A 72089-nucleotide genomic window follows, 5' to 3' on the forward strand; every position below is an offset into this window, starting at 1 on the left:
AATGGAGACCATCTTTCTGGAATAGAGTATATTGCGTGCAGAGAGATTTGAGCCGGTTATTTGTGCTGAAGGCCTTATCATAGAAACTATTTTCTGCCTTGATCCTTGGGAGTATACCAGATATTATCACATTAGTGGACTTAGTTTTGAATCATTTCATTTCATGATACTTTGCAATTCCTCTGATCTATTGTGCTTCAGATCATTTGTACCAACATGGATAACGTATAGAGTTTGATCATTTGCGTCTTTTGTGACCTCATCGCAGGCTTCTGTGATATCACATAGTCCACCTCCTGGAGAACAGTACCTCTTTCTGCTGCCGGGGGCGCGTCCACAAAATTCCGCCAGCTGACTGCATACAGTAGAGTCCCCAATAAGACTTGTTTTTTCTGTCTCATCAACCACTTCGGCAAGGATCTGTGTGCTTGTGTGCCTTGTTTATGTTTGATTTATTATGTGCGTGTGTGTGTGTTTTTCTGAGTTTCTGTGTTTTTGTGTCTGTGTTTGTTTGCTTAAGAATATGTGTCTGATTCTGGACATAAATCTTACTGTTTTCCCGTTAATCTCAACACTCCCACGTACCCTTTGGCATCCCATATCACAACTACGACGCTAATGCCCGTCGTCCATACTGAATGCACATCATGTCTATCTCATTCAGGACTCAGTGTTTGCACGTGTGTTTTTATGATCCTTGCCTACCTGCCGGTCTGCTCACTTGTCTTTTAATCCGTCTTTCCCTTACCATTCCTAGTGTTCATTTTGTCTTCTTGCTACCTTCACTCTCAATTTCAGCTACAATCCAGTCTTTATCCTAAACAGCAAATTTTGTTGGGTGAATGATATTTTCAGATTATCTGTCACTTACTTAAAACTCAGATTTACAAAAACAGCCGAACAATACGAACAAAGTAAACAGACATGACCTATCCTTAGCTCAAAGGAATCTACAGAAGATAGCATTTTATTTACGTGTATTTTAGTTCAATACTTAGTTTACACTCTCCATAGGTGACTCAGAGGGACGCCCCTATGTGGAGGGACCGATGTTCCCGGACGGCTAAACCGTTTGGTCATATGAAGGTCCTTCAGCCACGTCCTATCCCCCTAGAGGAGAAGTGTGAACTGGTTTAAAAGGGAAGCGTAACATGTAATCCTGAAGCTTTACATTTCAGAATAGTCTGGGATTAAAAATATGACGACCATGTCGAGGACTACGTCCACTTTTCTAGCAATCTACCCATATCTGCTCCAGGTTTTGACCTTGCGAGAGTGTGTTGTGTCATTCGTGCTTCCTTCAGTTGCGTTTCTTCCGTCCCTGAGTTGAGCTTCACTCTTTTCTGAGTTTGCCTATATAACCCGGGCTCGTATTGTCGCTAGTTGACGGATGGATTTAGACCGGTTTGTTCGTGTGCTCTGTTATGGGGATACCTGTCACACGTGAGTTAATGTTTATTAAATAAGTTTCAGTATATGATGTACCGGTTCCAATAAAGTTGTGTGTGTGTGTGTGTGTGTATCTGTCTGTCTGTCTGTGACATTGTCTGTGTGTGTGTGTGTTTGTGTTTGTGTGTGTGTGATTTTTAGTTTGTGTGTCTTTGTGTTTTTGTTCCCTAACGAGTAATTCCTCGATTCTGGACATATCTTTGACTGTCCTTCCCGAAAGTTCCACGCACCCCGTGGCATCACAATTCATCATTTCGACGCTATTACCCATCTTCCATACAGAATATACGTCAGGTCTACCTAATTCATGAGTCAGTGTGATAGTATTAGCAAGTGTAATCTTATTATCATTTCATACCTACCGGTCTCCTCAATTGTCTTCTAACACGTCTTTACCTCACCATTCGTAGTAATCATTTTGTCTTCTTCCTAGCATCACCCTCCGTTTCAGGTAGAGTCTCAATCATAAACAACACAGTTTGCAGGGAGAATCAAATTCTCAGGTCATCGGTCAATTGCTTAAATCTATGCCTTACCAAAACAACCGAACAATACAAAGATAACAATCATGAACTATACACAATGCCCTTGATACGATAAGTGAAAAAGGTTCACGTAACTCTTTAGCCGATACATACGTTGTGCGTTTCAGCATACCTTGCTAAGTGAATCAGACAGTTCACACTTCCGTCATAGTTTGACATATTAAATATTTCAACATTTTCCCCGTACACCTTAATGACTGGGCTATTTTTCTTATTTACTAAGCTACCATACGAATTTTTCAGTATATTACAGATCTTCATGTGACAAAGAACGGAAGCTAATCAAAATTCTAGAGTAAACGAAGTCTCTCAATGGAATCTACGGAAGGCAGAGTTTTCTATGCATAATTTAGGTCAATAGTTTAAATTCTCTAGTGGTGCCTCAGAGGGACAGTCTTCAACTTGTGGTACACATGTAATCTGGCATATAAGCGGCCTGGTAATAGAAACGTCCATCACTCACAACCAATCCCCGAGGAGTTGGAGGGTGAACTGCTTTAGGATGATGACTAAGTAATCCTGCAGCTTGTCTGATCAAAAAGCATGGGATTCAGAACAGTAACGACGACGACGAGGATGAGGACCTGGACGAAGACGACGACGAGGATGAGGACCTGGACGAAGACGACGACGAGGATGAGGACCTGGACGAAGACGACGACGAGGCGAAGACGAGGATAAGAATGAGGAAGACGATGAGGAGGAGGACGAGGACAAGGACGAGGACGAGGACAAGGACAAGGAGGAGGATTAGGAGGAGGCGGAGGAGGAGGAGGAAAAGGACGAGGAGTAGGAGGAGAACGAGGAGGCGGATTAGGAGGAGGCGGAGGAGAAGGAGGAAAAGGACGAGGAGGAGGAGGAGAACGAGGAGGAGGAGGAGAAGGAGGGCGATGAGGAGGAGGAGGACTAGTAGGAGGAGGAGTTGGAGGACAAGGAGGAGGAGGAGGACGAGGACGAGGAGGACTAGGAGGAGGAGGAGGTGGAGGACAAGGAGGAGGAGGACAAGGAGGAGAAGGAGGAGGAGGAGGAGGACGAGGAGGAGGAGGACTAAGCGGAGGACGAGCAGGAGGACTAGGAAGATGAGGAGGACTAGGAGGAGGAGGAGGAGGAGGAAGACGAGGAGGAGGAGGACTAGGCAGAGGACGAGGAGGAGGACTAGGAGGAGGAGGAGGAGGAGGACCAGGAGGAGGAGGAGGACTAGGAGAAGGAGGACGAGGAGGAGGAAGACGAGGAGGAGGAGGACGAGGACGAGGACTAGGAGGAGCAGGAGGAGAACTAGGAGGCTGAGGAGGAGGAGGAGAACTAGGAGGAGGAGGAGGAGGACTAGTAGGAGGAGGAAGAGGATTACATGAGATTACATGGGAAAGCAAACAGGACCTTATGGTCCTTTCGACGCAGCTTGTTGCAGAGAAAACTATGACTACAAGATCTAACTCTACATGCTGAAGAATAAGTTTAGTAAAACAAGGTTCCCCCCACCACCAAACCCTCCAGGAAAAAGTGAGAAAAACCACCATGCAGCATGGAGAAACTGACATGAAAATTTCATAGGAAAATCTAGAAAGGAAAAGTCACATTCAATAATACTTTGTCTAAAAGCTACCCTATTGAGTAACCTGAAAGAGAAAGTAATCAAATAATCTTATAGTTACGGTATGACATTATAAATCGGTACATTGAGTTTATGGGAAGTCTGTGGACATAAAATGGAAACAACACATTGCACAGTGTGGATGTTTAAGGATGGTTCGGCAGCCTTGTCTGGCGCTTTTGAGGTAGGCAGCAGTCAATCAGGCCCTAGCTCCGTTCACTCCACTGAGATAAGGAACTCTCCAATGTGGGACAAGTACACAAGTTTCATCCTGAAGCAGTGACCCCTGGTACATTAAAAAAATTCTCGATCGTGGTCACTTGACTAACAGGGACCCTCAGTGATCCACAGTCCATCACAGGTCGAAAGTAAGCTTACTGCTTATTACCTCATTTGCACTGAGTAAACTGAAAAATGTATAATGACGTGACGTGACGCTATGTTAAGTTTACGGGATGTCCTGTAGACACGAGGGGACTACATAGTGTGGATGTTCAGGAGTGGTGTAGCAGCCTTGCCTGGCGCTTTTAAGGTAGGCAGAAGTCAATCAGGCCCTAGCTCCGTTCACTCCACTGAGACAAGGAACTCTCCCATGTGAGACAAGTACTCAAGTTTCCTCCTGAAGCAGTGACCCCTGGTACATTAAAAAAATCCCGATGGTGGTCATTTGACTAAAAGAGACCCTCAGTGATCCATAGCCCATCACAGGTCGAAAGTAAGAGTAGTGACAACTCAGGGCTATCTTTGCAGATCCTAATGTGCTTATATTACTTTCTTTGCATTGAATAATAATTCAAAGCAGTATAAGCACAGATTAGTATCTGTGCAAATAACCCTGAGTTAATAGTCACTACTCTCACTTTCAACCTGTGATGGGCTGTGGATCACTGAGGGTCCCGGTTAGTCAAGTAACCACCATCGGGATTTTTTTAATGTACAGTTGGCCGCACTCCCGCGAGGGCCACCTTAGTGTTGTCAACGCTGGCCGAGATAGTAACCGCGAATCATTAGCAGTGAGCTCTGATCGAAGCATTCACAGGACTGAGGGAGGGAGCGGATTTGAGGTGGGTAGGTGGGTGCCTGTACACGATGCGAGATATGACGATTGTTGAGGCGACAGAAAAGTGTAATATTTATTAAAAGGATTTTTTTTTTTTCGGTGTTACTTTTGCCATCATGAAAAGTAAAAAGATCAACTTTAAATATTATACTGCAAAACAAAGACAACCGATCAAGATTCATAATTGTAGACTTTAATCGTATTTTATTTTATTGTCGTTTCCAAGCAATGGATGCTGTAAAATACAGACAAAAACTGTCTGAAAATAATGAATCAAAATGCTGTTTATTAATCACATGTAACAAATGTAACTTCATCCGGAATGTGGCAGCTGCTGACACCACTGGCACATATCAACATCGCCCATATCTAGCATTACCTAACAAGCAGTTTAAAATCGCATCGTTGCGTCATCGCATCGTGGAATTATCAGGGCTCCCATTCACCTTCACATGATAGCAGATATATATATATATATATATATATATATATATATATATATATATATATATATATATATAAATAGATAGATAGACAGATAGTTATATATATATATATATAGAGAGAGAGAGAGAGAGAGAGAGAGAGAGAGAGAGAGAGAGCAAGAGCGGTAATAACTTGACAATAAAGGTATTAAAATATATATGATTTGTTACCAGGTATTGTAGATTATATTATATATAGCTTCCAGCCTTCCACTCATCTGTTTCAGACGTCATCCCTCACCTCTCGTGCATAGGTATCCCCCCACTCTCCTCAAACCCCCTTCCTCCCCCCCAAACTCTCTCTGTACGACTCTCTCTTACTGGCTGTGGATGCTTCGAACGCATCTCTCTACTAGTGTTTCAGAGTAAATATCTTGGCCAGCGTTGACAACGCTGTGGCCCTCGCGGGAGTGCGGCCAGCTGTACCAGGGGTCACTGCTTCAGGAGGAAACTTTAGTACTTGTCCCACATGGGAGAGTTCCTTGTCTCAGTGGAGTGAACGGAGCAAGGGCCTGATTGACTGCTGCCTACCTCAAAAGCGCCATTCAAGGCTGCCGCACCACGCCTAAACATCCGCACTGTTCAGTGTGTAGTTTCCACGTTATGTCCACAGATTTGCTATAAACTCAATGTACCGATTTATTATGTCATGCCGTAAGTATTAGATTATTTGATTACTTTCTCTTTCAGGTTACTCAGTCGGGTAGCTCATAGACAAAGTATTATGGAATGTGACTTTTCCTTTCCAGTTTTTCCTATGAAATTTCCATGTCAGTTTTTCCATGCTGGATGGTGTTTTTTCTCACTTTTTCCTGGAGGGTTTGGTGGTGGGGGAAGCCTTCTTGATTTACTATCCTTATCCTTCAGCATGTAGAGTTACATCTTGTAGTCATAGTTTTCTCTGTAACCAGCAGCCTCGAAAGGACCATAAGGTCTGTTGCTGTTTGCTTTCCTATGTAATGCCTCCTCCTCCTCCTCCTAGTCCTCCTGCTCCTCCTCCTCCTCCTAGTCCTCCTGCTCCTCCTCCTCCTCCTTCTAGTCCTCCTCCTTCTCCTCCTCCTCTTCTTCCTCCTCCTCCTCCTCCTCTTCTTCCTCCTCCTCCTCCTCTTCTTCCTCCTCCTCCTCCTCCTCCTCCTCCTTCTAGTCCTCCTCCTTCTCCTCCTCCTCTTCTTCCTCCTCCTCCTCCTCCTCCTTCTCCTCCTCCTCCTAGTCCTCTTCCTTCTCCTCCTCCTCCTAGTCCTAATATTCCTCCTCCTCCTAGTTCACCTCCTCATCCTCCTATCCTCCTCGTCCTCCTCCTCCTCCTCCTACTCCTAGTCCTCCTCCTCCTCCTCCTCCTACTCCTGGTCCTCCTCCTCCTCCTCCTACTACTCCTAGTCCTCCTCCTCCTCCCCCTCCTACTCCTACTCCTCCTCCTCTTCCTCCTCCTCCTAGTCCTCCTCCTCCTCCTCCTCCTAGTCCTACTCCTTCTCCTCCTCCTCCAAGTCCTCCTCCTCCTCCTCCTCCTCCTCCTCCTCCTCCTCCTACTCCTCCTAGTCCTAGTTCCAGTGATCGCCGAATTATACAGTTTAATATTACTGAAAAAAAAAAAAATGGATAGCAAAGAAAAGGTCCAAGATTATCGTAGAGCTGATTTCGCTAGGCTCAGAGCGCTACTAACAACTGCGGATTGGAATAAATGAAACCGATCACCAAAATTTAACGGTGTAAAGTCATGTGTGCCACTACGTAACAGGCGTCCAGCTGGTAATTGTAAACCAAATTGGTGGTCCAATGAAATTAAAAGAAACAATAGCCACAAAACAGGCATACTATAAATGTAAAACTACACAAAATAATGATGATAAATTACAGTACGAAATTCTACGCCTCATATCGAAAAGACATTGAACAAAGCAAAAGAGCACTGCAGATCCACATTGCTAATATGTGCAAATCAAATACTAAAGAATTTTACAGTTACATTAGAAAGAAAAAGGATATGACTACATCAATACGTCCTCTAGAAACGAGCAGTGGCAAACAGAAAATGAGGTCGAAATGGTAAACATTCTTAACGATTACTTTGTGTATGTTTTTACAGTTCAAAACACCACAAGAAACCCACTGCTACCCACAAACAAAGCAAATAGCACTGTCTTTAGTAACTATGCTATCAATTATAACGATATCCTTTCAGCCATAAATAGTACGAACAATGGCCCCGATAAAATATCACCGAGAATTATCAGAGAAGCAAAAAATGAGTTACTGTTTCCACTATGTCTTATTCAATAAATCGTTAAGTACTGGGAAAGTTCCATGCTAATAGAAACTAGCAAATGTAACATCTATTTTCGAAAAAGGAAATGAGTCGCACGCAGGAAATTACATATCAATCAGCTTAACATCAACAGTGTGTGTTGATGGAAAAAATCATGATAAAATAGTAAATAATCTAGAAAATAATATAATTAAAGACTCGCAGCATGGATTCAGACATCGTCGCTCATGCTTAACTAACTTACTGGACTTCTTCCATGATGTTTACAAATCATACGATTAACTTCGACTTTCAGAAAGCATTTGACACTGTCTCTTACAAGCGTCTCATGAGCAAAATAGACGTACATGGAATGAAAGGAAATACGCAGAAATGGATACAAGACTGGCTTTCAGACTGAAAACAGCGAGCTGTGATAAACGGAAAGGAATCCATAAGGCGTAATGTGATCAGTGGCGTTCCCCAAAGGCCCAGTACTTGGACCGATACTTTTTATCTATATAAATGATATTGATCAGGGTCTAAATTGTAAAGTATCCAAATTTGCAGATGATACTAAAATAACCAGTAAAGTAACTTCAAATTTACAGTGGCAGGAGTTACAAAATGACTTTAATACTTAAGCAAGCTGGGCAGAAAAATTTCAAATGAAATTAAACACAGAAAAATGTAAAGTACTTCATATTGGAAGTAACAACGTCCATGCGAACTACAAAATGAGCAATATCCAGTTATCAAGTACAGACAATGGAAATATCGTGACCTAAAACCAAGTAAGCAGTGCACCAAGGCGGTTAAAATTGGAAACAAGCTGGTGGGTTTTATTGGAAGAACTTTCGAGTTTAAATCAATGCAAAGAAAGTGATATTCTAGATAATTAACTATTTTATCATGATTTTTTTCCTTTAACTTGCACACTATTGATGTTAAGTTGATTGGTCTGTAATTTCCTGGGTGCGACTCATTTCCTTTTTGGAAATAGGTGTTACATTTGCTTGTTTCTGTTCGCATGGATCTTTCCCAGTACTTAACGATTTATTGAATAAGAGTGGCAGCAGTAACTCATTTTTTGCCTCTCTGAGAATTCTCGGTGATATTTTACTGGGGCCAAGGGTTTTGTTTATGTTTGTACTCTTTATGGCTGAAAGGATATCGTTATTATGGATAGCATAGTTACTAAGGACTGTGCTATTTGCTTGGTTTGTGGGTAGCAGTAGGTTTCTCGTGGTATTTTCTACTGTAAAAACAGACGCAATGTAATCGTTTGGAATGTTTGCCATTTCGACCTCAATTTCCGTTTGCCACTGCTCGTTTCTAGAGGACCTATTGATGTAGTCATAACCTTTTTCTTTCTAACGTTATCTGTAAAATTCTTTAGGATTTGATTTGCAAATATGAGCAATGTCGATCTACAGTGCTCTTTTGCTTTGTTTAATGTCTTTTCGATATGCGGCGTAGATTTTCGTACTGTAATTTATCATTATTTTGTGTAGTTTTATATTTATGGTATGCCTATTTTTCGGCTGTTTCTTTTAATTTCACTTTGGTTTACCATTACCAGCTGGACGCCTGTTACGTAGTGGCACACGACTTCGTTAAATTTTTCGGTGAATATTTACCATGCTTGGTTTATGTCATCGGTTTCAGACATTTGATTCCAATCCGCAGTTGCAAGTAGTGCTCTGAGCCTAGTGAAATCAGCTCTACGATAATCTGGGACCTTTACTTTGCTCTCCATTTCTTTTACTTTTTCAGTAGTAATATTAAACTGTATAATTCGGTGATCACTTGAACTAAACTCAGGTCCTATTTCAACGTTGTTGACTAGGTTATCATTGTAGTCATGGTGATGTCTAGGATATTGTTTCCTCCCGTTGGGTATTCTACATGTTAGGAATGAGCGGCCTGAGTGTGCCGTTAACGTTTCATCCCACTTTGTTACCGATAGGTTAAAATCTCAGAAAATTACGCTATCCTCTTGACAACAAATTTCCGCAATTTGATCATAAAGTTTTTCATCTCAGTTGATTGTGCTGGAGGACGGTAAATGAGACATATATTTATTTTCTGTGAATTAATATATAGCCGAACATAACTGGCATCTATGTTGGTAATACTTGGTTTGGATAGCACAAGGGAGTGGAGACTAGATTTCACTTATAGTAAAACACCTCCTCCAGCTCGATGTGGTCGCTCACCGCTGAAAATATTATACCTGTCACGAATCAATTCGCGACATTTCCCTTTTGTGAGAAGCCACGAACTATTAGTGGAAAACTCAGTGAATCGCTCAGTTAACCGTTTCTCTCTCCATTTCGGAGTATACTTTTCAAAACATTCACTTTCAAAAGTGACCGATTTAATGCACGTCACTAAGTGCTCTACTGAGCGATACAATTGTTTCTTTATTGTTCGCCCCTGCTCGCCTCAACCGCTAGCCACGCCTTCTTCCGGTGGCTTGTGCGTCCTGCCCATACAATGTATTTTGAATTCAGTCTAGTTGTTGCTCTGACGGAGAGAGGTCCTGTGCTCCAGAAGTGCGAGAGAAGAGGTCCCTAGCACCCAGACTCCACTGAGACAGTTTCTCCAAACTCCCTCCCCTTGGGTGATACAAAGCATTCATCGACTACAGTATTTCCTTTTTGTATTTTGTAGTCTTAAGAGTTTAGATAAGGTGTTTTTTTTTCCTAGGCGTAAGTATTTAGCTTTTGTGTGAATGAGTGAGTGCGTCTCATTAATTTGATTTGAATTGTAACGTTAAATTTATTTTTTGTAATCAATAAATTTAACAGTTCTTTTTCTTGAGCTTAATGTAAAGTAAAATCTTGTTTCATTTTTCCAAATTAAGCTTATTTTCCATATAGCTCCTAGCTTGCATAAACGTTTGCCTTCATAACTGGTACTTAGACCAGTCTTGTTGTATTAACTTAAAATCCGTTGTGCCAGATAGGAGTTAAAGCATCAGCAAGAACCTGATATTATTATTAGTATTAGTTATTTATTGTCAGGGGTGAAGTAACTTTCTCCAGAGGCTAACAGTACAGTAATTCAGCAACTGTGAGTAATTAGTCTCTGCTGTGTACTGTTGAGAAAGTTTTTAAATTCTCGTTCTTAGAGAATAGTTGCACGATTTAGCAAGACAATCATTGTCCCTGCTCTTTAATATCAATTGAATAATATTTAAGCATTTATTATAAAAACCCCGTGATATTATAAAAACCCCGTGACAATTGGCGACCTCATTCCAGGATATTAACTCCTAGCTATAAAGCTCTTCACGAGATAGTGCTCACTCGTTCATATTTAGGAATTTATAATTAAAGTGTATAGGCACAAGTTTACTGGTGTTTACCCTTAATTTAGCAAGTGAATTTTGCTTTATTACTCAATAGAATACGTAACTCTAGTTTATTTTTGGTAACGCCAGACGATTTTATTCGCTCCTGGGAAGTCGCCGTACCCATTGTGTTTATTATTGAGTCTTCCCAGTCATTTACATTTTTTATTTATCTTTGCCAGTTAACTAGATAAGACTGGTCATCACTAGCTTGTGTCTGTATTCTTTACTTGTGTTTATTAGTATTCGTCGCTAAGCAGTCAGTACTCAAATTCGGTTTGCTTAATAAATTAGCGCAATGGCTACTACTGTATTTTTACAGGAAGCCAAAGAAATGGGTCTTTCGGACCCAACCGAAATTAAAGAGTATATACTCTCACGGCATAATCAGGAGCAGCAGCGCGATAATGATGCCCGTGAAGAGCGTAAGATTCAGCGCGAATATGAGCGAGAACAGCGTGAGGAACGCGAAAAGGAGCGCTAGTACGAGCGAGAACAGCGCGAAAACGAGCAGAAACAACGCGAGCTCGAGTTAGAAAAAGAGCGACAACAGCGCGAACACGAGCAGAAACAAAGCTAGCTCGAGTTAGAAAAAGAGCGACAACAGCGAGAACAGCGCGAATACGAGCGTGAACAACGCGAGAGAGAACGAGAGCACGAACGTGCCGAACGTGAGGCACGTGAAAAACACGAATATGAAATGATGAAGCTCAAGCGAGATTCCTTGGCTTCAGATACATCTGGTGCAGTTGGTCAAAGCTCCACGAGCGTTCTCCCTGCACATGTCCTGGTGACCCCACGCATCAAGCTTCCTTCATACAAGGAAAGCGAATGAATCGAGCCGTACATAGCTCGTTTTGAGGACATGGCAGACATGTATCAACTGGATGAGGCAGCTAAGCGGCTTCAGTTTCTTAGCCTATTTGAGGGCCCTGCCCTCGATATTCTCCACAGAATTCGTGGAGACAATCTCACATATGAGATGATGAAAGCTGCACTCATTAAGGCGTATGGTCTCACAGTAGACGACACCAAAGTTCAGTTCATACGAGCTCGTCTCCAGGACAAGGAGACAGCTATTCAGTTCCTTGATCGTCTCACAGCTTACTTAAATGAGTGGATGGAGAAAGATGAAACTCCTTCCACACGTGAGGGGATAATTGACCTTATGCTGCGTACACAGCTAGAGAGGTCGTGGGCTGCTGAGCTCATAGCACAGCTTAAGATCTGCCAGGTGAAAGATGCCAGCCAAATGGCAGAAAGGCTGATGCATTCTTTACTGCATATGGGTATCAAGCTCGTAAGCAAAACACCTGGAGCAGAAAAGATACTGCCAAGTCTGGGAAGCCATCTCAGACTGAATCCCAGCACCAAGGCCGTTCTCAGAGTAATGGCCAAGGTCCAAAACCACAGAAGGACCAGGGGCAAAATACACAGCAGCCTGCTTGGAAGCGGTACAACAAGCACCCCAACCAGCAGCAGTTCCCCAACCAGCAGCAGCAGCAATACAAGGACAAGCCACGTAACCTTCAGTCAGGTCAATTAGTGTATCGGAGGCAGGAGGCAAATGCAGCCTTCATTCCACAAGTATCCGGCGGTGCCATCTCTACCAGTACAGGTACTTCCCAACAGTTCACAAGTCCCCCTCCGACCATGAACTCTCCTCAGACACCTAGTTCCCAGGGCGCCACGTTTGCTGCATCGGTTGTTCCGCAGTCTCATGAATGACTGGCTGCTACCTCCTCAGACCCTTCCACCAACAACACTGCCTTTCTTGTTCAGCCAGGGTCTGTAGGAGGTGTTTCTGTAAATGTCCTGAGGGACAATGGTTCCTCAGGTTGCTCTGTTAAGCAGAGTTTAGTTCGGCCTGATGAGTATACAGGTCGACAGATCTAAGTTAGACTTATTGATGGATCAGTGAGATTGTTCCCTGAGGCACGTATCCAGGTGGCATCTCCATTTTATACTGGTACGACACTTGCAGTTGTCATGCCAGAACCTCTATTTGACCTCATATTAGGCAACATTGCTGGGATCAAAAATAGTTGTGCCGTAGATGTTGCTACTCAGACTTCGGCTGCTGCGATAATTGGAGCCATGGCCAAGGCTCCAAATCGCGTCACTCCGTTGACCGTCGCAACACCGCAAGATCTGATTCGTAGTCAAGATGTTGTCCAAGAGCAACAGACTGACTCGACAATTGCCTCAGTGCGCAAGAAGCTGGAGGGTAATGTGATCAAGTATTCACGGGGAGGACAAGCCAGGTTCCTTCGTAAGTGAGGACGTCTGTACCGTGAGTCACAGACATCCCAGGGTGAGGTTCGACTGCAGTTTGTCGTTCCTGCAAAGTATCGCCGAGCAGTGTTTGAATTAGGTCACTTCAGCGATGGGAGGTCACATGGGTCAAAAGAAGACCTCTGACCTCATCCATGCTGACTTTTTCTGGCCAGGAATGGGACGGGAAATAACGAGGCTCGTACGTTCCTGTGATGTGTGTCAGCGTACCACTGACCGGGGACGTGTCCGTCCTGCGCCGTTGAAGCCAATGCCCATAATCTCTGAACCGTTCGAGAGAGTAGCAGTTGACATAGTTGGGCCAATCTCTCCTAGGGCTAGTGATGGATCAAAGTATATCCTCACTATAGTTGATTTCAGCACAAGGTGGCCTGAAGCCGTGGCCCTTAAGAATATAGAGGCCGTCACTGTTGCTGAGGCATTAATTGAAGTGTTCTGTCGTGTAGGTATCCCTAAGGAGGTCTTGAGCGACCAGGGTTCGCAGTTCACTTCGGCAATGATGAACGAAACGTTCAGGTTGCTGTCCATCCGAGGCTTATGAGCTACGCCGTATCATCCCATGTGTAACGGGTTGTGTGAGAGGTTCAATGGAACTCTCAAGAAGATGTTGAGGCGCATGACCGCCGAACAGCCAAAGGAATGGCCGCGGTTCATTGCTCCTCTTCTATTTACTTATCGAGAAGCCCCACAGCATTCGTTGAAATTCTCACCCTTTTAACTGGTGTATGGGAGATCGGTCCGGGGCCCACTTCAAGTCCTTCGTGAGTTATGGGACGATGAAGAACCCGACCCTGAAGTCAAGACCACCTACACCTACGTCCTTGATTTGGCTGACCGCCTCCAGTCGACGTGCGAGTTAGCTAAGGAAGAACTGATCAAGGCGCGTGAAGTTCAAAAGGCTTATTATGATAAGAAGGCAAAGCTTCGGAAGTTTAGTCCAGGCGATAAATGCTTGGTATTACTCCCCACTGCCCAGAACAAGTTGGCGCAGTGGAAGGGTCCATTCGATGTAGTAGAGCGCATTTCAGACCTCAACTACATAATACAGATGGGGAATCTTCGTAAAAGGTTCCACATTAACATGTTGAAGGCTTATCATGAGTCAGACCCCGAGGAGACTGGCCTACGAGTAGCTGATGATAGTGATCAGCCACTGGAAGAAACCGGGGCAGCTGCGGTGATCCCAGCTGATGACCATGATGACGAGCCCTTAACCACTCAGTCCCATCAGGAAGAGACTGTCGGAGATGTTTTACTTAACCCTGACTTAGCAGTAGGGGACAAAAATGCCTTATGGTCACTGCTGTCAGTATGCTGATGTCTTCTCAGACCAACCTAGACTTGCAAAGGTTGCGTGTCATAAAATTGAGTTGACCAGCAATGCTCCTATAAAGGCTAAGCCATATCCGATTCCCATGCGACTACAGGGTGCAGTAGATAAGGAAATTGCTGACATGGAGACTGCAGGCATTATCGAAAAGTCCTCATCTCCTTACTGTAGTCCGATGGTAGTAGTCCGCAAGAAAGATAGTGGAGTCAGGATTTGTGGCGACTATAGAAGGCTCAATGCAATCACCAAAGTGGATGCTGAGCCAATGGGTGACCATATTGCCATCTTCTCCAAGCTGGCAGGGTCATGATATTTCACGAAGCTCGACCTAGCGAAGGGATTCTTCCAGATTCCCCTTCATCCTGAGAGTCGTCAGTTCACTGCCTTTGCTACTCCTAGGGGGTTGTACCAGTATAAAGTCCTCCCATTTGGACTTACCAATTCCCCAGCAGTATTCAATCGTGCCATGAGACAAGTGCTCCATGGCATTGTAGGAGTAGAGATGTTCATTGACGATGTCCTCGTTCATTCCGCCACATTGGAGGAGCACCTCAGACTCTTGGAAATTGTCTTCAGTAGACTCTAGAGTTTCAACATGACTGTGAAGCCTAGCAAATGCAAGATTGCTCACAGTGAGGTGGAGTTCCTCGGAAATATTGTTGGCAACAACCATTGCAGGTGTCAGGGTGACAAGATCAGGAAGGTTAAAGAAGCCCCGAGACCCATGACCAAGAAACAGGTTAGGGCATTTCTTGGCCTAGTGGGGTATTATAGGAGTTTTATCCCCAACTTTGCTCTCATTGCCCAACCGTTGTACGAAGTGCTACGGAAATATGCTCCAAACACCATTGAATGGGGAGAAGCACGAGAGATCTTTTGCCACCCTCAAGAATATGTTGTGCAAGGAGCCTATCTTGCAGTTGCCTGATTCCAGCAAACCTTTCATACTGCGCACTGATGCTTCACAAGATGGAGTAGGTGCCGTATTGATGCAGTAATCAGAAGGAGGAATCTTCCCAGTGGCATACCACAGCCGTAGGCTAAAACCCGCCGAGAGGAATTATAGTACTGTTGAGAAGGAACTCTTGGCTGTGGTTGATGGTGTTAAAAAATATTATTATTATTTATTTGGGGCATCATTTGTTCTGGAAACTGACCATATGCCACTCACTAGTCTTAGCACGACCAAGACGGCTAATGCAAGATTGACACGCTGGACACTGTATTTACAGCAGTTTAACCTTGTTGTGAGATACATCAAGGGAAGTGATAACGTAGGTGCAGACCTGATGTCTCGCCTACTAACTGCTGACTAACATGGGCAGTTGTTGTGTGCTGGGTTCCGTGATAGGCATCCTCAGAGATTTGAGTAATCCAAGGACCAGCCTGGTTCCCAGTCAAAAGTGTAGACCTGACGTCTCACTTGTTGGCCCCACAGGACACAGTATGTCCAGGGCCTGTACATACACGTGTATTGTAGGTTAAGGGGGAAGTTCGAGTGAGAATTCCGCAGAGGCGACTTGAGGCTATGGAAGACCCAAGTTTGCACAAGGATTCTCAGCTCCCCGATACTAATATAAGTACTGTAGGTTGAGGGGGGAAGTTCGAGAGAACTCCGCAGAGGCGACTTGAGACTATGGAAGACCCAAGTTTGCACAAGGATTCTCAGCTCCCCGATACTAATATAAGTACTGTAGGTTAAGGGGGAAGTTCGAGAGAGAACTCCGCAGAGGCGACTTGAGGCTATGGAAGACCCAAGTTTGCACAAGGATTCTCAGCTCCCCGATACTAATATAAGTACTGTAGGTTAAGGGGAAAGTTCGAGAGAGAACTCCGCAGAGGTGACTTGAGGCTATGGAAGACCCAAGTTTGCACAAGGATTCTCAGCTCCCCGATACTAATATAAGTACTGTAGGTTAAGGGGGAAGTTCGAGAGAGAACTCCGCAGAGGCGACTTGAGGCTATGGAAGACCCAAGTTTGCACAAGGATTCTCAGCTCCCCGATACTAATATAAGTATTGTAGGTTAAGGGGGAAGTTCGAGAGAGAATTCCGCAGAGGCGACTTGAGGCTATGGAAGACCCAAGTTTGCACAAGGATTCTCAGCTTCCCGATATTAATATAAGAACTGTAGGTTAAGGCACAGGTTGAGGACCCGTGTGCGGTTCGAGGCTATGGAAGACCCGAGTTTGCACAAGGATTCTCAACTTGCCGACACTAATCGTGTGCTAAAATTAATGGCGACCTCGAGTGTACTTTTCGTAGCATGTACTGATTGCTAGGCAGAGAGAGTAATTGTAACTTAATAAGAATTTTGTCTCATTGACACTTTTGATGCTCCACCTCAATTGGTTTTGCAGGTTCAGCAAGGGGTGTAGCAGTTTTGCTGTGCGGACCAGCTGATCGTCTGCCACACGCTGCTGCCTCTTCTTCTCTGCCTTCGTCGTCGTCATATTATTTACTGTGTCATTTTACACATAGGTACAGTCACACTACAACTGTCACACCTACACCGTGTATTACATACACCACGCTACACAACAATTAGTTGTCAGTGTAAATGTAGCGAATTTTCGCTCAGTTTGACCTGAGTACAGGATTTTCACCGTCGTCACGGAGTTTTTCCCTCAAGCTTGCTTCTATTAACGTAAATACGAGGTTTTTTCGCTCACTGGCGACTGTGACTTTCTCCTGTAGCAGGATAGCACACACACCACAGTGTGAATCTTGTGTGACTGAGTTAGGATGTGTACATATATATATATATATATCCACAAATTTTTTCCCATAAGGAAAAAATTTAATTTTGTAGGGGCGTAATGTCACGAATCAATTCGCGACATTTCCCTTTTGTGAGAAGCCATGAACTATTAGTGGAAAACTCACTGTGTATCGCTCAGTTAACCGTTTCTCTCTCCATTTCTTAGTATACTTTTCAAAACATTCGTCACTTTCAAAAGTGACCGATTTAATGCACGTCACTAAGTGCTCTACTGAGCGATACAATTGTTTATTGTTCGCCCCTGCTCGCTTCAACCGTTAGCCACGCCTTCTTCCGGTGGCTTGTGCGTCCTGCCCATACAATGTATTTTGAATTCAGTCTAGTTGTTGCTCTGATGGAGAGAGGTCCTGTGCTCCAGAAGTGCGAGAGAAGAGGTCCCTAGCACCCAGACTCCACTGAGACAGTTTCTCCAAACTCCCTCCCCTTGGGTGATACAAAGCATTCATCGACTACAGTATTTCCTTTTTGTATTTTGTAGTCTTAAGAGCTTAGTTAAGGTGTTTTTTTTCCTAGGCGTAAGTATTTAGCTTTTGTGTGAGTGAGTGCGTCTCATTAATTTGATTTGAATTGTAACGTTAAATTTATTTTTTGTAATCAATAAATTTAAGTTCCTTTTCTTGAGCTTAATGTAAAGTAAAATCTTGTTTCATTTCTCCAGATTAAGCTTATTTTCCATATAGCTCCTAGCTTGCATAAACGTTTGCCTTCATAACTGGTACTTAGACCAGTCTTGTTGTATTAACTTAAAATCCGTTGTGCCAGATAGGAGTTAAAGCATCAGCAAGAACCTGATATTATTATTAGTATTAGTTATTTATTGTCAGGGGTGAAGTAACTTTCTCCAGAGGCTAACAGTACAGTAATTCAGCAACTGTGAGTAATTAGTCTCTGCTGTGTACTGTTGAGAAAGTTTTTAAATTCTCGTTCTTAGAAAATCGTTGCACGATTTAGCAAGACAGTCATTGTCCCTGCTCTTTAATATCAATTGAATAATATTTAAGTATTTATTATAAAAACCCCGTGATATTATAAAAACCCCGTGACAATACCCTGTTAATGAGTATTCCGCCAGAAAGTCACGGTCAGAGGTGCTAATCCAGGACTCTGTGATGCCAACAATTTCATAATTTTCTAGGTAAATAAGAGATTCTAAATCGTCAAACTTGTTACGTAGACTACTTGGGTTAACATAGAAGACTAATTCCGTTCCAAACAGTTGGTGTTATGACTCTGCGGGTTTTTACGTTGAGGTTACTACTCCTGGACGTTCCGCGTTTTTTTATTTGAAGAGGGCAACTTTATCGTGTAAAAGTATATCTAGCCGATGAGGACCAGGACGAAGACAACGAAGACGAGGAAGACGAGGAGGACGAGGAGGACGAGAAGGAGGACAAGAACGAGGACGAAGACAAGGAAAATGAGGAGAAGGAGGAGGAGCAGGAAGAGGAAAAGGAGGAGGAGGAGGAGGAGGAGGATTACATAGGAAAGCAAATAGCAATAGACCTTATGGTCCTTTCAAGGCTTCTTTTTACAGAAAAAACTATGACTACAAGATCTAACTCTACATGCTGAAGGATAAGGATAGTAAAGCAAGAAGGCTCCCCTCACCAGCAAACCCTTCAGGAAAAAGTGAGAAAAACCACCATCCAGCATGCAAAAACTGACATGCAAATTTCATAAGAAAAACTAGAAAGGAAGTCACATTCTATAATACTTTCTCTATAAACTATCAGATTGAGTAACCTGAAAGAATGTAATCAAATAAAATAATAGTTACGGCATGACATTATGAACCGGAACATTGAGTTTATGGGAAGTCTGTGGACATAACACTGCACACTGTAGTTGTTTCGGGGTGGTGCGGCAGCCATGCCTGGCGCTTTTGAGGCAGGCAGCAGTCAATCAGGACCGAGCTCCGTTTACTCCACTGTGACGAGGAACTATCCCATGTTGGACTACACAATTTCATCCTGATGCAGTGATCCCTGGTACATTAAACAAATCCCGATGGTGGTCACTTGACTAACAGGGACCCTCAGTGATCCACAGCCCATCACAGGTCGAAAGTAAGAGAAGTGACCGTTAACTCAGGGTTATCTGTGCAGATCTTAATCTGTGCTTATATTACTTTATTTGCATCGAATAAATTGAAAAATGTATAAGGACGTGACGTGACACTACAGGGTTTCTTGTAGAGAAAAGGGGAATGAACTTACACGCAGCTATAAAAGCAAGTTATTCGTACAGATAAAGGGTCAGCTGAGGATTCTGGTGCATTTTTTTTTTTTTTTTTATCTACCGGGAATCTGTTCCAGATATTTACAACTCTCTTCAAGAAGAAGTATTTTGCTTCATGGGATTGGAAATGCTTTCCCATGATTTTGCAACCATTATTTCTGTTTTAATTGGACCGGTCTATTTCAAAATATTTATTGATGTGTACGTTGTCATATCCATTCATGATTTTGAAAACTTCAATAAGGTCCTCTCTTAACCTGCGCTTCGTTAAGCTAAATAATTGAAGTTCATTAAGGAGTCCCTCATATGGTTTTTCAAAGTCGTGGTATCATTTTTGTGATTCATCGCTGAATTTTCTCTAATTTTTCAATGTCCTTTATACGGAGACCAGAATTGCACACAATACTCAAGATGGGGGCGCAATAGTGAGTTGCACAAGGCAAGCATGACTTTTTCCGATTTAAACTCCAAAGTTCTTCCAATAAAACCCACCAGCTTGTTTGCAATTTTAACCACCTCGGTACACTGCTTACTTGGTTTTAGGTCGTTTGATATTATCACACCAAGATCCTTTTCATTGTCTGTACTTGATAACTGAATATTGTTCTTTTGTAGTTCGCATGGACGTTCTTACTTCCAATATGAAGTACTCTACATTTTTCTGTTTAATTTCATTTGCCATTTCTCTGCCCAGCTTGCAAAAGAACTAAGGTCATTTTGTAACTCCTGCCACTGTAATTTTGAAGTTACTTTACTGGTTATTTTAGTATCATCTGCAAATTTGGATACTTTACAATTTAGATCCACATCAATATCATATATATAGATAATAAAAAGTATCGGTCCAAGTAGTGAGCCTTGGGGAACGCCGCTGATCGCATTACTCCATTTGGATTCCTTTCCGTTTATCACAACTCGCTGTTTTCTGTCTGAAAGCCAGTCTTGTAACCATTTCTGCGTATTTTCTTTTATTCCATGTGCTTCTATTTGGTCATGAGACGCTTGTGAGGGACAGTGTCAAATGCTTTCTGAAAGTCTAGGTAAATTATATTTACTGCTCTTGAGTCATCGTATGATTTGTAAACATCATGAGAGAAGTCCAGTAAGTTAGTTAAACATGAACGACGATGTCTGAATCCATGCTGCGAGTTTTAATTATATTATTTTCTTCTAGATAATTTAATATTTTATCTCATGACTTTTTCCACTAACGAACACAACTGATGTTAAGCTGTTTGGTTTGTAATTTCCTGGGTGCGCCTCGTTTCCTTTTTTAAAAATAGGTGTTTCATTTGCTAGTTTCCATTCGCAAGGAACTTTCCCTGTACTTAACAATTTATTGAATAAAACAGAGAGTGGCAGCGGTAACTCATTTATTGCATCTCTGAGAATTCTCGGTAATATTTTTTCAGGGCCAGGTGTTTTGTTTATGTTCGTACTATTTATGGCTGAAAGGATATCGTTATTATGGATAGCAGTTACTAAGGACTGTGCTATTTGCTTGGTTTATGGGTAGCAGTAGGTTTCTGGTGGTGTTTTCAACCGTAAGAACATACGCAAAGTAATCGTTAAGAATGTTTGCCATTTCGACCTCATTATCTCTGTTTGCCACTGTTCGTTTCTAGTGGACCTATTAAAGTAGCCATAACCTTTTTCTCTCTAATGTAACTGTAAAATTCTTTAGGATTTGATTTGCAAGTATTAGCAATGTGGATCTCCAGTGCTCTTTTGCTTTGTTTAATGTCTTTTCGATATGCGGCGTAGATTTTCGTACTTTAATTTATCATCATTATTTTGTGTAGTTTTATATATATATATATGGTGTGCCTGTTTTTTGGCTGTTTCTTTTAATTTCACCTGACCAACACTTTGGTTTACTATAACCAGCTGGACGTCTGTTAGTGGCACTTCGTTAAATTTTTGTGAATATTTCCCATGCTTGGTTTATGTCACCGGTTTCTGATATTTGATTCCAATCAGCAGTTGCAAGTAGCGCTCTGAGCCTAGTGAAATCAGCTCTACATAATCTGGAACCTTGTCTTTGCTCTCCATTTCTTTTACTATTTCAGTAATAATATTAAACTATAATTCGGTGATCACTGGAACTAAACTCAGATTCTATTTCAACGTTGTTGACTAAGTTATCATTTGTAGTCAAGATGATATCTAGGATATTGTTTCCTCTCGTTGGGTATTCTACTTGCTGGGAAAGAGCACTTTTTTGAAGATTAGTGTAAAGCTCTTGTCCTGAGTGTGCCGTTAGCGGTTCACCCTACTTTGTTACCGTTAGGTAAATGTCTGCAATAATTATGCTATCCTTTTGACAATAAATTTCTGCAATATGGTCATAAATTTTTCATCTAAGTTGACTGTGCTGGAGGACGATAGATGAGATATTTATTTTGTGTGAATTAATATTTAGCTGAACATTACTGCCATCTATGTTGGTAATACTGGGCTTGGATAGTACAAGGGGGTGGAGACTAGTTTTCACATATAGTAAAACACCACCACCAGCTCGATGTGGTCGCTCACAGCTGAAAATATTGCACCTTGTTAATGAGTATTCCGCCAGAAAGTCACGCTCAGATGTGTTAATCCAGGACTCTGTGATGCCAATTTCATAATTTTCTAAGTAAATAAGAGATACTAAATTATCAAACTTATTTCGTAGACTACGTGCGTTAATATAGAAGACTAATACCGTCCCAAACGTTGGTGATCTGACTTTGTGGGTATTTACATTAAGGTTACTGCTCTTGGACGTTCCGTGTTTTTTTAATTGAAAAGGCCGACTTTATCGTATAAAAGTCTGCCTAGCCGTGCCGCACCTACAGGGTTTAAATGGAGACCATCTTTCTGGAACAGTGTTGCTCATAAAACTGGTCCCACAGATTGACAAAGTCGACTCCCTCTTGCGTGCATAGAGATTTGAGTCGGTTATTTGTGCTGAAGGCCTAATCATAAAAACTATTCTCTGCCTTGATCCTTGGGAGTATACCAGATATTATCACATTAGTGGACTTAGTTTTGAATCGTTTCATTTCATGATACTTTGCAATTCCTCTGATCTATTGTGCTTCAGATCATTTGTACCAACATGGATAACGTATAGAGTTTGATCATTTGCGTCTTTTGTGACCTCATCGCAGGCTTCTTTGATATCACATAGTCCACCTCCTGGAAAACAGTACCTATTTCTGCTGCTAGGGGCGCGTCCACGAAATTCCTCCAGCTGACTGCGTACAATAGAGTACCCAATAAGCCTTGTTTCCTCTGGCTCATCAACCGCTTCGGCAAGGATCTGGTAGTGATTATACGTAATGGAAAGGTGCTTCCTCGTACTTTTTCTGGGTTTTGCGCCATTTCTTACAACAGTAAAGAGGGCTTCGCTTAGCGAAGAACGTACTGAATCGCTGGGTGAGGAAAATACTGGTACACTATCATTTGTAACTGTCTGATGGGCGGGGGCTTGTACGAGCTCGGTTTGGACGCGTCTTCCTTCTTGAGTGCTGTTGCTGACTCATACGTTTGCTGTTACAATCTTTCAGTATCTCAAACTCTGCCTTGAGTTCCCTGTAATTTCTCTGCGATTCGGCTGAACCATTTTATAGATTTCTCGATACGTAGTTTGCACACAGGTGTCAAAAAGAAATCCGAAAAATACTGAGGCGCAAAACTCCCAGTACACTCCTGGCAGACCTTTAAGTTAGATGGCATTTTGCAGCAATATCTCCAAAATTCCACAAAAATAAAAAATAATATACAACTGGTTAAACGATGTTTTTATAATTGGACAATATTCAATTTCTAGTGAGATCCACTTACTTTTTATACTATCTTCCTTTACCAGTATAAAAAGGATAGAAAATCTACCTGCTATATCGCAATCCAACCTACATGAATTCTTTGACCAGTGTAAAAAGATTAGAAAATCCGCTTGCTATGGTACAACCTAACTTACCATGAACTGTGTAAAATGAAAAGACAAAAAACTTGCTATAGTATAATCTAGCTTACCATGAATTGTGGAAATACACCATACACTGATTCAGATGTAGAAAAAAATTGAAAAACAAAAAATTAAAAATGGAATGTTGGGAAGAAATCAAAATAAAAACCTAACTTTACTCAGTAAACAACTGTTTATAGTGTAATAACTATTTCACTGGTGTAACATCAATCACACAGTTGTTACTTTATACAGAAGACAATGCTATTCACTTGCACAAAACTAGCAAACTACTCAGTTAATACTTGTTAACATTAGACTTCACAGTAAGACGTACAAGGCTGATAGTGGGAACCAAAACAAAGTAGCTAGTGGGTAAATACACTCTCAGTACACTAAAACATTTACTTGTGAAAAAATATAATCTACTTGCTAGATATCGTTATAACTGACCTTAATCTGCGGGAAAATAAACTATGAGACCAGAAATAAAGGCAGGAATACGATGTAGAGGGTGGGAATAAAATGTAAACAAACAGGCTTGACACCTTTAACCTCAAAAACTTTTATCTGCACTCTATTTGAATACTTTACACGAGGGAGGACGAGGAGGAGGAGGAGGATTAGGATTACATAGGAAAGCAAACAGCAACAGACCTTATGGTCCTTTCGAGGTTGCTTGTTACAGAGAAAACTATGACTATGACTATGCTAAAGGATAAGGACAGTAAAGCAAGAAGGCTCCCACCACCACCAAACCCTCCAGGAAAAAATAAGAAAAATAACCATGCAGCATGGAATACCTGACATGGAAATTTCATAGGAAAAACTGGAAAGGAAGTCACATTCTATAATACTTTGTCTATAAGCTACCCGATTAACCTGAAAGAAAAAGTAATCAAATAAAATAATAGTTACGGCATTACATTATAAACCGGTACACTGAGTTTAGGGGAAGTCTGTGGATATAACATGGAAACTACACACTGCACACTGTGAATGTTTAGGGGTGGTGCGGCAGCCTTGCCTGTGCTTTCTTTGCATTGATGACATTGAAAAATATATACGACGGGTGTCTTAGATAAAGGGGACTGCACAGTGCACAGTGTGGATGTGCAATACACAGAGTGGAAGTTTAGGGGTGGTGCGGCAGCCTTGTCTGGCACTTTTTAGGTAGGCAGCAGTCAATCAGGCCCTAGCTCCGTTCACTCCACTGAGACATGGAACTCTCCCATGTGGGAAAAGTACACAAGGTTCATCCTGAAGCAGTGACCCCTGGAACATTAAAATAATCCCGATGGTGGTTACTTGACTAACAGGGTCCCTCAGTGATCCACAGCCCATCACAGGTCGGAAGTAAGAGTAGTGACCGTTAACTCAGGGCTATCTGTGCAGATCCTAATCTGTGCTTACATTACTTTATTTGCATAGAATAAATTCAAAAATGTATGATGACGACGCAACACTATGTATGGATACGTTGTTTACAGGGTGTCTTGTTGACAAAAGGGGACTTAACTTAAACGCAGCTATAAAAGCAAGTTATTCGGACAGAAAAAGAGTCAGCTGAGGATTCTCGTGCAAATACTTGTCTATTTTATTTTCTGTCTCAATTGAGAAACTGTTCACAGTATGTGAGGGTAATCTGTTCCAGATATTTACAAATCTGTTAAAGAAGTATTTTGCTTCATGAGATTGGAAACGCTTTCCCGTCTGTATCAAAATATTTATCTATGTCTAGGTTGTTATATCCCTTCATGATTTTGAAAACTTGAATAAGGTCACCTCAACCTGCGCTTCGTTAAGCTAAATAATTTAAGTTCTTCAAGGCGTTCTTCATATGCTTTCTTTCTAAGTCGTGGTATCATTTTTGTGCATCTTCGCTGAAATTTCTCTAATTTTTCAATGTCCTTTATATAGTACGAGGACCAGAATTGCATGCAATACTCAAGATGGGGGAGCACAAGTGAGTTATAGAAGGCAGGTATGACTTTTTCCGATTTAAACTCGAAAGTTCTTCCAACAAAACCCACCAGCTTGTTTCCAATTTTTACCGCCTCGGTGCACTGCTTACTTGGTTTTAGGTCGTTTGATATTATCACACAAAATCCTTTTCATTGTCTGTACTTGATAACTGAATATTGTTCATTTTGTAGTTCGCATGGACGTTGTTACTTCCAATATGTAGTATTTTTCTTTGTTTAACTTCATTTGCCATTTTTCTGACCAGCTTGCTAAAGTATTAAGGTCATTTTGTAACTCCTGCCACTGTAATTTTGAAGTTACATTACTGATTATTTTAGTATCATCTGCAAATTTTGATACTTTACAATTTAGACCCACATCAATATCTTTTATATGGATAATAAAAGGTATCGGTTCAAGTACTGACCCTTGGGGAACGCCGCTGATCACATTACGCCATTTGGATTCCTTTCCTTTTATCACAAGTCGCTGTTTTCGGTCTGAAAGCCAGTCTTGTAACCATTTTTACGTATTTCATTTTATTCCATGTGCTTCTATTTTGCTCATGAGACGCTTGTGAGGGACAGTGTCAAATCTATCTATCTATCTATAGCCCGACGCCCTAATCCCGCAAAGTCGAGGTAAATTATATCTACTGTTCTTGAGTCATCGTGTGATTTGTAAACATCATGGAAGAAGTCCAATAAGTTAGTTAAACATGAACGACGATGTTTGAATCCATGCTGCGAGTCTTTAATTATATTATTTTCTTCTAGATAATTTACTATATCATCTCATGATTTTTTCCATCAATTTGCTCACTATTGATGTTAAACTGATTGGTCTGTAATTTCCTGGGTGCGACTAATTTCCTTTTTTGAAAATAGGTGTTACATTTGTTAGTTTCCACTCGCTTGGAATTTTCCCAGTACTTAACGATTTATTGAATAAGACAGAGAGTGGCAGCAGTAACTCAATTTCTGCTTCTCTGAGAATTGTCGGTGATATTTTATTGGGGACAGGGGTTTTGTTTATGTTCATTCTATTTATGGCTGAAAGGATATTATTATGGATAGCATAGTGCTATTTGCTTCGTTTGTGGGTAGCAGTAGGTTTCTGGTAGTTTTCTACTTTAAAAACAGACGCAAAGTAATCTTTAAGAATGTTCGCCATATCGACCTCATTTTCTCTGTGCTTGCCATTGTTCGTTTCTAGAGGACCTATTGATGTAGTCATAACCTTTTTCTTTCTAATGTAACTGTACATTTTTTTAGGATTTGATTTGCAAGTATTAGCAATGTGGATCTCCAGTGCTCTCTTGCTTTGTTTAATGTCTTTTCGATATGCGGCGTAGATTTTCGTACTGTTATTTATCGTCATTAATTTGTGTAGTTTTATATTTATGGTATGCCTGTTTTTTGGCTATTAAGTTTCTTTTAATTTCACTGGACCACCACTTTGGTTTACTATTACCAGCTGTACGTCTGTTACGTAGTGTCACACATGACTTTACCGGTTCATTAATTTTTTTGGTGAATATTTCCCATGGTTTATGTCATCGGTTTCAGATATTTGATTCTAATCCGCAGTTGTAAGTAGCGCTCTGAGCCTAGTGAAATCAGCTCCACCCTAATCTGGGACCTTTTCTTTGCTCTCCATTTCTTTTACTTTTTCAGTAGTAATATTAAACTGTATAATTCGGTGATCACTGGAACTAAACACAGGTTTTATTTCAACTTTGTTGACTAAGTTATAGGATATTGTTTCCTCTCGTTGGGTATTCTACTTCCTGGGAAAGAGCACTTTCTTGAAGATTCGTGTAAAACTTTGGTCCTGAGTGTGCCGTTAGCGGTTCACCCCTTTGTTACCGGTAGGTTAGTCTCCGAAAATGACGCTACCGTCAACAAATTTCCGCAATTTGATCATGAAGTTTTTCATCTGAGATTTATTTTGTATGAATTCATACTTAGCTGAACATAACTGGCATCTATGATGATAATGCTGGGTTTAGAGATCACAAGGGGGTGGAGACTAGTTTTCACATATAGTAAAACATCGCCACCAGCTCGATTTTTTTTTTTTTTTTTTTTTTTGTCCGACTCTGGGCATAGGCTTCACAGCCTGCTTTCAAGGCCCAGTTGTCTCCTTCATCCTATACACCTCTACATGTGGTCGTTCACAGCTGAAAATATGTACACTGTTAATCAGTATTCCACTAGAAAGTCACCTGTCAAATGTGTTAATGCAGGACTCTGTGATGCCAACAATGCCATAATTTTAGGAGGAGCAGGAAAAGGACGAGGAGGAGGACAAGGAGAAGGACGAGGAGAAGGAGGAGGAGGACGAGGAGGAGGAGGACGAGGAGGAGAAGGACGAGGAGGAGGACGAGGAGGAGGACGAGGAGGAGGACGAGGAGGAGGACGAGGAGGAGGACGAGGAGGAGAAGGACGACGAGGACGAGGAGGAAGACGGCGATGAAGAGGAGGAGGACGACGACGAGGAGGAGGACGAGGACGAGGACGAGGACGACGACGACAACGACGGACTTCTCGATGCTCGTTCTTGTATTTGCTTGTCCCTGATCGTTGTTTTGACCTCGTTAGAGTGTGTTCTGTTATTTCTAGTTCATTTTTTTTCACCTCTTGCTTCACTGAGTTACACTGCTTGCCTCTTTTACTTTGTGTATATAGCCTGGCTTGGATTGTCGTTAGTTAACAGCTGCATTTAGTAAGGTTTGTTAGTGTGTTCTGCTCTGTCACATTTTGAATCTAGTAAGACATCCACACGTGAGGTACTATTTATAATTTAAGAGTGTCAGGACATGGTATATTTATTAGGTTTTGTATTTGTGTGTGTTTGAAACAGGGATGTGTCATGTCTCCATGGTTGTTCAATCTGTACATGGATGGGGTAATGAAAGAGGTACAAGGTAGGGTAGTGGATGTTGGAGTGGCCCTGGTGAGAGAGGATAGTGTTTGGAAACTCCCTGTACTGTTGTTTGCAGATGATACTGTGTTGTTGAGTGAAGACGAAGAGGAGCTGCAAGGCTTGGTGGAGGAGTTTGAGAGTGTGTGTAAGAAACGGAACCTAAAGGTGAATGTAGGGAAGAGTAAAGTGATGGTCTTTGAGAGAGATGAAGTTAGTGAATGTACAGCGAGGTTGGATGGTGAGGAATTGGAAAATGTGAGTACGTTTAAGTATTTGGGTAGTGTGATGAGTAACGATGGAGGTTTGGAGGGTGAAGTGCTTGAAAGGGTACAGCAGGGAAGAAAGGTTGCTGGTTCCTTGAAAGCAGTGATAAGAAACAGGGAAGTGAGCATGGAAGTGAAAAAGTTACTACATGACAGTATTGTGATACCAACTCTAACGTACGGAAGTGAAGCTTGGACATTGTTGGAAGGACACAAGTCAAGAGTGAGAGCAGTGGAAATGAGTTATTTAAGAGGAGCCTGTGGAGTCACGTGGAGAGACAGGCTGACGAATGAGGATATAAAGGAGCGTTGTGGTGTTGATGTGGATGTGATAGGAAGCGTTATGAGGAACACACTGAGGTGGTTTGGCCATGTGGAGAGGATGGAGGGTGAAAGACTGACGAAGAGAGTGTATGTGAGTGAGGTGGAGGGGGGAAGAGGGAGGGGAAGGCCGAGGATGAGATGGAGGGATGGGGTGGAGAGGTATATGAGAGAGGGGGGTGTGAGTTGGGAGCAGGGCAGTGAAATGGCGGGGGACAGGGCGACTTGGAGGCGATTTGTTTGTGGCCACCCCAAACGGGATTGAGGCGTCTGGCAATAGATAGATAGATAGATGTGTGTGTGTGTGTGTGTGTGTGTGTGTGTGTGTGTGTGTGTGTGTGTGTGCCTGTCTGTCTGTCTGTCTGTTTGTGTGTTGTGTTTGTGTGTTTGTTTCGTGTGTGTCTTATGTGTGCTTCTTATGTGTGCTTTTATGAGTTTGTGTGTTTTTGTGTGTGTTTGTGTTTGTTTATGAGTAAGTCTGATTCCGGACATAAATCTTTCTGTTTTCGGTTAGTCTCAACACTCCCACGTACACTATGGCATCCCATATCACCACTTCGACGCTAATGCCCACCGTCGACACTGAATACACGTCATGTCTATCTCATTCAGGACAGTGTTAGCACGTGTGTTTTTATGATCCTTGCCTACCTGCCGGTTAACTCACTTGCCTTCTAATCCGTCTTTCCCTTACCATTCCTGGTGTTCATTTTGTCTTCTTGCTACCTTCACTCTCAATTTCAGCTACAGTGCAGTCTTTATCCGAAACAGAACATTTTGTAGGGTGAATGAAATTTTCTGGTTTTCTGTTAGTTGCTTAAAACTCAGAATTACAAAAACAGCCGAACAATACGAACAAAGTAAACAGACATGACCTATCCTTAGCTCAAAGGAATCTACAGAAGCTAGCATTTTATTTACGTGTATTTTAGTTCAATACTTAGTTTACACTCTCCAGAGGTGCCTCAGAGGGACGCCTCCATGTGGTGGTACCGATGTAACAGGACTGCTAAACGGTTTGGTATCCCCCGAGAGAAGTGTGAACTGGTTTAAAAGAGAAACAAAGCATGTAATCGTGAAGCTTCATATTTCAGAAAAGTCTGGGAGTAAAAACATTAACCACTACGACGACGACGTAGTTGACGTCGACGACTTTTCTAGAAACCTACCCGTAACTGCTCTAGGTTTTGACCTTGAGAGTCTGTTGTGTCATTCGTGCTTCCTTTAGTTGCATTTCTTCCGTCCCTGAGTCGAGCTTCGCTCTTATCCGAGTTTGCCTATATAAGCTGGTCTTTGATGGATGGTTGCGGAGAGAGAGGACGTGTTTTCATCTACTCTCTCCTCTAGTTTTCAGGGCTGCCTCACCGGCATTAGCTTTTTTTATTTCACCTTTCTGGTGACGCTTAGGATTAGCTAGTTCTCAGTCACCTCCCTGCCCTGTTAGTTTTGAACAGTAGGTGTCTGTTCTGATAAACTGAGTTTACCTTTGCTTATCGCCCACGGAGGGTCCCCCCCCCCCTTATCGCTCTGGGGCGTGAATAAACACGGTCGGGCCTCCCTGAAGTAGTTTGAGAGGGCAATCTCAGACTTAGGTGTTAGGTCCCATGGTGATAGTCCTCTGCTTCTTCCCACTTCCCCCGTTAGGGGGGAGTGGTACTATGGAGGATGCCCCTACTGCCTCCCCCCGCCTCAGGGAGGAAGGTGGTCCTGACCGACCCCGGACTGATCAACGGACTGACAGCCCCCAGACAGAACGGCCGCAGACTCGTTTGCCTCTGGACATAAATGTAAAAAATGCGGAGTTTGTGATTGTTCATGCTCTAGGTTCCACTCCCTTGAGCAGTCTCAATCCCTTCATGATCAAGAAGGTTATTGATGGCTGTGCTGGGGAGGTGGAACTAGTAAAAAAACTTGCGAATGGAGACCTCCTTGTCAAGACTAGTAATTCCTCCCAAGTTAAAGACTTGCTGAAGCTGCGTAAGTTTCATATCTATGATGTCGAAACCAAGATCCCAACTTCCATGAATTCCTGCAAAGGGGTTATCACTTGCAGGGATCTCATGGTGATGAGTGAGGAAGACATCATAGAGAAATTTGCCCAGCAAGATGTCATCGATGCCCAGTTTATAACTAGATTTTCCGAAGGCATGAGGACGAAGACGGCCACCATTGCTTTGACTCGGCAAAGTTTCGCTCCCTGCATATGTCAAAGTTGGCTGTGAAATTGTTAATGCCAGACCTTATATCCCCAACCCACTCCGTTGCATGGTGTCAATTATATGGGCACGTTGCTAAGAGTTGTCGGGCTTCACAGTCAGTGTGTGGCAAATGTGGAACACAGGGTCACGATGCTGAGCAATGCACATCAGAGACTATCTGTTGCTTCCACTGTAAGGGTGCTCACTCCACTTCCTCTAGGAATTATTCCAAGTGGAAGGAGGAGAAAGATGTCTGCACAGTGAAGGCGACTGAGGGTGTCTCCTACCATGAAGCAAGGAAAAAGGTGGAGTTGCATGCAACTCCTACGCCGAATAGGTCCTATGCTTCGGCGGTGATGTCCCGTGATGTGCTCTGCTGGGACACAGACTGACCCTGAACCGGTTCCTACCTCTCCATCTCGGCCTCCTGTCCAATCCACCACTCAACCTGATACCCCTGTTACAACTTCCTACTCTCAGGCTGCTGCTGCTTCTCAGTCAGTCAAGCCTAAACCGAAGCCTGACAACTCTTGTAAGAGTAATATGACCACCCTTACTAAGTCACGACCTCATGTTCTTCCTGCTCCTGGCCCAGCGAGGGAGTGGAATGGTAGCTCTTCCTCGGTGGAATCTGGGATCCTCGTAATTGATGAAAATATGGAGGTTTCCGTAAGCAAGCACCGGGATAGGTCCGACGGTAGTCGCTTGCCTTCTGTCGGGCGGCAGAAAAAGCCTAAACACACTGGCCCCCAATATAAATCTTAAACCGTCACTTTCACTGTATTACAATGGAATTGTAGAGGTATTGGGAAAAAATTACATGATATGGCAATCTTGCTTTCCATACACAGGCCAGACGTTATTTGTGTACAGGAGACGCGCCTGGAGGATCATACTGATCCTCCACAGTTCAAACACTACCACCCGTATAGAAGATATGAAGGTCACGGAGTAGCCATATACACACACAAATCACACCCACAAACGGAAGTGATTCTAAATTCTTCTCTGGAAGCGGTCGCGTGCAGAATAAAATTTTTCATGGGACCCTTACGATGACTCCTTGGGAACGCGACATCGTTTCGGACTCTCCACCTCCAAAATTTAACTATAAGAAAGCAGATTGGGGATCCTTTTCAAGGTCGAAAATTTAACCCAATCCATATTACACGCAGCTGAAGCTGCTATTCCCAACACTTCTACAGTTCATGCGAAGCATAGAGCACATTGGTGGACGCCGGATTGCCGACAAGCATTAAGAAAACGCAATGGGAGATACAGGATTTTTGACAGCCTACAGAGCTAAATTTCATTGCATACAAACAAGCACGGGCTGAGACACGTGACTTCTGACGGTCCTTTGTGTCCATGGTGACTCATACAGCACCATTAAGTAAAGTCTGGTCCACTATAAGAATATTAAATAATAAAGGCCCATATTTCCCTGTCACCACCCTGCAGGTTAATAATAACATCTATGACTAGCCCGTGGACGTTGCTAACATCCTCGCCAGGAGTTTTCCTCATGTACGTAGTTCAGTCAATTATGACCAGCGTTTTCAACACCATATACGCATGGCTGAGCTACAGATATTAGACTTTGCCACAGAAGACGTAGACTCCCCGTACAACCAAGAGTTTACGCTAAATGAACTGCTCCTTGCCCTAAATCCTGTAAGGACACCGGCCCTGGACCAGACACCATCACATACGGTATGATCCAGCATCTTAATCAGGACAACCTGATCAAGATGTTAGCATTGTACAATGAGATTTGGGCATCTCGAATGTTCCTAAACTCATGGCACTTTGCGCACGTCATACCGATACCCAAAGAGGCTGGTCGTCTTATGAATCCCACTTCATTTTGTCCTATTGTGTTGACTTCTTGTCTCTGTAAGGTCATGGAATGTATGGTAAACAATTGGCTTCTTTTTGTTTTAGTGGAAGAATTTGTTAAATGATCAACAATATAACTTCCATAAATACAGAAGTTCACTAGATCATTTAATGAATTTGGAGCATTGTATTGCAGAGGCATTTGCCAATAAAGAATTCATGATAGGGGTTCTTGAACATCCATAAAGCCGAAACACGACATGGCGACACGGTATACTAATGAAGCTCTATGCTAATGGTTTAAGAGGAAATTTGCCAATTTTTATTTCAAATTTCTTAATGGACAGGACTTTGTCAAATTGTCCCGTAACGTAACATCGGATATATTTATCCAGGAAAACGGGGTGCCATAGGGAAGTGTGATAAGCCCTAAGTTATTTTGTATTATGATCAATGATATTCTGTCATCAGCTCCCATCCCCAGGAAACTTAAATACTCGCTCTATGCTGATGATTGTGCAATATGGCACTCTTCCCATAATGCTCAATTTTCGGCTGGGCGGATTCAAGCAGCCCTTGACTCCGTCCACCAATGGGCCTTGCAGTGGAGATTTAAGTTTTCCGTCCGTAAGTGTGCCGCTGTAGTTTTTACGACTGGTAAGTACCTAATTTGTGCTAAACTTTGGATAATCAGGCGGTACCTTTTCAAAATTCTATAAAGTTTTTAGGAATACATTTTGATCGTAGAATGATTTTTAAAGTTCACGTTAATACTTTGCTTGCTCGTTGCGATAAACCAGTAAATGTCCTCAAGTACCTAGCGGGTACCACATGGGGTGCCGACAGAAAATAATAATGGTGTATAAGTCCCTCATTCTATCAAAGCTAGACTATGGCGCACAGGTGTATGGCTCGGCATCCGATGCCACGCTGAAAGGATTAAATGTGTTGCAGAATAAATGTTTGCGAATGTGTCTTGGAGCCGTCCGGTGTACCCGTGAAGCTCGTATGGAAGTGGAGGCGAATGTGCCTCCCCTCCGTATTCGCCGCGATCATCTGGCCTTGTCCTATGGCGCAAGGACATTTAGGAAAAGTAATATCAGAAATGTGGCCTGTACCCCACTGTGTCAATACCACCACCTTCTGCAGGGGGTGCGTCGGCCACTTGCCGTTCGCCTCCACTTACTGACTCAGGTGCTTTGTGTGGACCTCAGTGACTGACAAGGTGTTTAAAAATATAGCGTCTTGGGAGCCACCTAGCTTTACAGTGGATGTATCATTGTTCCCCGCACCAAAGGCCAAGGCGCCGGAGGCGGAGGTCCACCACTTGTTTCGTAACAACATCGTTCGTCACTTGGAGTCCCATCAATTGAACACCGACGGCTCCAAGTCGAGTGAATGTGTGGGTGCAAGTGTGTGGTCGACTGAATGTGCCCTCAGGTATCGGTTGCCGACTCATACATCTGTGTTTACCTCCGAACTTTTTGCTATTGTCAAAGTCACAGACTATGCTCTCAATTCTAGGCATGACATTTGTCATATTTTCTGATTCAAAATCAGCCCTTCAGGCAATTGAATCTTGTACTACGGACTCTCACGAGATCCGGGGCCGCATTGTTAATAAGCTGCATTCATGCAACAAGTCATTCACGCTGATCTGGGTGCCTGGTCATTGTCGTATCTACGGCAATGAGCAGGCTGACACTTGCAAAGTCGGCTGTAGAGCTCGAGGAGACTTGGGACGTTCCTCGTGATCTACGGTCGAGTCTCTCGGAAAGAAATCAGTAAATCTTCTTTGGCAAGGTCAGTGGACCAGACTAAATATTCAAACTTGTAAGCCGCACCCGGGCGACTGGGACACTACCAACCGCCCCAGTCGCCTTGAAGAAAAAGTATTGGCAAGGTTACGGCTCAATGCCACCACTTTAACTGACATGAAACCATATATGGAAAGACGCTTCCCACCGCACTGTGACATCTGTAATGTGTTATCTATCAGTCACATCATCCTGCGCTGTCGGCGATTTATTCGTGAATGTGCTTCACTTATAAATTACTGCGGCGCAGTAGATGTCCCTCCACCATCCTGGGTTATGGGGACATTATGACATAAATTGATGGCTTTCTTGAGAGAGATCGGACTGATCAGTGTGATGTGACTTTTTTGCTGTATGGTTATGGTTTTTATCAACTGTAAATATGTATTTATTGTACTATTAATTAGGGTTGACAGTGACGTATTTGAAATAGTTCCTCTTCCCACTGACCTATTTCTAATATAGATGTCCCCTACATGAAATCCCGTTCCTCGACTGACAGTCACCAGAAAGGTATTGGGCACTTGCAGTCGATGGTGGTCTGTTGGGCGAGGTTCTTCACTTTTTGTACATATTATGTAAATACATTATACCATATCCCTGAAGTTACTAATTATGGCCGACAGCTGACGTATATGGAAATGTTCCTGACTTGTCTGGTTCTCTTTCATATATTGATGTCCCCTACATTAGGTTGTGCCTCGACTGACAGTCACCAAGTGATGAGTGCAGGTATGTAATGTAGAAAGGCATTACATATCTGCAGTCGATGGTGTTCTCTTGGTCGGGGTATTTCTACCATTAGTGTAGGTTTAGTTATTTGTCTCTTTAGGATTTAGTATAGTTTAGTGATTTGTCAGTTAGGTGACTAGTTTCAGGTTCTTTAGATTAGGCATTTTTGGTTATAATGTAAGGTCAAAAAATATAAAAACATAAGAAAATGTAATAAAAATAAAAATACAAAAAAAAATAAAAAAAATAATTATAAATATATGTACGTGTGATTGAAAGTATGTCTGTATATAGCATGGAAGTGTGTGTGTATATATATATATATATGTATATATATATATATATATATATATATATATATATATATATATATATATATATATATATATATGTTTGCATATATTGTTACATAGCCTATGATTTCATCATCCTTTGTGTAATTTTAACGCACAGTATGCTGCATGTTTGATCACGAGTGTGGTCTGCCTCAGTCCCCCCCCTTCTACCGTTATAGTAGAGTAAGTCGTTCTTTCTGTTGTTCAGAGTGGGATTGTCAACTCTTTGTCCCGATGGCTTCATTTGCGCGTCCTTCTTACAAGTTGTATCAAGCTCTGCCGGCCCCTATATAATGAGCTCAGTCTCTGCATCATTGCCACTTAGATCTACTCCTCATTTTGTTCACATCTCTGTCCTCCCCTGTACCGTTATTATTATTGTGAGTGCTAAGGAAGTCTCCAACCATCTAGCAGCTGTGTAATTTGAGTATAACTGTTATTGCATTTTTTCCTTGTACTGTATAGCATAAGGTGTTGATTTGTAGGCCTAGTGAGGTTTTTTTGTAATATATGTAGGATTCATTTTGTCAGCCAGTTTTAATATTATTTTGTATCTGTAATAATTTATCTTGCATTAACTGAGCATTACCCAGTGTATGTTCATTTTATCAGGGCTGACTTAGGTAAATTTACTCTTGCTAATTTCATGTTAATAGAGGCTATTGCAGTTAACCATATATTTAACCTGTTTTTGCCATTACATTATCCTCATGAGTCCTGAATGTTTTGTTGTTAGTTTGAGCATTAAACTTTAACTTGTAATTTTACCTAACTTTTGTTTTGAACCTGGAACTTTACGGGACAGTAGTGATTTTTAGTATTCTCACTTAAAGTGTACATTATCTTTCTCTGTTCCGTAACAATATATGTATATATGGGTAGCTGTATATACATATATATATATATACATATATATATATATACATATATATATATATACATATATATATATATACATATATATATATATATACATATATATATATATATATATATATATCTGGCCTTAATGACCAGGGGCTTTGCCCCAATGGTCGATAGGCCAAAAAAAAAAGAAAAAAAAAAATGGATGGATTTAGACTGGTTTGTTGGTGTGCTCTCCAATGGGGATACCTGTCACACGTGACAATGTTTATTAAATGTGTCAGTAAATGATGTACCGGAACCAATTAGGTTCTCTGTTTGTGTGTGTGTGTGTGGGTGTGGATGGGTGGGTGGGTGGGTGTGTGTGTGTGTCTGTCTCTGTGTTTTTTGTGTATGTGTGTGTGATTGTGTGTGTGTGGGGGTGGGTGGGTTTGGGTGTGTGGGTGTCTGTCTGTCTGTTTTTTGTGTATGTGTTTGTGTGTGTGATTGTGTGTGTGTGTGTTGTGTGTCTGTGACTGTGACTCTGTCTGTGTATGTGTTTTTGCATGAGTGTTTGATTTTTAGTTTGTGTTTGTTCAGTAATGAGTAAGTGCTTGATTCTGGACATATGTTTGTCCTTCCCGAAAGTCCTAAGCACCCCATGGCATCACAACTCATCATTTCGACGCTATTACCCATCTTCCATACATAATATACGTCAGGTCTACCTAATTCATGAGTCAGTGTGTATTAGCAAGTGTGTTGTTGTTGTTTGTATATTTGCCCCACAACAGAGGTGGGGACACGGGCAAACATGAGAGCCTGTCAGAGAAGAGCTAAAATAAAAAGAGAAAGGTCAAAAACAAAACAAAAATAATAAATAAAAAAACGCAGGGACAATAGGCAGAGCAAAACAGGCAAAGGGCAGCAAGTAGATCAAGTGCACTGCATAGATGTAAGGAAGCAACAGTTACGACAGGAGTCTGGTCGCGAGGTAATTGACCATGGCAGCACGTGGTGGATCAAACTCGATTACACCCTCACGGATGGCGGCTTCCTCTGATGGAGAGAGGGAGTTGGAGATGTATGCCTCACGGATCTTGTGATACAGTGTCTAATAGGCAAGTGGCAATGTATCCTGATCGTTGATGGGATCCGTGAGGCAGAAAGGTAGCTCTTCTAGGTCCGCATCCGTGCGGGCATCGAGATCTGCAGCACCAGAGAGTGGCGGAAGGAGGGCCTCGATCCGGCCAGCGACGGTGGGAGGGTTACCCTTGGTCTTTCCTCCTTTCCTCTTAAGTTCTTTCTTCTTCTTAGGTGGAGGGGGAGAAGAAGAGGGAGCGATGGCGGCAGGCGGTGGTGGAATCTACAGAAGCTACCATTTTATATACGTGTATTTGTGTAATATTTAGTTTACATTCTCCAGACGTGCCTCAGAGGGACGCCTCCATGTGGTGGTACCGTTGTAACCGGTCGGCTAAACGGTTTGGTCATATGAAGGTCCTTCATCCACATCCTATACCCCGAAAGAAGTGTGAACTGGTTTAAAAGGGAAACTAAGCATGTAATCGTGAAGCTTTACATTTCAGAATAGTCTGGGCGTAAAAACATTAACCACTACGACGACAACGACGACGACTGCGACGACTTTTCTAGCAACCTTCCGGTATCTACTCGAAATTTTGACCTTGAGAGAGTCTGTTGTGTCATTCGTGCTTCCTTTAGTTGCGTTTCTTCCGTCCCTGAGTTGAGCTTCTTACCTGAGTTTGCCCATATAAGCCGGGCTCGTATTTTTAGTTGACGGATGGATTTAGACCGGTTTGTTGGTGTGCTCTGCTTTGGAGATACCTGTCACAAGTGAGTTAATGTTTATTAAATATTAGTAAATGATGTACCGGTATCATTTAGGTTCTGTATGTGTGTGTGTGTATCTTTGTCTTTGTGTGTATCTTCGTGTGTATGTGTTTGTGTTTGTGTTTGTTTGATTTCCAGTTTGTACTGTATGTGTGTTTTTGTGCTTGTGTTTGTTCCCTAACGAGTAAGTGATTGATCTTGGACATATGTTCAAGGTTCGCACAGCCCTTGAAAATCCTTGAAAACCCTTGATTTTCAAATTTCTGTTCAAGGGCCCTTAAGTGTCCTGGAAATCAACGAATAGGGCTAAACGTTTCTCGAACTTAAGGTGAACCTCCTTGAAAATGGATTAGCTTATCTCTTTCCCGCCGAAAATGCAATCAATAATTTTTAGCTTGTAAAACTAACTTTTCTGCTTTTTTATCCTTAGACTCCCCTACAGTGGTGCCAAGCTAGCGGAAAAGTCGTTAGATCTAGAGTATTCGTCTCTCAAACGGAGGCACATTTGCTCCAACTACGGCACATGTGCTCCAACTAGCGGCAACACCGCTCCAATGTCTCACTCACTCTCAGTTTAACGAATCAGTTGACAAGAAGAAGCAAGCATCCGTTTTGTGTTGTTTTGAGCAATATTGAAGATATACAACAATCATGCCTGGTGAAAAGTGCACATTGAACTTAACTTGGCTAGAACATCCAGATTACAAAGACTGGTTAAAGGCTGACAGAAATAATGCTCGTAAAGGCTATTGCTGTGTGTGCCTCAAGTCGATTTACATCGCCAAAGTGGGTGAATCGGCTTTGGTTGGTCACTCTAAGGGAAAAAAAAAAAAAAAACATGCTGGGAAGATCATGTATAATTTTGTGACTGTCAGTCGTTCTTCCGCATCTTCGCTCAGTGACTCACGTAACAGTACCTAAGACTCAGAATCTCCAGCCGTGAATGTTGCCACAGCCCCCAAATCAATTCAGAAACCGGTAAGCCCTCATGATTTTCTTTAGGGTCTTAGGTTTTGACCATGCTTTTTATTTTATCACAAAGTCAAAAAAAATAAATAAATAAATAAAAGGCCTGCAATATTGTTCAATAAGGCGGCAGGACGGCAACAAAGTTATTCCACTTCGGAGCGATGTGGCTAAGCCGAGTTCACATACTGGGTTGGTTGCCTGGAGTGGAGGAAGGCTGGTAGCTCTTATGGCATAAATATCATCTTTACCATGTCTATTTGTCAGTCGAGGCATGTATCGCTGTCTGTAGCACGAATTTTATTACGTACGGCTAGCAACTGGGAGTGAAATTTGGCGGGATGCTCACGAGAATGGCAGGCGGTGGTTTTAACTCTATATAGGCCCTATAGGGCCTATAGCAATCAGCATGTTATACAATGTGTTTTATGTCTGTTTATGATGTATGGCCATAATATGTACACCCGAAAGCACTAATCTCTCCCCCCTGTTAGCCGGAGTCGCGGCCAGTGAGCGACCAGGCGATCGAACACCCCACATCCACCGCCCCTACCCCAACCCCAAAGCATTGTTGGATATATGTGGGACGGCCAGAGCTGGTGATGTTACAATGTGTCATGACTGTTTTTATATACAATCAGAACCAGTGTAGGTAAGTATATAAAGGCAATTAATGTGTAATACTATGCTGGTATCCACAACATACGAAAAAGGCACGAAAATGAAAGAAGACACGCGGCGTATTGTGTTATTGACTATATACTTACATACTATATTATAATGTAACTACAGATAAATATAGTATAGCATCTGATGAAAGATGTGATGTCGTTTTTTATACATTCTCACTCCCACCTCCATCACCCTTCTCTCTGATTTGCTGTCTCCACCAAACCTCTCATACCCTGTCATCCCCCATCCCCATCCATTGTTAACCAACATAAAGATAATGATAAAATAATCTGTAAAGTATTAATCATATTTTATTATCACACGCTTCTGCATTATAACCAACAAATATAAAACATACAATACTCCGGTATACCTGCCAACCATTTCATCCTGTTGTAAGATGTTACATGACATACACACTGCAAGTTGGACCTTGTGTTACAATGACATACGGTTGTTTATCGATAACAGGTTGTGTGGCTTTTAACATCCAATAATCCATATGAGCGTGGTAATTTAAGCCTTATATTATAAACTCGTAAGGATTATGTTCCTGTTATTATTGGATGAACGAAACGTATCAGGGATCTGCTCTGACGAACCACCAACTCTGCTTTAACACAACAGTGACAATGTCGTTATGTATACGATTGACCCACATTCAGTCATATACATAATGACACTGTGTCACTGTTGTGACAAGTGGTCGGAATATTTTCGTTAAAACAGAGTTCGTGGTTCGTCAGAGCCGATCCCTGATTCGTTTCGTTCATCCAATAATGACAGGAACATAATCCTTACGAGTTTATAATATAAGGCTTAAATTACCACGCTCATATGGATTAATGGACGTCCAAAGCCACACAACCTGTGTTAACGATAAACTGTAACACAAGGTCCAACTTGCAGTGTGTATGTCATGTAACACCTTACAACAGGATGAAATGGTTGGCAGGTATACCGGAGTATTGTATGTTTTTTATTTGTTGGTGATAATGCAGAAGCGTGTGATAATACAATATGATTAATACTTTACAGATTATTTTATCATTATCTTTATGTTGGTTAACAATGGATGGGGATGGGGGATGACAGGGTATGAGAGGTTTGGTGGAGACAGCAAATCAGAGAGAAGGGTGATGGAGGTGGGAGTGAGAATGTATAAGAAACGACATCACATCTTTCATCAGATGCTATACTATATTTATCTGTAGTTACATTATAATATAGTATGTAAGTATATAGTCAATAACACAATACGCCGCGTGTCTTCTTTCATTTTCGTGCCTTTTTCGTATGTTGTGGATACCAGCATAGTATTACACATTAATTGCCTTTATATGCTTACCTACACTGGTTCTGATTGTATATAAAAACAGTCATGACACATTGTAACATCACCAGCTCTGGCCGTCCCACATATATCCAACAACGCTTTGGGGTTGGGGTAGGGGCGGTGGATGTGGGGTGTTCGATCGCCTGGTCGCTCACTGGCCGCGACTCCGGCTAACAGGGGGGAGAGATTAGTGCTTTCGGGTGTACAATAAAATAAGAACACAAAATTCACTAGAAAAAGATTCACTAGTTTTTCTTACGTCCGGCATTTTTTTCTTACTACTCAAAAATCGATCACGGTAAAAAAGATTTGTCTACATTATCTTACGTTATCATCACACTTCCACTGTATGTCAGAAGGAGAGATCACGTGTTTTCAGAACAGACTTCTATGTTCTTATATGTTCATTTTCTTTCTAATCGTTTTCTGACATGTCAGAGAGAGAGAGAGAGAGCGAGAGAGAGAGAGAGAGAGAGAGAGAGAGAATCGCATGTGTGTAGAGGAGACTGCAAAGTTTTTATATATTTTCTTCCATTCGGAGAGAGAGAATCGCATGTGTATAGAGGAGACTGCAAAGTTTTTATATATTTTCTTCCATTCAGAGAGAGAGAGAGAGAGAGAGAGAGAGAGAGAGAGAAATGGCAATATTGGTAGCTGTTTGCCAAATGTCGCTTTGCCTAGTCACCACATGCTTTGGCCACAACTACCGCAATTATCAACACTACCACCATCACACCTACAACCACTGAAATAACTCCATCAATACATCCACTACCACTACTACAAGTACAACCACAACCACAACTATACAAGTACAACCATCACCACATCTACCACCCTCACTGCAACTACAGTACAGTATACACATTTGAAACGCCCACGCAGTATCCCCACCCCACTCTCCCCCCTTCCAGCACGCATCTCATACGAACGCCACATCGGGAGGGAACTTTGAAAGTTCGGCCACGCAAGCGAAATGTCAGGTAAATATGCTCTAACCAGCTTCTGGGCAAGCGATCTTTCATGTAAATATACGTGAACCGGCGTCTGGGCAACTAACCTTCCCTGATCCCCTCTATCCCTCCCCCCCTCACCGCCCCCCAACCTCCGCAGCAGACTACACGGCCTAGACAGGATGGCTTCAGACTTGGAGTGATTGTTGCTCGGCGGGGATTAAAGTTCTACAGTATTACAGTACCTATTTTCACTGGAAATACTTTCCTAGTTACGCACTCTTACGCTCCTCATGGGGCAACACTGAAATGAATGAGTGAATTAAAATAAAATGTTCTACTTTTGAAGCTATGCCACAGTTTGTGTGGGCTAGCTGCCACTTTTAGGCAGCACTCATCAGTCACACAGTATTCTGACTAATGAAAATTTTTTAGTAATAGTAAATCGGTGTTCCTATTCGCTGTATGAAAGAAGCTAGATACAGTGATGTCTGCATAGGTCTAGATGTGATGTTTACATTGTACTGTACAGTACATAATTATAGAAGTGAGTGAGAGAAGGACGGGAGAACCTGGGTGGGGCGTGTATGTGTAATTAATGTACAGTTCCAGGTGAATAACCACATTTTTGTATATACTCGTTTTGTTGCAGACGTGCAGTGCTTCATCGGTTGAGATGAAAAGAAACCCAGTCTGCAGTGTTTCATCATCATTAGTATCAAACCTAAGTAATACATGTTCTCAAAGCTGAAATCATGTGGACATTGAAATTATAAACAGCCACTACAGTTATAAATCATGTGAAGAACACTCAGCCCTTTTCACTATAATGTTTCCAGTGAAATAGCACGTGGGTATAGATGTGGGGAACGGAAGATTGCGTACCTTGCTACCTTTGGCATAGCACCGCACTTTGTTTCACTAATCAAGGACAAGGTAAAAACAGAATCCTCATATGTACTGTTGTTTGACGAAAGTTTGAACCATGAAATGCAAGAAAAACAGATGGATATACATGTACGCATTTGGGATGAGGGCAGAGTAGTGACCAATTTCCTAACATCAGAGTTCATGGGCCATGCTACAGCTTCAGATATATATGGGCGAATAGAGAATACGGTAACTGAATTCAGATACAACAAACTGATTCAGCTATCAATGGAAGGTCCAAACGTAAATTGGAAGACATACAACACACTACAAAAAGAAATAGAGCAGAGAACTAGTTGCAAGATGCTGCTGACTGGCAGCTGTGGTCTCTATACATTGCACAACGCATTCCGAGCAGGATGTGTAGCTTCAGGATGGGACTTAGAGGACTTTCTATCGAAGCTATATTACCTGTTTCATGACTCACCAGCACGCCGGGAAGATTTTGCCACTGACCATGTCCCACACTTTTCCTCTAAAGTATTGTAATCACGGGTGGTTGGAAAACGAAGAGACAGCTGAGAGGGCAATTGATCTCATGCCGAAATTGTCTGCCTACTGCAATGCCGTCAAAGCAAAGGAAACCAGTGAATCAAATAGTTCACAGCAGTTATGAAAGCCATTGAAGATCCCCTAATCCTGGCAAAGCTGAATTTCTTGCTCCTGATAGCAAGAGAAATGCAACTATTCCTGACAAAGTATTAGACAGACAGAACTATGCTTCCCTTCACGGCAACAGGTATGAAAGACCTGCTAATGGGTCTTATGCAACGGTTTGTGAAGAAAGATATTTTAGAGAATTCGTCACTGGCTGCGGCAGCATTGGTGGTTGTTGATGTAGAAAAGAAATCAAACCACTGTGAACCATCTAAAGTAAATGTTGGATTTGTAGCCAAGGAAGAGCTCCTAAGAAGGACATATCAGACACTCAAGAGACTAGAATTCAAGATTGCATGTAAAAGATTTCTTGTGGCAGTGGTAAATAAAATACTTAAAGTCTCCAGTCACATAGTCACTGATTCGCCTTATGGCATGGATGGAACCAAGGCAAATGGCAATACGGCACGAGCGTGAGGGAAAATTGAAAAACTTAACTAGAACATTGAGAATAATGGCAGAGGAGGGCAGAGTGAAGGAAACAGTGTGTGAAGCAGTCATAAGCCAGTATGGTCATCTACTAGATCATCCTACCTCAGCAGAAGGGATGGAACATTTTGGAAAATATGATCCGGGAAAGGAAAGAGTTGACACCTTGCTGTATAGTATTCTTCAAGGAGACAAAAAAAGGCAAAGATCTATGGGCAGTCCTAAAACATTTGCTGCTACTTTCTCATGGACAACCAACTGTTGAGCGAGGATTCTCATTAAACAAGAAAGTAACTGTAGAAAACATGAAAAAAGAGACTCTGATTGCAAGACACCATTTTGTTGACTACTGCAGGAATGTAGGAGGCGTAACAAAAGTTGAAATCACAAAAGGAATGATTGTGTCTGCCTCAGGTGCAAGACAAAAAAACGAACAACACCTGGAAAAGGCAAGGAAAAACAAAATGGATGCAAATAGGGCGTTAGAACACGAGGAAATAATGGGTCGTGTCAGAGATGAAGGCTAAAAAGTGAAGGATAGAAGAAGACATAACCCACTTAAGAAAAACAGCAGACAATCTTGCGGAAGAAGCGGAGAAAAGGGGGAAGTTGGTGCTTATAAGCCAGTCGAATGCCTTAAGGAAGAAGGCAAAAGAAAAGGAAGTTTGCCTGGTAGAAATAGAGGGTAACATTAGGGAGGAGATGCAGCACCTTCAACACAAACTATAAAATATGAGTACTGTGAAATATGTCAGGGTATAATTTAGAGCAGCTATGTAGGGCTGATTCAGCAGGGAAGGTGCATAACACACGAACACAAATTAAAGCATTTCGGTACATTATGTAAGGGAAGGTACTGCGGTAGAGGATTTGGGCGGGGCATCAGGGACAGACAGAGAGCGAAGATAATGGAAAGTGGCAGGGGGGTGGAAAGAGGCATGAAAACTAAATGAAGAGAGAGAGAGAGACAGAGACAGAGACAGAGACAGACAGACAGACAGACAGACAGATAGAGGAGAGAGAGAGAGAGGGAGAGAGAGACAGACAGACAGACAGACAGACAGGCAGACAGACAGATAGAGGAGAGAGAGAGAGAGAGAGAGAGAGACAGACAGACAGACAGACAGACAGATAGAGGAGAGAGAGAGAGAGAGAGACAGACAGACAGACAGACAGACAGACAGATAGAGGAGAGAGAGAGAGAGAGACAGACAGACAGACAGACAGACAGACAGATAGAGGAGAGAGAGAGAGAGAGAGAGAGAGAGACAGACAGACAGACAGACAGACAGATAGAGCAGAGAGAGAGAGAGAGAGAGAGAGAGAGAGACAGAGAGACAGAGACAGACAGACAGACAGACAGACAGACAGATAGAGGAGAGAGAGAGAGAGAGAGTGACGCATATAACACATGCACAGCCAGTATAATTCAGCATATAAATATTTGTATACACATAGATGCAGGGTGGCAAATGACTAGTGAGCATCAACAGGTCACATTGGTTTTAAGATATGGGCGGGGAGTTTGTGTTTAAAACAGGTGATACAACAGTTTTATATTATTATTTAGGATAAGATAGTTTTATTTAATCATTTAGGATGAAATAGAAAAAAAATGTTTAATTCTGTTCGATAAAATAGTTTATATATCACATAATTTAGGATAAAAGAAAATTTGTTTTCATTTTTGGAGGGTGGAGGGTTGGCGGGGGGAGTGTGTGAGGGTGAGGTGCGGGAGTGAGTGATGGCGGAGGGGAGGAGAGATCGGATGGGGAGGTGTGTGGGGGAGTGATGGGTTGGGTGGGAGGATGGTCGTCTTCTGGAGGCCACGGGGGACGGGTTGAACTGGGGGACGGGTTGAACTTGGGGATGGTGGCGTCGGGCAATTGATAGATACAGCACATAGATTATTTAGAATAAAATCATAAACATTGTTTTCTGTTATCACATATGTATGTTTTCATAATGATGGAATAATATAGTGTTGAAATAATTATGTAATTCCCAATATCTTGAAAATAAAATATCCTTGAGTCTCCTTGAAAAGTCCTTGAATTTTAAGTCCCAATCCTTGTGCGAACCCTGTATGTTTGACTGTCCTTCCCGAAAGTCCCAAGCACCCCATCGCATCACAACTCATTTCGACGCTATTACCCATCTTCCATACAGAATATACGTCAGGTCTACCTAATTCATGGTCAGTGTGGTTGTATTAGTGTGATTTTATGATCATTTCATACCTGCCGGTCTGCTCAGTTGTCTTCTAACACGTCTTTACCTCACTATTCGTAGTAATCATTTTGTCTTCTTCCTAGCATCACCCTCAGTTTCAGGTAGAGTACAGTCTCAATCCTAAACAGCACAGTGCAGGGAGAATCAAATTCTCAGGTAATGTCAATTGTTTAAATCTCTGCCTTACCAAAACAACCGAACAAAACAAAGAACAGTCATGAACTATACACAATGCCCTTGATCAGATAAGTGAAAAAGGTAACTTTTTAGCCGATATATACGTTGTACTTTTCAGCAGAGTGACAGTTCACACTTTCATTATAGTTTGACATATTGAATATTTCTAGCTTTTCCCCGTACACCTCAATGTCTTGGCTATTTTTCATATTTACTCATCTACCACACGATTTTTTCAGGGTATTAAAGATCTTCAGGTGAAAAAAGAATTAACGAACGCTAATGTAATTTCTAGAGCAAACGAAGTCTCTCAATGGAATCTACGGAAGACAGAGTTTTGTTTACTCATAATTTACGTGAACAGTTTCCATTCTCTAGAGATGCCTCAGAGGGACGTTTTCAACTTGTGGTACACATGTAATCTGGCAGCTAAATGGTCTGGTAATACGAACGTACTTCATTCACAACGTATCCCCCGAGAGTCGGACGGTGAACTGCTTTAGGATGATAACTAAGATAGTAATCCTGCAGATTGTTCAGAATAGCATGGGTTTAAAAACAGTAACGACGAGGACAAGGACGAGGAGGAGGACGAGGACGAGGAGGAGGAGGTGGACGAGGAGGACTAGGAGGAGGACGAGGAGGAGGATTACATAGGATTACATAGAAAAGCAAACAACAACAGACCTTATGGTCCTTTCGAGGCTGCTTGTTGCAGAGAAACTATGACTATAAGATCTAACTCTACATGCTGAAGGATAAGGATAGTAAAGCAAGACGGGTTCCACAACCACCAAACTCTCCAGGAAAAAATGAGATAAACCACCATGCAGCATGGAAAAACTGATATGGAAATTTCATAGGAAATTTTGGAAATGAAAATATTTTGTCTATAAGCTAACCGACTGAGTAACCTGAAAGAGAAAGTAATCAAATAAACTAATAGTTCGGCTTGACATTATAAACCTGTACATTCAGTTTAGGGGAAGTCTGTGGACATAACATGGAAACTACACACTGCACAGTGTGGATGTTTAGGGGTGGTGCGGCAGCCTTGCCTGGTGCTTTTTAGGGAGGCAGCAATCAATCAGGCCCTAGCTCCGTGCACTCCACTGAGACAAGGAACTCTCCCATGTGGGACAAGTACACAAGTTTCCTCCTGAAACAGTGAAGTACAGTTGGCCGCACTCCCGCGAGGGCCACCTTAGTGTTGTCAATGCTGGCCGAGATAGTAACCGCGAATCATTAGTAGTGAGCTCTGATCGAAGCATTCACAGGACTGAGGGAGGGAGCGGGTTTGAGGTGGGTAGGTGGGTGCCTGTACACGAGAGGCGAGATATGACGATTGTTGAGGCGACAGAAAAGTGTAATATTTATTAAAAGGAAATTTTTTTTTTTTCGGTGTTACTTTTGCCATCATGAAAAGTAAAAAAATCAACTTTAAATATTATACTGCAAAACAAAGACAACCGATCAAGATTCATAATTGTAGACTTTAATCGTATTTTATTTTATTGTCGTTTCCAAGCAATGGACGCTGTAAAATAGACAAAAACTGCCTGAAAATAATGAATCAGAATGCTGTTTATTAATCACATGTAACAAATGTAACTTCATCCGGAATGTGGCAGCTGCTGACACCACTGGCACATATCAACATCGCCCATATCTAGCGTTACCCACGTAGAAAGTGTCGGATTATGGCAACAAATATTTTGTGCATTTAATTCGGGAATATATAAACCCTGCTGTGGAGTTTTGATAAGGTAGGGTTGCTTGGACAGATAACATCGCCTTGAAAACAAACATAAGTAAAGCAATACGAGACAAAACACATTAAAATAAGAAGAGAGAAAACTACTTAAATTCTGAAACGCTCTGTAGCAGAAAGGGAAAGACGATAGAGATGAGGGGTATCAAACATGTGAAAAATGGAGCAAAGATTGACTGAATGGGCAGACTCCCGCCTCATACACCACAAACAAGCGAGCCAGAGGAGAGTGAGCGAGCGGTGGAAGGGCAAAACCCTCGCTTTTTAAGGCCTGTCTACAGGTTCGGGGCTGATGGGCGGCCATGCCCGTCAAGTGGCACGTTGAACGGACAAATCAGCAAGAGCCATTATAGTCCAGCCGGTATGTGTCCCCCCATAAGGGATTGAACTTGCGACCGATCACATAGGAGTCGGACGCCTTACGCAGTCAGGGATCGAGGGGACATGGAAATGACAATAAAAACAGAAGAGAAGGGAAAAAGAAAAATGTAAAAACTTAAGTTTCATCCTATACGCTATAGACAATACTCAAGGTATGGTGTCTTAGCCCTGAACAATGTATTGTACTGTATGAAAGTTAACACATTCGGATACATTACAGTCAATTAGGTGCTAAAGAAATAGTAATAAGTTGTAAACAAGCTACTGTACTGTACGGTATCTAGAATATGACACTCCTGTTATCATGCGAGATAAGCGAGCCAATGTTGTCGGGTGTTTGGAAACGCTTGATAAGGAGGATACGGAGGTGTGTGCTAGGGGTGTCAGCAATTACATTTGCTATATTAAATAGCATTATGCTTTATGGTTTCCAAGCATTAACTGTGCCACTTTTCACAGCGGTAATAACTTGACAATAAAGGTATTAAAATATATATGATTTGTTACCAGGTATTGTAGATTTATATTATATATACCTTCCAGCCTTCCACTTATCTGTTTCAGACGTCATCCCTCACCTCTCGTGCATAGGTATCCCCCCACTCTCCTCAAACCCCCTTCCTCCCCCCCAAACTCTCTCTGTACGACTCTTACTGGCTGTGGATGCTTCGAACGCATCTCTCTACTAGTGTTTCAGAGTAAATATCTTGGCCAGCGTTGACAATGCTGTGGCCCTCGCGGGAGTGCGGCCACCTGTACATTAAAAAAAATCCCGATGGAAGTCACTTGACTAACAGGGACCCTCAGTGATCCACAGCCCATCACAGGTCGAAAGTAAGTGACCGTTAACTCAGGGCTATCTGTGCTTATATTACTATACTTCCATTGAATAAAATGAAAAATGTATAATGACATGACGCGACACTATGTACGGGTACGTTGTTTACAGGGTGTTTTGTAGACAGAAGGGGAATGAACTTAAACGTAGCTATAAAAGCAAGTTATTCAGACAGAAAAAGTCAGCTGAGGATTCTCGTTCAAATACTTGTCAATTTTGTTTTTCAGTGTCTCAGTGTAGATACTGTTCACAGTATCTTAGGGTAATCTGTTCCAGATATTTACAACTCTGTTAAAGAAGAAGTATTTTGCTTCATGGCATTGGAAACGCTTTCCCATAATTTTGCAGCCATTACTTCTGGTTTGACTCGACCGGTCTATAACAAAATATTTATTCATATCTAAGTTATCATATCCCTTCATTATTTTGAAAGTTTCAGTAAGGTCCCCTCTTAACCTGCGCTTCGTTCAGCTAAATAATTTACGTTCTTCAAGGCGTTCCTCATGTGGTTTGTTTCTAAGTTTTGGTATTATTTTTGTGATTCTTGGCTGAATTTTCTGTAATTTATCAAAGTCCTTTCTGTAGTACGGAGATCAGAATTCCACACAATACTCAAGATGGGGGCACAATAGCGAGTTGTACAATGCAAGTATGACTTTTTCCGATTTAAACTCGAAAGTTCTTCCAATAAAACCCACCAGCTTGTTTGCAATTTTAACCGCCTCGGTGCTCTGATTACTTGGTTTCACGTCATGTGATATTATCACACCAATATCCTTTTCATTGTCTGTACTTGATAACTGGGTATTGTTCATTTTGTAAATAGCATTGACGTCGTTACTTCCAATATTAAGTACTTTACATTTTTCTGTGTTGAATTTGCCATTTTTCTGCCCAGCTTGCTAAAGTATCAAGGTCATTTTGTAACTCCTGTCACTGTAATTTTGAAGTTAATTTACTGGCTATTTTAGTATCATCTGCAAATTTTGATACTTTACAATGTAGACCCTCATTAATATCGTTTATATAGATAATAAAAAGTATCGTTCCAAGTACTGAGCCTTGGGGAACGCCGCTGATCACAGACCAGACCACGGTAAGAGCTTCCCAGTGAGTTACACTGTAATCCTCTTCTGCGGAGTTTAACACACGACTGGCATAGGCAATGACACGTTTCTTTCCTTGGGAGTCATTTTGCATGAGAACGGCACCTAGGCCTACTCTTGAAGCATCAGTAAAGAGAAAAAAATGGTTTTGATTAATCACGTAATGCCAAAACCAGGGCTTGTACCAGGGCATTTTTCATGGATGTAAATGCGGTTGCTTGTTCATCAGCCCACACAAAAGGCTCATCTTTTAGCAGTTTTGTTAATGGCGCAGCTATCTGGGCGTACCCTTTAATAAAAACGACGATAATAGCCATTAAGACCGGGGAAACTGCGTACTGCATCGGTGTTGGTTGGAGTGGGGAAGTTCGTCACGGTTCTGACCTTGTCATATGAATTCCTTGAGGGTCGACGACATGTCCCGGGAATTGTAGTTGTTTACATAAGTGGCACTTTGACAATTTAAAGTTCAGCTTGTTTGAGTGTAGTGAACACCGGCCAATTTTTCTAAGTGTTCCTCTACAGTGACTAGCGATTATGACATCGTCTAGATAAGCAAAGACTGAGTGACCAATCATGCCGGCGAAAACTGTATGAATTAGCTGCATGAACGCTGATGGTGCATTTCTCAAACTGAATGGAAGTCTACGGAATTGGTAATGACCGGATCGGGTGCTGAAGGCAGTGCTTGGACAAGATGATTCCTCCATTTCTACTAGCCAGTAGCCATCTAAAAGACCTAGGGAGGAGAAAACAATTGTTTTCGCCTTAGGACTCCAGCAAATTAGTGAGTACAGGAATGAGAAATCTGTCCGAGACAGCACATTCATGTGTCTGTAATCTATCACTAGTTGTAACTCACCACTTTTCTGTGGAACGAGAAATTGTAGGCCGTTCCACGGACTGTCAGAGTGTTCAATGACCTCGTTGTCCATGTCCTGAATAAGACGATCAGCCAGTTGACGTTGACTGTGTGGTAAACGGTAGGCAGGTATATAAACTTGCTGAACAGGCTGTAATGTAATTTGGTACTGTACTAAGCTTGTTTTGCCCATGTTCTCACCGGGTAGCGCTACGACTTCACAATAGTCTCGCAAGAGATTAAGCAATTGACTTCTGTATTCCGGGTAATCACTGTTTCACAAGAGATCCAAGATCAGATTGAATGTCGGTGGACTGAGTAACTGAACACACATCCGCAACAGAGAGTGGGAAATCTTGGCACACACGTACAGCCGCTGGGTATACCAAGAAATCACCAATCTGTGTCCCCGTACGCAACTTAAGTGTTGGCTAAGTACAAGTAGCATAAACTATCCTCCAGCACCGTACAAAATGCCGACTCATAAAGTCTCATGTAGGGTTAATACATCCACTCCTGCTTTCGTACCCACAACACGAACAGAGACATTGGTAAATTTATGCGGCAACAAAATTGTGCACTGATTTGTTATTGCACGCCTTGTCAATGCATTGTAAAACATCATTCACTCTATGTTAGTTAAATGAGACGTGTCTGAGTCGGCAAATGTGCCACTGTTAGAGGGGTTGACACGATCCACAGTTGAATGATCAGAGGATACATCCACTGGTAAATGTTCCGAGGGTGTAGTACTAGATGTTAGTGAATTTGGCTGTTCAGGTAGCGGTGCGTTTACCTCTTTACTGTCGGGTAATGGAATCACGTGAGTGAATAACCGAGTTTATTTGGGAAAGTACCGGACGTGTGTATTGCATGCTACATATTGGGAACCCATTGATATCGATACCACGACAAGCCGGTAAGAGGGCATTTGTTTGTCGAGCCATTGTCGGAAACCCAATGAGAGTATCCGCGGGATATTTAACCCGCCCAGTCCCAGCCACTTTTCGACCACTGGTACCCCCCAATCCCGGGCATTTTTCGACCTTTTTTTTTTTTGCTTAAACTTTCGCTTTTGGTGAGAAACATCGAAAATTCATAGAGAAATTGCTCACTTGAGGTTTAAAATACTCATTACAGGTAGGAGAGCCTCCTTACCTTACTGGGTTTTCTATCAGGCTGGCACCAAAGAAAACGAGTTCTATGGGAGGATAACTATTTCATACCACTCATAAACGGTATTTATTTATTTACTGTTACGAATTTATATGTAGTACAAGAGTATATTGGTTTTCAAGCAGTAATATAGGCATTATAAGCATTGTTTCACTCACTAATACCTGACCTTTTTTTGCCACATTACCTGATCATCATTTCTAACTGTTTCTTCCTCTAATGCTATGTAAAGTTTGTCCTCCACATTGTCATTGATTGGGGAATCACTCTGGCCCTGAATTTCGTACCGTGGCATGACATGGCTATACTGGCCAGGTCACTGATAACAGGTGAATTGCTGAGAAAAGGGCCTGCAGGGGGGGGGAGGAGGTCATGCTGGGTAAGGCATTGTCTCTGCCTGGCATCTTGTTGAGGAAGGTGTCCCGTGTATATGTACCAAAAATGACTCGCGAAAATTGAAAATTGTGGAAATTATGAACCTTGCAATTGCAGGACGTTGAAGTACGTCCTCGGGATTAGCTGTGACAAAACGTGAGGACGTGGAAGTACGTCCTCGGGACGGCGCGGGTTAAGGTCATTTGGGACATGAAATACTGCGTCGAAAGCGGTACTTCTAGTGTGATCATTCCTTTGACGTAAAATTCTGAGCCATCCACGCTGCATAGGCGAATGTCAGGTGGTTCAAGGAGCCCGATTCTTTTAGTTGTTTCCCTAATGTTTCTGAGATCAGGTTTACCATAGATCCAGTGTCCATAAAGAAAGAGCTTTGTACCCCTTTGCTTCATCCGAGAAGGACTAGGCCTAAAGATGTTATGGGTCCTACCTGGCGAATGGGGAATTGATTTTCTCTTTCCTTACTTTCAGGCACCTGCAGATCTTTCGCTGCTAGGTTACATTTTTCAGATCTGAGAGCTCCTCTTCCCCCGACTGACGGTTCTTAAGGTAACGACACTCGTCAGTGGAGAGTTGTGCTATTCTTGTGATATTTGCATGTAAGACGATGGGATCGCGGTGTACGCTGTCGTTCCCGTGAGTGAAATCATCTTTGTGTGCACAACTAGACTCTCGATGACCTGCATTGCTGCTGTGCCAGCACACAATCGAGTATTGGTTGCTTCGTCGCATAGTAGATTTATCACGACCGCTAGATGGTGATCCGTACTGTGAGACCGATTACTAGGTTTGCTTTTCGTAGTTGCCCGCGAAAGTGAGGAATCAGGTGGTGTGCAGTACCGCCAGCGGAGTGAGAGGCTGAGGTGTGATAACTGGCCTTGAGAGTGATGTTTGATCCCGATCTTTCTACTATGGCCTTTGAGATGTTAACTATTTTGTCACCAGGGTTAAAGCCAATTTGTAGTGCTAATTCTGTCTGGTGGTCTACGAAAAGCAAACCTAGTAATCTGTCTTACTTATAGTACGGATCATCATCTAGCGATCGTGACAAATCTACTATGCGACGAAGCAACCAATCCTCGATTGTGTGCTGGCACTGCGGTAATGCAGGTCATCGAGAGTCTAGTTGTACACACAAAGATGATTTCACTCACGGGAACGACAGCGCACACCGTGATCCCGTCGTCTTACATGCAAATATCACAAGAATAGCACAACTCTCCACTGACGAGTGTCGTTACCTTAAGAACCGTCATTCGGGGGAAGAGGAGCTCTCGGATCGGAAAAATGTAACCTAGCAGAGAAAGATCTGCTGGTGCCTGAAAGTAAGAGAAAATCAACTCCTCATTCGCCAGGTAGGACCCATAACATCTTTAGGATGAAGCAAAGGAGTACAAAGCTCTTTCTTTATGGACACCGGATCTATGGTAAACCTGATCTCAGATACATTAGGGAAACAACTAAAAGAATCGGGCTCCTTGAACCACCTGACACTCGCCTATGCGGCGTGGATGGCTCAGAATTTTATGTCAAAGGAATGATCACACTAGAAGTACCGCTTTCGACGCAGTATTTCATGTCCCAAATGACCTTAAATATCCCGCGGATACTCTCATTGGGATTCCGACAATGGCTCAACAAAAAATTACTCTTACCGGCTTGCCGTGGTATCGATATCAATGGGTTCCCGATATGTAGCTTGCAATACACACGTCCGGTACTTTCCCAAATAAACTCAGTTATTCACTCACGTGATTCCACCATTACCCGACAGTAAAGAGGTAAACGCACCGCTACCTGAACAGCCAAATTCACTAACATCTAGTACTACACCCTCGAAACATTTACCGGTGGATATATCCTCTGAACATTCAACTGTGGATCGTGCAACCCCTCTAACAGTGGCACATTTGCCGACTCAGACACGTCTCATTTAACTAACATAGCGTGAATGATGTTTTACAACGCATTGACAAGGCGTGCAATAACAAATCAGTGCACAATTTTGTTGGCGCATAAATTTACCAATGTCTCTTCGTGTTGTGGGTACGAAAGCAGGAGTGGATGTATTAACCCTACCTGAGACTTGTTGTATGAATGGCTTAGCTTATGAGTCGGCATTTTGTACGGTGCTGGAGGATAGTTTATGCTACTTGTACTTAGCCAACACTTAAGTTGCGTGCGGAGACACAGATTGGTGATTTCTTGGTATACCCAGCGGCCGTACGTGTGTGCCAAGATTTCCCACTCTCTGATGCAGATGTGTGCTCAATTGCTCATTCCACCGACATTCAATCTAATCTTGGATATCTTGTGAAAGTGATTACAAGGAATACAGAAGTCAATTGTTTAATCTCTTGCGAGACTATCGTGAAGCCGTAGCAAAACAAGCTTAGTACAGTACTAAACTACATTACAGCCTGGAGTTCAGCCAGTATATATACATGCCTACCGTTTATCACAGTCAACGTCAACAGGCTGATCGTGTTATTCAGGACATGGACAACGAGGTCATTGAACACTGACAGTCCGTGGAACAGCGTACAATTTCTCGTTCCACAGAAAAGTGGTGTTACAACCAGTGATAGATTACAGACACATGAATGTGCTGTCTCGGACAGATTTCTCATTCCTGTACCCACTAATTTGCTGGAGTCCTAAGGCGAAAACAATTGTTTTCTCCTCCCTAGGTCTTTTAGGTGGCTACTGGCAAGTAGAAATGGAGGAATCATCTCGTCAAAGCACTGCCTTCAGCACCCGATCCGGTCATTACCAATTCCGTAGACTTCCATTCAGTTTGAGAAATGCACCATCGGCGTTCATGCGGCTAATTCATACACTTTTTGCCGGCATGATTGGTCACTCAGTCTTTGCTTATCTAGACGATGTCATAATCGCTAGTCACTGTAGAGGAACACTTAGAAAAATTGGGCGTTGTTCACTACACTCAAACAAGCTGAACTTTAAATTGTCAAAGTGCCACTTCTTATGTAAACAACTACAATTCCCGGGACATGTCGTCGACCCTCAAGGAATTCATACATCAGATGACAAGGTCAGAGCCGTAACGAACTTCCCCACTCCAACCAACACCGATGCAGTACGCAGTTTCCCCGGTCTTAATGGCTATTATCGTCGTTTTTATTAAAGGGTACGCCCAGATAGCTGCGCCATTAACAAAACTGCTAAAAGATGCGCCTTTTGTGTGGGCTGATGAAAAACCAATCGCATTTACATCCATGAAAAATGCCCTGGCACAAGCCCCGGTTTTGGCATTCCATTATTATTCAAAACCATTTCTTCTCTTTACTGATGCTTCAAGAGTAGGCCTAGGTGCCGTTCTCATGCAAAATGACTCCCAAGGAAAGAAACGTGTCATTGCCTATGCCAGCCGTGTGTTAATCTCCGCAGAAAAGAATTACAGTGTAACTCATTGGGAAGCTCTAGCCGTGGTCTGGTCACTAAAACATTTCAGCGACATCATCTACGGTCGTCCTGTTCACATCCAAACAGATCATCTTCCCTCATGTGATCTGATTCGGGGACGTAACCTTGCCGGTCGACTTGCACCTTGAGCAGTCCCTGTGAATGACTATAACCCAACATTTGAATACGTTCCCGGGAAGTCCAATGTCGTAGCCGATGCCCTCTCGCGGCATGTAGCCACAGTCTCAACTGGTTGCGATGTAAACTTAGCGTTCAATGACACTCCATGGGTTCCAGCGTGTAGACCCTATATGGTCACAGGTCATATATTTTCTAGAGTCAGGCGATGATTCTTCCTTGCCCAAGTTACCAGACCCTGTATCTGCTTTCTTCCTCAACAATGAATTGCTCTATAAACACTCAATACTGAAATGTAACAACGTATCTCATCGCGAAGTTTAGCAACTAGTCATTCCAACAGAATTCATGCTGTTCATTCAATCCAAGACACCCCTCATGCATCACACCCTGGCAAAGACAGAAGCTTCCGGCAAGCACGTCTATCATATTACTTAATGCGCACTCCGATGCATGTTTATCGTGTGCCCGTCATAAGGGCACAACCTGTCAACTTGGCAAACCGTCTCTCGATCTTAAGACTGCCTCGTGCAGAATCTGGCTTCATCTATCTATTAGTGGTAGTCGATTATTTCTTTAAATTCGTTATCTAAGCCCCATTGCGTGAGAAATCTGCTAACGCAGTGGCACATGCCATTCAGTAATTTGCCCTTTCACAACACCAGAAGTAATTTTAACTGATAACGAGAGTTCAGTAATTCAGTGCTGGAATAAATTTGGCTTCGATACGGAATTAAGAAATGCAACAGAGTGGTCCATCATCCAGCCTCGAATGGCCTAGTAGAGCGCCAGAATAGGAAGATATTGGAGAGTCTGAGTCACATAGTGGCTTTGACAAAAGACCGCTTTATTCATTGTTGCAATCCATACCTGACCCGAGCTACAACTACGATGATTATGTGCGAGTCCACTTGTCCTACTTTCAGAAAATTCATAAATATGTTCAGGATAATCTGACCCTTACAAATACTGAAATGGTGCGTAATAAACATGCAGGTGCCTCAGATGTTACCATTCAAGTAGGTGACAGTTTTTGCCCTAGATCATGACATTCAAATCTAGATAGTAAATTCTTGGGTCCCTTTCGTGTAATATCTCGTACGGGGAATAAATTCGAAGTAAAAGATCCGTACAAGAGACAACATGCGTCCTTGCAGATGATCTCAAACGTGCATCGAAGCACAGTCTTGGAGGAGCCACTGGGAGAGGCCACATCTCAAGATGCTTCTTCTTCAAGTCTTTCTTTTAACACTCCTACTCCACCTGCCTCTACTACTGATTATCGTGCCAAATTGCCTTCTGCCACTAAATCTCTTGCGTAAAGCTATCATCTCACATTCTCATCCTCAGCATTAACATCACCTCTAACATCAACTCATTTTATAGGAAAGATGTTGTGGGTCTACATGCTGGCAGTGCTGATTCTGCTCGGGTCTGGATCGGGTGAGGACGATGGTGTCGTACGGCCCGGGGCCTTGGTTGGCGCAGGCGAGGTAATGATGGTGAAGGATGTAGTCTCCTTGCGCTACGACCTAGTGCCACTGGCTGCCGTGGCCACCACCCTGCCTGACTTTGCACGCCAGCTAGAGGACCTGCAGGAACTTCTGTCAGGTATTAATGACCAACACCCGAAAGATACAATTTGGGGTATAACTTTAGAAGTAACCAACGTTACCGATTTTCGTTATATTACGTCCCTGTACTATTCTAAGACTTACCTTTTAAGCCTAGTTTGAGTTGGGGGAGCAAATTTTGTAAGGGTAGTCATGTAGTGGATTAGATTAGGCTATCGCTCAGTAGCCTGCACCAGCCATATTGGTCAGGCCCTAGGTTAGCCCTAGGTTAGGTTAGGTTAGGTTAGGCCTTAGCTAGGTTAGGTTAGTTCGGGTTAGTTTAATTCAAAATACTATTTTAATTAATTTTGATATTGATTTTGGGGGATAAACCCACTTTTGGAAATCTTACTCAAAATTCCAAAAGCGGGATTTTCCCCCAAAAGCGAAGGTCAGCACTAATTAAAATAGTATTTTGCATTGGAAACCATAAAATAATATAAGGAAACGTTGGCTACTAAAAATTTACCCAATTTGGTATCAACTCTACGTACCCATTTGCTGGAAATTTGATTATATTCATTGCCACTTCAACCATCTCCAAGATTCCTTCCATAACCAAACAATTGTGGTCCATTCACGAGTGAAACGTGGGCTCTTTGATCGAGGAGAAATTCTGAGCGGATTATTTGGTGTAGCGACTGGCCTTGACCTTTCTGGATTTAAGGAAGACGGTTCAATTAGCAAATGCCCTGGAGTCTCAAGAAAAGGTAATCTATGCTAAAAGAGATCACACACTGATGTTACAGACACGTAAATAATTTTACCGGAATTCTTGAGCATAAAGTGTCGAAGGTAAATATTGTATCAGAATTGCTATTTATAAAATTACATGTAGATAATTTGCAAGTTTCTCTGGACTCTCTTGTCACCCCACATTTAGTACCAATAGACTCATGGGAAATTAGCGACAGAAACTCAACTAAACAGACCAATTAGGTCAGGTTGACGCTACTACAACCAGATTCTTTTTAAACCTTTATTTTAAAAAAAGTGAAATTATGAATAATCAAGTGTGTGGTAATCACAGGGGCATTCTTCTTAGTATAAAAGAAAAAGTGTATGGTAAGATACTTACTGACAGTTAGAGAAAGAACAGAGAAATTAGTTGGAGAAGAACAGGGAGGCTGTGTAGATCAGATATTCATTCTTAGATCTTTAGTGGAAAAGTTTCTAGAGAAGGGAAAGAAGTTGTATGCAGCTTTCATGGATTTGGAGAAAGCATATGACAATCCTTGTCTATCGACCCGATAGAAAAGGATTGTGGAAAGTATTAAGAATATATGGAGTAGATGGGAAGTTGTTGAATGCTGTGATGAGTATGTATGATGGTGCGAAGGACGAAGTGCGTGTGGATGGTGAACAAAGTGAATTTTTCTTTGAAAGTTGGGTTTGTCTCCATGGTTGTTCAATCTGTACATGGATGGGGTAATAAAAGAGGTACAAGGTAGGGTAGTGGATGTTGGAGTGGCCCTGGTGAGAGAGGATAGTGTTTGGAAACTCCCTGTACTGTTGTTTGCAGATGATACTGTGTTGTTGAGTGAGGACGAAGGGGATCTGCAAGGCTTGGTGGATGAGTTTGGGAGAGTAAGAAACGGAATCTCAAGGTGAATGTAGGGAAGAGTAAAGTGATGGTCTTTGAGAAAGGTGGTCAGTGAATGTACAGCGAGGCTGGATGGTGAGGAATTGGAAAATGTCAATACGTTTAAGTACTTGGGTAGTGTGATGAGTAAGGATGGAGGTTTGGAGGGTGAAGTGCTTGAAAGGGTACAGCAGGGAAGAAAGGTTGCTGGTTCTTTGAAAGCAGTGATAAGAAACAGGGAAGTGAGCATGGAAGTGAAAAAGTTATTACATGACAGTATTGTGATACCAACTCTAACGTATGGAAGTGAAGCTTGGACGTTGTTGAAAGGACACAAGTCAAGAGTGAGAGCAGTGGAAATGAGTTATTTAAGAGGAGCCTGTGGTCACATGGAGAGACAGGCTGACGAATGAGTATATAAAGGAGCGTTGTGGTGTTGATGTGGATGTGATAGGAAGCGTTATGAGGAACACACTGAGGTGGTTTGGCCATGTGGAGAGGATGGAGGGTGAAAGACTGACGAAGAGAGTGTATGTGAGTGAGGTGGAGGGGGGAAGAGGGATGGGGAGGCCGAGGATGAGATGGAGGGATGGGGTGGAGAGGTATATGAGAGAGGGGGGTGCAAGTTGGGAGCAGGGCTGTGAAATGGTGGGGGACAGGGCGACTTGGAGGCGATTTGTTTGTGGCCACCCCAAACGGGATTGAAGCGTCTGGCAATAGATAGATAGAAGTAGTGTTTATAAATTGTTTATCTTAGTATGGCTATGAATGTATTTTTCCTAATTTTTTCAGGGAATTAATACCTAAACAGTTTTCTTTTAGACGATTTATCGTTTTTCGATGAAATTTTACCTTTGTGAACAAGGATATCATACGAACTGCATTGTTGAGAAACTATTCCATTGTTTTTTTATCAGGAAGCTTATGATGTAACTTCAAAATTCTAGTTATACAGATAAATATCTCTAAACCTCCAAGTAGTTTTAACGTCTCTATTATCTAATTACCTAATTTGTTAGTTTTTTTTTTCTCGGAATTTTCTCATCCAGAACGATATTTTCTGAATTTTAAATACAATTAGGAGTGTTTTTCAGCTATTTCAGAGTGCAATTGTGCAAGTCGCAAATCTAGTGTTTTCGCCTTAAATTTGTGGTTACGATCACTGAAGTATATTTTTGAATCATAAAAAATGAAAAATATAAAGTTGCCAGTACAAATGACCCTCTTTTTAACGTAAAAATTAAAACACTCCACAGACGATATTAATATAGTTCAATCACTGATCCCTAAAACTGTATTTTTTGTAGCCATCATGCACTATATCTCCTCGATGATGAACAAAGTTGTAAATGGTTATCTTGGTATTGAGATAATGATTCTCGTATATTATGTTGGTGTCAAAAGCTTATCAATATTCTTTATCACGAGTTTTGTGAGATTTTAGCTAGTGAAATGTGGCTAATGATTTGACACGAACCATAATGATGTGCAAATATCTTCTTTTATATATTCAATCAGGAGGCTCAACGTAATTGTAAAGTTCTACTCTAGATGAAAAAAAAAAAAAAAATAATCAGACATTTCTCGTTTGCTTCGGTAACCCCCCCCCCCCATCAATTGAATCTGTTCCCAATCCTCCTAATGCCACCTCTATTTTCGTATCAACCGATTTTTTTTTATATATTTCCTAATGTGATTTTTTCATCTTCAGAAATACCTTCTGAGTTTTGGAAATAACTTGGACTTTCAGAATCAGATTGGAGTAAATTTAAGGAAGATGAATATTTAGTGATTTTGACTAAAATAAGTTTATACAGCCATCACACCAGTATCATCAAACGTAACTAGTTCACAATTAGCACTACCCTTTGCCTGTGAAATCCCGGCTAGGATTAAAAACAAGAAAAAGGCAAGACATCGAAAATTATAAATAATCCAATTAATCTCAACAAGAAACACAACAGATCTATTCGACTTTTCGGCAGCTTGAGTTTTTTTGGACATATTATGAACCAAAAAACTGCGAATAAGGGGAACCAAGTAATGTTTAAAAACTGTAAAAATCAGTATGGCTATATACTTGTTTTTAACTAATATATATCCCTTAATTAACACGTGAACAATCTTGTAAACGATTTACTTCCTTTAGGAGGGATTTTACCTTGGTAAATATAGATAATGGTATCACACGAACCGTCATACTGGGAATATGTGGAATATTTAAAATTTGGTGAGGATTCTTGATGCCATTTTAAAACCCTAGTTTTACAGATAAAAAGAGAATCATTTCTATCTCAAAATTTCCAAGTTGTCACGTCCATAATAAACGCCTCAAATGCCAACCTACTTTACCTGTTAGAATTATTACTGATTTTTTTTTTTTATACGGCATGTTTTCACCCTCAGAAATTTTTTCTCAACGTTAGATATAATTGGGGGTCTTTTCCAATTAAGAGTACATTTGTGGAAGTTTCATATTTAGTGTCTTCGCCCTCAATTATGCGGTTTTTAGGGTCACTCAAGTATAATAGCTTTGAATTATTCCAAATAAAGATCCTTTTACCATAACAAAATAAAATAGAAAATCAAAATGGAAAAGCCGTAAGAATACAAAAAAATTTCCAGAGTAGATGAATGCCGTTCATTGAGAGTTCTTTCAACCAGCATTTTTTTTTTTTTTATAGCTATCATATTTATGGAGGAAGAACAAAGTTATAAATGGAAGTTAATTATCTTGGTATGAGATGGTGTTCATACTTTCTCGTGTAAATTTTTAGATGACAAACTCCACAAATATTCCTTCTCATGAGGTATTAGTTTTGAGAGGTTTTTTACCTAAGGAAATGTTGCTTCCGGGGTAACACGACCCTGTTTTATATGAGAATATTCTACTTTTTACATTCGGTTAGGATGCTTGAAGTAATTTTAAACTGGTTCTGCTGCAGATGAAATACAATACGCATTCGATGTTTCTCGTTTGTTTCGGTGACCCCATCATCAATTTCTTAAATACTTCATGATTCAACTGTACAGTCACGCGTACTAAGTTCTGCTCAGGGGTTACCCCTTCCTTCCCCCCTCTAGCCTGGACAGAGAGAAGGGGGGAATCGCGAACAAGTCTACCCCGCCTTCTGCCCCTAACTCCCCCACCCTCTACCTCCAGCTGCCAGTTACTGATTAGACGCAAATTTTCTCATGTCCTGTAAACATGACTAAACTGTCGTCGCACACGCTTTCAACGGCCAAGATTTGGACTATATTTTTAGGATAAATTATTGCCGTATTGAACTGCATTCTCAAATTGAAAATATTCACCATCATTGTAATCCAGTGTCGTCCGCTGCACAATTCTGGGTTCCAGTGCTTACCTTTTCACTTTCCCCAGCTGTCTCTCTCTCTCTCTCTCTCTCTCTGAATTTAATTTTCCCACTCACTTTCTTTTTTAAATTTATATAACTTTCTGTTTGCTTCTCTCCCCCTCTCTCCCTTCTCTCTCGTTCTTTGTCTTAAGTCTTCCCCGCCTCTCACCCCTCCCCTCCCCCAATCTTAGGCCTGATCAGCAGTTATACCGTCACCGCTCCTTCGTATATCGTGTGCAGGCAACATTTATCACACACAGGTCAGATGTATGGAAAGCTAATTTTATATATATATATATATATATATATATATATATATATATATATATATATATATAGATATATAATTGTATTTCTCATTGTGTCAAGTTCAAATAGAGAACACCAGACCAATATTCGTAATAAACGGTTATTGAATGAGTTTGACTGGGAAAGGGAAGGTTTGGAGCCAGCAGATCCAGTTGTTAGAAGGACTATATTTGTAGTCGCCACGCTGTCAGTGCAAAATTTAAGTCCTATGTGTGTGTGTGTGTGTGTGTGTGTGTGTGTGTGTGTGTGTGTGTGTGTGTGTGTGTGTATGTGTGTGTGTGTGCAGTTTATAAGCCCAGCTATGTGAAGTGGAATGGTCACTAATAAAAATTACGAATATTGGTCTTATGTTCTCTATTTGAACTTGGCACAATGAGAAATACAATTATATATATATATATATATATATATATATATATATATATATATATATATATATATATATATATATATATATGTATAAGAAATTAGCTTTCTATACATTTGACCTGTGTGTGGGATAAATGTTGCCTGCACACGATATACGAAGGAGCGGTGACGGCCTAATGTTGGGGGAGGGGAGGGGTGAGAGGCGGGGAAGACTTAAGACAAAGAACGAGAGAGAAGGGGGAGAGGGGGAGAGAAGCAAAGAGAAAGTTATATAAATTTTAAAAAGTGGGAAAAATATATTCAGAGAGAGAGAGAGAGAGAGAGAGAGACAGCTGGGGGAAGTGAAAAGGTAAGCACTGGAACCCAGAATTGTGCAGCGGACGACACTGGATTACAATGATGGTGAATATTTTCAATTTGAGAATGCGGTTCAATACGGTAATAATTTATCCTAAAAATATAGTCCAAATCTTGGCCGTTGAAAGCGTGTGCGACGACAGTTTAGTCATGTTTACAGGACATGAGAAAATTTGCGTCTAATCAGTAACTGGCAGCAGGAGGTGGAGGGTGGGGGAGTTGGGGGCGGGGTAGACTTCATTTCGCAGTTCACGTTACACTACCAATGCCTCCACTCCCACCTCCCCCTCTCCCTCCACCTAGGTGGGATCTCCGCAGGGCTGACTGGCCGGCTTTTGGCCGTGTGTTAGCTGCGGCCTTTGAGGCATCTCCTACTGCCCCGGACCTCGAGAGTCAAGCAGATCAGGTAGCCCACGCTTTTTCCCAGGCTGCCTCTCTCACTATTCCTCTGCAGCGACGATCTACGCGGTGCTATCGGGACGGCTGGATTTACTGCGACAGGGTCAGGGAGCTGAATCACAGGCTCAATGCAGCATGCAGGCAGTACCGGCGGCGCCGTACATCCCCTCACCGTCGGTGCTTGGCTGCTGTCACACGCCATGTGACGCTGGAGAAGCGTCGCCTTAAGGAGGAGGCGTGGATTAGATGGTGTCGAACCTTGGATTCTCACTCCACTCTCCGTGAGATGTGGAGGAGGATCCGGTCCATCTCTGATCCACGTCCACCTCGACCACCGTCACACCCTGACCCTGCTGCTGAAGCCAGCCGTCTTGCTCAGCATTTCGCAGATCGTTCTGCCTCTCACAATCTTCCGCAACCCGTCCGAGCCCTACAGGAGCAGTTGTCGGCTTCTCGTGTCGCTGCTGTACAGGCTGCTTGTGCCAGACCTGACCCCGCTGATCCTCCCATCACCAGCAGGGAGCTTCATAAGGCGCTGCGACACAGAACCGACACTGCACCTGGCCTCGATGGGCTCGTCTACTCACTCTTGTCTCATGCTGGAGATTGTGGTAGTGAGAGACTGCTTGGTCTGTTCAATCTCTCGTGGTCTGAGGGCCGTTTGCCGAGGTCGTGGAAGACAGCTATCATCCACCCGATTCCAAAGCCTCGCGATCCCGACGCCATGCGCCCTATCTCGCTCCTTAGCTGTGTGGCTAAGACAGCAGAAAGGGTTGTGCGTGCCCGCCTTGCCTGGCGTCTGGGACCGTTGCACCCGAGGACTTTTGCATACCATCCTGGCAGGAGTGCTTCTCACTGCCTTGCTTCCTTCCTCGGGGAGCTTCGAGGTGGACGGGGGATGGCAGTCTTCCTCGACCTCGAAAAAGCCTTTGAGCTGGCAAGCCCTCTAGCCATCCAGGCAGCCCTTGCGGCCCAGGGAGTTGGGGGTAGACTTCTCTCATGGGTGGGGGATTTCTTTTTGCACAGGTCGGCAGGGGTCAGGTTTCAAGGGGAGCTCTCCCCGTTTTACCACCATCTTAACGGCACGCCCCAGGGGAGTGTTCTCAGCCCTTTGCTTTTTAATGTCCTTGTTGAAGGGCTATTAACGGTGGATTATGGTCCCGGCGTGACTCTGCTGGTGTATGCTGACGATTTGGCACTGGTCTTTTCGAGGGGGGACTGTTTCACCCAGGCACCCGCTGCTCTTTCTCGGCTACACGCCAAGTGTAATGAACTCGGGCTGAAGGTCAACCTCGGGAAGACCAAGTGCCTACCTTTCGGTCTCCGCCCTCCAGACGGTCCTCTCTTGCTTGATGGCTGCAGCATTGAGCTGGTCACGCTCCACCGCTACCTGGGCGTCTATTTTGATGCTGGCCTCACTTTCGCCAAGCACGTCAGGTACCTGCGGGAGCGGGCTGCCACCCGAACTTCTGCTCTGCGTTATCTGTCTCGTCGCAGTCTAGGGGCATCCTATAACGTCTTACGCACCTTTTTTGTCCACGCTATCCGCTCTCTTGTGGACTATAGTGCCATATGTCTCACCAGCCTTGCCCCACATGTCTCTCAGTCCTTGGAGGTCCTTCAAAATGAGGCACTCCGCACCATGCTACATGCGCCACGCTGGACAAGGTTGGTTAACCTACGTCTGGAGAGTGGTTTTCCTTCACTGGCTCATAGAATTGCATTGCGTGCAACAGCTGAAACACTCCGGCTTGTGCATCGCCATCCGCACCTGCCGGTCTCGGCCTTACTGCGGCGTTTAGCAGGCAGACCCCCTGACCCGCTTACTCGTCGTGACTGGGCTCGTGCCACTACGGCCCTACTACAGGATTTGGGCGTGGCTTCGGAGGTGTGCAGTGATCCTGAGGTAGACTGTCCAGGTTACTTGCCTCCTCCCCCCTGGTCGCCCCCCCCTTTCACTGTTGTCTATCCCTCAGTGCCCAAGCCTCGCCACTCCATTCCAGCAGTTCTTCGGCAGGACAGTCTTTGTAGCATCTCTACTGTTAACTCAACAGCTTCGGCAGTCTATTATACGGACGGCTCAGTCTCATCCGATGGCTCAGCGGGGGCGGCTTTTGCTTTGACTTTTCCTTTTGGACCATACACTGAATCCTGGCGCATCTCCACAGGGGTCTCAGCCTTCCAGGCGGAGCTGGTGGCTCTTCTCGGTGCCTTGCGTCATGCTTACCGGCATCAGCATCAGCGAGTCGTTCTGCACACTGACTCACTCTCTGCCCTTCAGTGTCTGGAGTCTCTCGCGCTTACATCTCACCGTTTCCTACTAACGGCTATATATACTGTTGCGTCTTTCATTCAGCAGCGTGGTGGCTCAGTGATATTTCACTGGGTCCCTGGACATGTTGGCGTTTGGGGGAATGAACTGGCAGATACAACTGCACGTGCGGCTAGCACCCTCCCTGCTGTCACATTTCCGCTTCGCCCCTGTGCCACCCGTGTCCTCTCAGAGGTGTATGCCACTATCTACATGCGTACCAGGGATGAGCATGAACTCTGTATTGCCGAGGGATCACGCTCGGCTGCCTGGTATGCGGCGGCCACATCTTATTCACCTCTTCCGATACCAACTGGATTACCCAACTTTATTCTAGTTAGGATTAGGCGTCTCCGCTTAGGTTTCCTGTGCTACCGCCAGGTTGCCGGCTTGGAGCCTGACCCGTGCCCCCATTGCTATGCATGGTCCGCCGATCCTTTATCCCATTACTTACTAGACTGTCCGGCCACAGCACTGCTTCTTGCAGGTCCTGGCGGAGGCTTCCCTCGTACTGGGGATGATGTCTTTGATGCAGCTAGGGTTGTTGGCAATGCATCTTTTCAGAGAATTTTGCGCACAGTGCGGGACTCCAATTCTCCTCGGTAATTCTCAGGCATTAATCCTGCTTTTTTTTTTTCTTTTTTTTTTAAGGCTTTTCTCTAACGGCTCTTAGTTTGCCCGTGCCCCACCAAGTGTGGGTAAATATCAAACAACAACAACAACAACGGGGTAGACTTGTTCGCGATTCCGCCCTTCCCTCTGTCCAGGGTAGAGGGGGGAAGGAAGGGGTAACCCCTGAGCAGAAATTAGTACGCGTGACTGTACACCCGAAAGCACTAATCTCTCCCCTCTAATAGCCGGAGTCGCGGCAAGTGAGCGACCAGGCGATCGAACACCCCACATCCACCGCCCCTACCCCAACCCCAAAGCGTTGTTGGATATATGTGGGACGGCCAGAGCTGGTGATGTTACAATGTGTCATGACTGTTTTTATATACAATCAGAACCAGTGTAGGTAAGTATATAAAGGCAATTAATGTGTAATACTATGCTGGTATCCACAACATACGAAAAAGGCACGAAAATGAAGGAAGACATACGGCGTATTATGTGTTATTGACTATATACTTACATACTATATTATAATGTAACTACAGATAAATATAGTATAGCATCTGATGAAAGATGTGATGTCGTTTCTTATACATTTTCACTCCCACCTCCATCACCCTTCTCTCTGATTTGCTGTCTCCACCAAACGCCTCTCATACCCTGTCATCCCCCACCCCCACCCATTGTTAACCAACATAGAGATAATGATAAAATAATCTTTAAAGTATTAATCATATTGTATTATCACACGCTTCTGCATTATCACCAACAAATAAAAAACATACAATACTCCGGTATACCTGCCAACCATTTCATCCTGTTGTAAGATGTTACATGACATACACTCTGCAAGTTGGACCTTGTGTTACAATGACATACGGTTGTTTATCGTTAACAGGTTGTGTGGCTTTGGACGTCCATTAATCCATATGAGCGTGGTAATTTAAGCCTTATATTATAAACTCGTAAGGATTATGTTCCTGTCATTATTGGATGAACGAAACTTGGTTACGAATACAATGAAAAAAGTCATAAATTAACGTGTTTCTAATGTAAAAATATAATTTCCAAAAGACTAATGCAGTTAGTTGTGTTCCGTAAAACTTTTTTTTTTTTTTTTTTTTGCTCTCGTGCTGTCTCCGGAGATAAGAAATAATGTCATATATGTCAATTCTTTCTCGTTTAAATATATAGGTCAGAGGGAAAAGTTCATCAATATTTCGGTTAACGAAAAATGTTTTATGAGATTTACCTAGGGAAATGAGGATTTTGGTGTAACGCCAACCTTCATAAAGAGCAATTATTCTTTTATTTTACATTCAGCCAATGTAATTTTAATGCATTCCTATTGAAGATAAAAAATTAATACTCATTCAAAGCTTCTCATTTCTTTTGGAGACCCCCACATCAAATCAGATTAATTGTTAATAAAAATTTATGATTCAATGTCTATTTACGTGTCAATTTATTTCTTGTTATTTTTCTTTTCTTTTTTCTCACCCTGAGAGATATCTTCTGAGTTTTGATAATAATTGATTGTTTCGCCATCGAATTTGAATTCTTTTTAGGAATTAGCATAATTAGCGATTTCGATCAAAAATAAGTTTATACAGCCTTCACCCTAGAAAAATAATTTTAAACTACCCCCAAAGAAAATGCTATAAGCCGTAACTAGTTAGAAAATGATACTTCCTTCTATCAGTGAATTAAAGAACAAAACAAAAGCCAATCAACTCATAGGATATTAGAAGTACAATCTCAATTCTTCAGACAACAGTTCTGAACGACGGTTCTGGAGACTTTTTTGGTAACATCATGAACAATATAACGGCGTATGTGAGTAACCAAGCAATGTTTATAAACTGTATATCTCATTACGTCTATATATGTCGTTTATCCTAATTTTATATATATATATATTGCTATACAGTTACTAAAAAAAAATCTTGCAAACGATTTATTGCCTACCGAAGTGATTTTATCTTGGTGAATATGGATAATAATATAAGAGGAACCGTGATGTTGCGAAAACATTGCATTTTTTTTTTATCTGATCAGGATGATGAAAATGCCACTTAAAGACCATAATTATACAGATAAATATAATGTCCGTTTATCTCTAAACTTTCAAGTGGTTTTCACGTCTCGAATCAAATATTATTCGGGCTAAAACCCCTGAAATGCCAGACTACATTAGCTGTGGATTTTTTTTTTTTCCCGAAACCACATATTTCTCAACCCTCAGAAATTAAATGTTTTCTGAATTTTAGACAACTGGGAGTGTTTCCCAACTAATTTAGAGTTCTCGCCTTCAACTCTGCGGTTTTTAGGATCACAGTTATAATAGTTAAACATTATTCCTAAACCGGATGCTTTTTATATATAAAAAATTGACCCTTTCTTTCTTAAAATCAAAGAGACAAATGACATTATTTTTAACAAAAAAAATCGGAACTCTCCATTCGACATTAATAACGTTAATTTTGTGCTCTATCACCAGGCAAGTTTGTGTAGCTGTCATATCTATGGAGAGGAAGAATAAAGTTATAAAGGGAGTTTATTTATCTTGGTTTTGCCATAGTGTTTATATTTTCTCAAAAATTTTTTGGTCAGCATGAAGAGCTCAGTATGCGATATCTATACTTGTTTAGTTAAGTGAAGTGCTTAGCAAATATTCCTTTTCATCAGTTTTGATAGGTATTTACCAAGAAAATGTTGATTAAGGTTTAAAATGACCCTTTATAATGTGCAAAAATTCTACATTTTATATTGTCAAGACGGTCGGTGCAATTTTTTACAGAGAAAAAAAATTTCGTTTGTTACCACATATTTTCAAACCTAATTGTCCTTAAACACCCCATATGTTGGCTGTGTCTTCCTGTCAATCGATTTCTTATGTTTCCAAAATATATCTATTTTTTCTAATCAGAAATCTTTTCCGAAATTTAGAAACAATTGGGAATTTCACAACCAATTTTCAAGTTGCATATTTAGCGATTTCAACAGAAATTGTTTATTCAGCCATGATACCAGTAAAATGGTTGTGAACTATCACCAAAACGGATGGTATCCGCCGTAACTAGTTAAAATTTTGCACTACCCCTTATCCGTGAAGTAACGGCTAAGATAAAAAAAAAAAAAAAAAGAAAATTAGTAGACATCTGAAATTTCAATTCTAATTGACAGACACAGGAGCTCAGATCGATGCTCCGGCTCCACTAGTTTATTTAGAGCAATCACAACAAAACTGAGTATATAGGTAACTATGTAACGTTAATAAATTTTATTTTTCGGTATTATGTATTTAGTTTTTCATTAAAAAAAACTAAAAATTTTCTTGTTAACATTTTGTTACCTATCGGAATGATTTTACATAGTAATTTTTGGATAACCGTACCACGCGAATCGTTATACTAAAAAAAAAAAAAAAAAATCATCCCTTTAATAATCATTATTTTCGAGATGCCACTTTAAATGATTAGTTTTAAAGGAATAATATTATCCGTGTTCTCTAAATTTCCAAGTTGTTTACAAATCTCTGATCAAACGAATTTCTTTCGGCATAAACCCCTCAAAGACCGGCCTTTACCTGTAAATCAATATCATTATTTTTTTTTTCCAGACACAGCAGGTTTTCACCCTGAAATATTTTCTGAAATTTAGATAAAATTGAGGGTTTTTTAAACTAATTAATTTAGAGCATATTTGTTGAAGTTTCATATTTAGTGTTTACAAAAATTATGAAATTATTCCTAAAGCGAATGCTTTTACAGTAAAAAAAATTCTTGACTTTTTTCTCTGAAGTAAACACTACAAATAAAAAGTCTTCCTATAATCTAATAACTAATGCAGTTCATGCCATTTCCTTCAATCTGCATTCTTTTTGTAATTGTGATTCGATATGTCTAAGATTTAGAAAAAATTTACAAATGGTAATTATACATGTTAATACTTTTTCCTCTAAAGTTTTGGTGTGATTGAAAAGCTCACAAATTTTCCTTCACAAGAGGTATCAAGATTTTCCTAAGGACCAAATATTTTTTTTTTCTCTCTCTCTCTCTCCACAATTGTGGAAGTTGCATATTTAGTGTTTTCGCCCTCACTTATGCGGTTCTTACGATAATTCAGGTGTAATAGTTGTGAATTATTTCTCAAGCCGATACTTTTACCCTAACAAAAAATCGACTTTTTTTTTTTTTTTTTTGGTTACGATTACAAATGAAAAAAAGTCACAAATGAACCTGTTCCTAATGTAAAAATACAATCTCCGAACGACCAATAAAGTTACTTCAGTGGTCCTTCAACTTTTTTTTT

The sequence above is a fragment of the Coenobita brevimanus genome, chromosome 48 (assembly GCF_032717465.1).
Source record: "Coenobita brevimanus isolate Jiangsu-jjx chromosome 48, ASM3271746v2, whole genome shotgun sequence".
NCBI classification, from domain to species: Eukaryota; Metazoa; Arthropoda; class Malacostraca; order Decapoda; family Coenobitidae; genus Coenobita; species Coenobita brevimanus.